A 72089-nucleotide genomic window follows, 5' to 3' on the forward strand; every position below is an offset into this window, starting at 1 on the left:
GAGTGCTTTACTATAAAGGTGTACAAGAAGGCATATGCTCCAGTCATATATCCAATGCCTAGTGAGAAATAGTGGATCAAAACAAGTCATGATAAGTTGGAGCATCCAAGAGGAAGAATTGCCCCGGGTAGGCCAAAGAAGCTAAGGAGAAAGGCTCTCGATGAGAGCAAAGACCCGAGAAATCTATATTGGATGAGCAAGTATGGAGCACGGATGAAATGTAGGAAGTGTAATGGCCTTGGAGACAATAAAAGGTCATGTCCAACTAATAGAAATGAAGCATCTAACAACAAGAAGTCGGATACACCAATTGTAAGTTTCTCATACATATATATTATGTTTAATAATGATATGTTTTATAATATTTATAGTTCATTGTTATACATGATACTCAACTTGTTTTTGATGTTGTGTGTGCATTCATGAGGTATTGGTTCTGAAACACCTAAAGTGACCAAAGGCAAAGGCAAACAAACAGTTGTGCAAAAGGTAGTGAAAGGACTTCCTATTTACTTGTATACATGGTAATATTGTGATACTAAACTTATTTTTCTTTTAATGTGTGCAGTCACAAATGGTTGGTTCCAATACACCTGAAGTGAACAAAGGCAAATAAAAAGTTGTGGAGAAGAAGGTAGTTGAAGGACTGTCTATTTACTTTTATACATGGTAATATTATGATACTAAATATATTTTTGTTCTTATGTTTGCAGTCACAAAGGGATGGTTCCAGTAGACCTGAAGTGAGCAAAGACAAACAAAAAGTTGTGGAGAAGGTACTTCAATGAGTTGGTATTATTGTGTTTATTTTGTTTAGTGATTTTGTATTATTGTAGTCCATTGTTTAACAAGTTATTTTAGAACAATTGTGCTAAAACCAGTTCTGTATTTTAGCAGGATATGTCTTTAATTAGGGCATTATGTGGTGGTGGACTACTTGGTCCGCAGTCATCTACTGTTTTTAAGGTAATTAAATCTACCCTCATTCCTGATTTCTATTTTTTTTTTTTTACCCTCATAATTATCTTTTATATAACTTATTTTTGATTTTTTTTTTTAAAAAAACATATAAAGAAGAAGAGCATATCCAATAGGAAAGCATCTACAAGTGGCTGTGCACATTCCAAGAGAAAGGAAATCAACATCCCACAGTTTGTTGACGAGCGAGAGCACACACCTCCCCCTGGGTTTGCTGATATACGCAGAGAATTACCACTCGTTGGGGGTGCTGTCCAAGGAAGAGTATCACCTCCTACTGGAGCTGCTGATGAAGAAAGAGTATCACTTCCACCTAGACCTGTTATTCTTGAACATGGATTTGGTGCAAGCATTGTACTACCTCCAGCATGGGGTGTGTCACTTACAGCCTTAACAGATGATCTAGATGATCTAGTACTTCCTAAGTTGTCCATAGAAGGGCCTGCAACAAGGACTCACCATTCAAATCAGATAGTTGGTATTTGTCATAGTGTTTCCAAAAAAAACATTGGCCCAATACACATTGACCTAACTGAAGATGACTGTGAAACTGAAACTGTTGTAAGATGATGGCCATTGACTAGGGGTGGCTGAAGTTCAAGATTTGCATGAAAAGGTCCATTAAGAAGAGGTGGTTCAACTGTATCAACTGGAACTAGGGGTGTGGCAGCAAGGGGTGGGACAGTCAGCGGTGGTGTAGCAAGGGATGGTGTAGCTAGGGGTGCTGCAGCTAGGGGTGGGGTAGTAAAGGGTATGTAGTTAGGGGTGGTGCAGCCAGGGGTGGTGGAACACCATATGTGGCAGGCAGAGGTGGTGCAAATGCTTCTTCATCATCAGACCAAGTGAAAGGCAAACACATTGTTACAACAGTCAACAGTCAAATTTAACGTCAAACCGTTAAATTTGATGGATTGTTCTTCTATTTTTTATTATATGTCTGTTTGGAATATGTTTCAAAATATATATATAAACAAAAAAGCATAGTAGAAACAAGTAAAATAGCAATATATAATTGCCTAAGTAGAAAACTCAAAGTTAATGTCAAATTATAAGTCATACTTTTGTTTGCATAGGTGTTAAAAATGGAGGCTTATAGACAATGTTAGTTATTTTACTGTTATAAAGAAATGTCCTTATTGGTAATTTGGTCATGAAACCGCAATTATATGCTAATGTTATCATAACACTCAATTGATAAAAAAAATACTTTTTAGCATGTTTTATTAAATGCCTGTGTAATTTTAAAAAGTAACGATTTTAAAAACGCAATTTTTAAAATTGCCCTTATTAAAATTATACTCCCAAATGGGCATAAACATTCTTACTTTTATTTTTTATTTTTTATTTTTTATGTCATCAATTAATTTTGGCTGCACCTTCGGTCCACTAAACGATAAATGTACACTGCAGGTTTTTTCCAATTGTAACTCCCACTCAAATGAAATACAAAGATCCCTCGCCTTGAAGAACACTCAATTATTTAATAGCAAAACCGGGCTCCTTTCTAAAAGTAAATAGGTCTATAAAAACAAACTTAGTCCGCAAACTTGTAAGTTTCAAACTCATCTTCTTGTGTAGCTGTGTAGTTAAAGAAAAAGAACAAGAAAAAGAAAAGAAAAAATGGACGGCCTCTCAAATGCATTTTCGGTGCTAGAGCTAGACGCTGAAGATGATCGATTGCAGTCCGCCTCTGCTGCTTCCCCACTCGAAGTGCCCACTTGCTCTGCCACTGCAGGTTTTGCTTTATCAACGCCTTTCTTTTTCCGTCTTTTTTTTTTTTAATTTTTTTTCTTCCAATCGGGTTATCACTCTTACATGGTCACTCGAAAAGTCTTTTAGGGTTAGGGTTAGGGTTTCAGCGGCTGCTAGACCAAAGAAACGAAATCAGGGGGGGAGTGTATATTATGGAACTTGATGTAGATTGTCTGTATTGTTGGACTGAATTTGAAGTTGATGAAGAGTTTGTTAATGTGTACTTTTGAGTGCTTGTTCTGACTTATTAACTGCTCTTAATTGGGGTGGTTAAGAAGATGGGAAATGATATTGAATGCTGGCTTCATCTAAAGGACCAAACCCTTGCTTTTTATGCTTTACGGTTCTCGTTAAAACATTTAACATACTTTATAAATTTATTTAATCTTACTGACGTTGTGAATCTTCTTTTTGGTATAACTTTTGTGAGTTTCGAAATAATTCTTTGACAATTGCATAGTTTAGCCTGGTAGACTTAGAATTCTCATTTTCCTAGTGTTATGGACACTTACGAAGAAATTCGATATGTTCCTTTCATAGTATTTTGGCTTTGACACACTTATATGTGATTCTAACATGCCCTAGTGATTGATCTGGACGTGTAATGATGTGCATCTATCTTTCTGGCATGTAGTGGACACGTCCGGAATTGTTTCTTTTACTCGGCATAAAAAGGAGACTTACTTTTAAAAAACACATAGGGCCTGTTATTAGTTATCCATAATTTTGGTTGTTTTTTCCCCTGACATAGAAAATGTTTGTTATATATCTCTCGAGTCATTAAATTTGTTAAGAAAGCCTGTACTTGCAAACTAAGGAGGAGGAAGGGGGAGGGAAGCTTCACGATAGTTTTCCCATTCTTGTAGGAGTAGCCAACTGGTTTGAAAAACTTCAGAGGGATTTTCTGTGAGGTGGAGTTGGTGGCGAGTTCAAATTCCATCTAGTAAGTTGGTCGAAATTTGTTTTCCTGTTTGCTCCGGTGGTTTGGGGGTTAGAAATATGATTAAGTTTAAACAAGCTCTCTTGGGGAAGTAGTTATAGAGGTATGAGACGAAAAAGAGAGGTGTTGTGGAGATCAGTGGTGGGAACCATGGGGTTAGGTTGGTGTTCCAAGGAGGGAGGCTGTTGGTGATTTTTGGGGTGGGGGTGTGGAAAACCATTATGAGTGGGTGGGTTTTTTTTTTGTTGGTTTTTCTTAGCTTTGTTAGACATGAGGTGAGAGACAGGTCTAGGATAAGATTTTGAGATGATTTGTGGTGTCAGGATTATCTCTTGAAGGCCTCTTTTCCTGAATTGTTTAGTATTGCGTGATGTAAGGAGGCTCTGGTGGCAGATCATATGCAGTTCCCTAGTGCAAACCTTTAGTGAAATATTACTTTTACCGAACCCGTGCACGATTGGGAGGTGGATTTGTTTCGTTCTTTGATCTTTTGTACTCTTTGAGAATGAGACGAGGTGGTGAGCATAAATTGTGTTGGGTCCCTTCCGAAAGGCGGAAGTTTGAGGTTAAGTCCTTCTATCATGTTCTTTGCACTCCCGTTGGCTCCCCGTTTCCTTGGAAGAGCATTTGGAGAGTTAGGGATCCTTTGAGAGCCGCGTTCTTTGTGTGGACGGTGGAATTAGGTAAGTTCTTAATTATGGATAACTTGAGAAAGAGACATGTAATTGTGGCCGATTGGTGCTATTTGAGTAAAAGGAGTGGGGGTACTATTGATCTCATTTTTCTACATTGTGAGGTGGCTAGAGATCTATGGGTTTTGATCTTGCATCTATTTGGTATAGAGTAGGTCATGCCCAAAAGAGTGGTGGAGATGCTGGGCTAGTTGGAGAGACCAATTGGGAAACCAATGCATTTTAGAGTCTTGGAGGGTGGCTCATTTGTGTTTATTGTGGTACATTTGGAGAGAGCTGAATGTGAGACATTTTGAAGATTGTGAGAGATTGGTGGTCGAGTTAAAAGCCATCATGTTCAAATCTCTTTAGGCTTGGATGATGGTGTACAATAGTCCTCGTTTTTCTACTTTTTTTTTTGGAATTTTTGAAATTGTGTTATTCTTTTTCTCTCTAATTAGGGGTTTCTCTTGTATACTTTATGTGTACTTGGGTTGCGCTCTTATGTGCTTTTTATGAGATTGAATTACTTCATAAAAAAAAAAGTTAGAGAAAAGGAAATTATCTAGGGTATAGTTATATTTACTTCATGGTTTGGTTTACAAGCCTTATGCTTTGTTCCATATTTTGCTAATTTGGTTTTTTTCTTAGGCTCCATTTGTTTGGGCATAAAATATTGTAGGAAAATGTTTTCAGCTAAAAACATTTTTCGAAAAAAAAGGCTATTTTTCGTTGTTTGTTTGCAACTTTGAAAATAGTCTAGAAGACATTTTCCGGCGTTCGACTTGTACAAAAAATCACCAAATATTTCTTGTATTTTCATATAATTATATTAACCTATAAATAACGACTGTCACTCACAATATAAATTAACTAAAACCAACCAAAGTTATTTCTAATTAAAAAATATACATATATCAACTAATGGTGACCTATAATAAAAAATCATAAATGTATAAACCTCCAGAAACACATTCAAAGTACGATAGAAAATTCAATCATAACTGTTGCTATTCAAGTTCAAACTTAAATATTACAATCAAGATTTGACAAAATAACCATCTGTTCTACCATAATATTGCAATCAAAGCACCACCAAAATACGGCCATCTAAGTTCAACCATAAATTCTACAGTCTAACATGTTCGCTAAATTACTACCATACATGAAGCAATCTCCATCATGGTTCAAAAGTAATAGCATATATTAGTTAGTGTTCTACAGATCTATTTTTTTTTTTTTTTGTTTTTGATGGATTGTTTTACTACTATCTATAATACCCAAAATTTGATCTCCATAGTTATTGAAGAAGTTGTCCAACCAAATCTTTCGAAGTTCATCCTTGTGGCCATTATGCATTTCCTTCAATCCTTCTTGCTTTATTTTCGTTGACTTCTACTCAGTAGAGTTTGTTGCCAATTTATGATAATTCAAGTGATCATCAGTCTTTCTATCAAATGAATTTTATCCCTCCATTTTCCTCGGTGAAACCACTTCAAGTTCCTGTGAAGGGAGATAAACCCCATAAGTCAAACACGCCAAAAATGCAATGTTGTAAGAAAACACTATCAAAACTTGTTTGAAAAAAAAGGGAGGATAACTATGATAATACACCAATGCTCTAGATTTTGTCTTTATCGTGTTCTGTTTCACTTTGATATGTGATTAGTATCTGTAGCAACTTCTTATCTTCAAACTCAACTGAAAGTTTTGCTAATGGAAGGACAAGGATAAGAAAATTGAGAGAAAACTGAGGGGTTGCTTGGAGCCATGGAACTCAAACCCACCGATAAAAATGGAAATGTTTAATCCAGGTTCAGAAATTGGCATTTCCTCTTATGTTTTTTTATTTTATTTTATTTTTTTATTTTTTATTTTTCCTCCCCCATATAAGCTTTTGCATATTGTATTAGTGCTGATAGTAGTTCAGGAACTTGAGTTTAGAAATTCAGAAAATGTACATAGTCAAATGGTTAGGAACAAAAAGGAAAGGAATAAAAGGGGTTATCATAAAGAAGTAAAATCTATACTTTTTGCTTGATAACATTAACATTGAGAAAAACTGCATGATTGTAAGCTAACTTTGAGCTTTTGCTCTGTAAGGCTCTTTCACTTCTACGGTTCTACCTGTTGTGTAGAGGATTGGGACCAGTGGGAGCCATTTTCTTCGACTGAAAGTGTTATTATCCTTCGTAGACTTGGGCTCTGTTTTTTTCAACGTACAATGCTTTTTATTAGAAAATATTTTCAGCATTTGGCTTGTATGGAAAATCAATAACGACAACGGTGATGGTAGCGATGATGACGAGTGGGGGTGATGGCCGGCGACCTCCTGCAACTTCCAGCGACCTCTGGTGACTTTTGGCAACCTTTGACAAACTCTGGTGCGGCCACCAATGACCTCCGGTGAATTCCAATACGGCGGTCGACGACCTTCAATGAAATTTAGTGCGGCAGCTGGTGACCCCTAGCGTAATCCAGTGCGGTGGCCTACGAACTTTGGTGGCAACGGAGAATGAACTACTACAGAGAGTGCGTCTGAGAAGGAGAAACTCAAACTCGGAAAATGGTTTTTTAAAAAAAAAGAAAAAAAAAGAAAACATGAATACTTGAAAATAGGGAAACCCTTTTCCAGAAAATAGTTTTAGGTCAAAACAAACGGAGCCTTAGAGAAGTGCTCTGAGCGAAAATGAAGTCTCTTGTACTTGCACTTGTTCATTGCTTCTAATGTCTCATTTAAGCTTCTATCCTTAGCACCATCAGTGGCAGTGAGGATTGTCATCCTTGCTACTACATCAAAGCCATCAAAAGCCAACGACAAAAGACATAGGAGAATCATGACCTTGGCTAGTCTCATTGTGAGAATGATTTGATTTAGTAAAATTTTTATATTAATGAAAGAAACCCATAAAAGAACAAAGATAGATCTATATGGAGACCCACATGATTATATTTCTAATGATACACGCCATAGAGGCAATCCTTCAAACAGGTTAAAGGCACATACACAACCATACAATATACATTGTGCATTCAAATAATGAGCCAAAATTCAAATCTAACCAAGCAATAACCAAAGTCTAATTGAAGCAATTTGTTATAGAATGTCAGTGAAAAACAATTACATGATTTCAACAGAAAATGAGAAACGAAATTCAAAAGAAGAGGAGGACCTGGAGGACGATGCTTCCTCTAAGTACGCACTTTGCGAGGTAGTGAGTGTTGTTGCTAGAGGTGGACAAAGATGATTGGGACTTGGCTGAGGAATACTCTTCCTCTGAAACCGCCGTTGAAGATTAGTTTGAACCTTGCAAGGGCTATGGTTTTCTGTTTGTTTCTCTGGAAACCCAAGGCACCACCACTATCACCTATGGTAGCACGGTACTAAGAACCTTTGCCACTATCACCAGCTGAAGCCAAAGATGAGAGACACTTATGTGGTGGTGGCGGAGAAGCCAAAGTAGCAAAAAACCGTTCAATTGAGGAAATGCGCTCGTGGTAGTGTGAGGCATCCTCTCGATTGACGAAGACGTTTTATGCTTTCTTAAAGCGTAAAATGTTTTTCGCCTGTGGCTTTATGTGGTTTACAATCAACGGAAATTATTGTCTAATTGACCACCATTTTACACCACGCCAAACACTTGATAGATGGGAAAACATTTTCTGGAAAATATTTTCTGCCAAAACAAATGGGGCCTTAGTTTTGTTTGCTGTTAATTAGGATTTAGTTTATGCTGTCGACATCTCTTCTTAAATATGGCAAGCCTGCTTTCTTTATGAACCATATAATTTCATAACTCAAAGGCAAATAGCGATCTATTTGTCTATCTCTTTATCCACTTATCTATCTATAATCTATCGGTTTATCTATCTTTGAATTTATAGATAAATGCTGCTAAGTGGATAAATGTTTGGAAAAGTTGGCTCAGAGATTGAATTGCTTGTCATGCTAATTATGTATTTTGTTGACACAGGTAAACGTGCAAAGAAAGTTAACGGCCTTGATGACAAATTGCTGGTAGAAAAAGAAAAGCAGTGTCAACAAAACATAGTGATGCCTTCAGTAGTGTACAAATTGCCCCTTGTGTGGATTGACTTGGAAATGACTGGTAGGCACGTGTTGAATTATAAATAGATATGCCTATTGATCATTTACAGTGACTTGGGAATTTGTTTTTGGTTGATACTGTTCACAAACCTTATTATGGTTTAATAAAGCATAAATGTTTAATGACCCTCATATTTTGTATCATTATTTATTGTTTTTCAATTGGAGGAATCAAGCATTGGCTTAACTATTGATGATAAGAAGCAACAGTAGTTGCTGAAATATCACAATTTTTTCTTAATCAAGAACCATCAAAGCAGGTCAGAATTTCAAAATAGCAATAACTTTAAGATAGGAGTTCAAAGAAATTTGGAATTTCTTAAATGCTGCTGATGAATATATCCTTTGAAAGAAGATCCCTTAAAACAAGGCATGGGAAGGTCAAAATTGCCATGACTTAGCGATGACTATTATTCGCAGAAGATGCCGCTTTCGCTTCGTCAATTGGTAAAAAATGGTCTGATTTCCTCTTAAGTGATGCCATGTACTTGGGATAAGGCTCTGCCGATCTGTCTTATCTCTTTTGAGTCTTGAAAAGGGATAAGATTAATTTTTATGGCCCTTTTAGAAATTCCGTGATCTAGGTTATTAAGGATATTAATGTATTGAGGAAGTGATAAGTTAGCATTAATACCATAATAGGCATTCGTAAAACCATAGAAATCGGCAAGTATAAATGAAGCAAATAATGTACAAATATGTTACAGTTCTTTGTACTTGTCGGATTCTTTTAGGAATCTGAAAGTAGTCACTTGTGTTTCTATAGGTCACGTAGTGAACTTTTTTATTGGCTTTGGGCTTTTGGATCTTCATATTTTCTTCTTGATTGTATTTTATTAACACTAAAAGTTAGAACTACATGTAAGATGGTGCAAGATGTTCCAAATTTGGACATTTGTTTCAACGTGACGATTGTAGCAAGCTGATTGGCTATTATAAGTTGGTTTTGGTTCTGAATGGTGATGCACCAAAGGCCTAAATTTTCTAGGGGATGGAACAATTGCTGTAAGTGGCGACAGAAACTGTAAAAATCGTTGTAATTTGGACCAATTCTTGGTGCATCTTTATCTGATCCATTATATTTTAATACCTATTTCTTTGGTAAAGTAATTCTTGATCAGTGGAGCATCTTTTTCATCGTCAAGGATCCTTAAGGAGTCTTCATAGTTGATCATTATGCTGATCTATAAAGAAATTAGCTTATGTAGTGCAAAACCAGCCTTTAAATATGTTTTTTTCATTTACTAATAATCTTTTTCATCGTCAAGGATCCTTAAGGACTCTTCATTGTTAATCATTATGCTGATCTATAAAGAAATTAGCTTATGTAGTGCAAAACGAGCCTTTAAATATGTTTTGTAGTTTCAGTCTCAAGTTTCATTTGTACTTACTTGCCAGTCTTTTATCTTTGGCGAGAATCCTCTTTTGATAATGAAATTAGGAAAATTCTACATAGAATGTAATATATAACATAAATTGGTTCTATAAAATAGAGTAACTTCTTCATTATGATCCTTAAAAAAGACAAGAAATAATAAGAAGAAAAAGACTTGTACTTTTCAGGAATGGAATGCGTAGACAAAACATGTATATTAGTTGGATGTTTTGCATATGCCTCGACCCTTCAACCGGCCTATAGGCATTGCTTGCCACATCTCATCCCTTGTGTTGCTTGCAAACAAAATCTGTGTTTCTGAAGTCATCATCCGCCAACACAATTATGTACCTAGCCATAACTATTTTGGTACAGTGGTAATTACAAGAACCAAGGAGAAAATACTTTGGGTTCTTATCTTATTGCTTGGGAGAAAAGGGAAAAAGGTAACCTGATTTTGTCCATGTTGATTTATTGTTTATGCACTCTGTGTTCCTTCGTTCTCTAGATCTGAGTCTGATTTTGATTCCCCCCGCGTTTGCATGTTTTATCTGTTCCTGTTTGTGTATTGTTGTGATGTTAGATTTATTGGTTATGTTTAATGAATCTAACATTCACAATAAATACTAGACAAGTTACTTGGTTATACTTTAACTTTAGCGCTCACATTACCTATTGTTTGGATCAGTCTAAGCAAAAGGTTCTTTTCTTAGTGAATTTTCTTCTTGTTTGTTATAATGTTCCACTTGTAAGCTAAATGGTTGGATGCCTGATGATGCAAAAGAAATTCAAAATACATTTTAATCTTTCATTCTTTAACGTCTTGGGATATACAGGTTTAAATGTTGAAGTTGATAGAATACTGGAGATTGCTTGTATTATTACAGATGGTAATCTGTCCAAAACACTCGAGGTATTTCCTTATTTGCCAGTCCATTTTCATGCTTACTATTGTATTTTGTTGTGTGTGTGTGTGTATATATATTTTGTTTCTTATCATGTTCCTGTAATTTGTTTTTTTGTTTGATATTTATTATTATCTCTAACATGTGTGGTTGTCATGTAAGTTTTTTCTTTTTTTTACATTTTTAGAAATTCTATCTACTTATTTTTTATATTCTAAAAAATGTAATATTTGTCTGCCATTTTGAGACTTGTGTTAATATCTTCTCTCTTCTCACACTGGGTCAGAAAAGTTCTTGGTTGTGCTATACTTATCAGAAAAGAAAAAAAATGGTTGTACTATGCAATCTGCAGTCAATGAAGTCTTGACTAACAGGAGTTATTACATATACGAATCTCCTATCTTATATTTTGGACAACATTTCTTCTTTTAGGGCCCTGATTTGGTTATCCATCAAAATAAGGAGTGTCTAGATAGGATGGGTGAATGGTGTCAAAGTCATCATGCAGCAAGTGGTAAGTGGTGCATATTGTGATTTTACTCTGTATTTTAATTGTTTTCTGTTAGCCATATTTTTTATATGCTTATCATCCAGGGAACCATTGCTAATGGTTTTAAATAAATTTAGGGTTGACAGAAAAGGTGGTCCGAAGTACAATTAGTGAAAAAGAAGCTGAAAAGCAGGTGTGTTAGAATCTAAGTGGTGAGCTTTCCTTCATTTGTCTTTTTTCTTTTTTCATGTATGCATTTATCAACTATCTAAATTATAATTTCATGTTATGGTCAATGGTCTTGACAACCTTTTGTTGTCCCTCGCAGTTATGTTGCAAGGCATTGAGATAACATCATAGGAATACTAGTTTTTTTTTTGTTTTTAGTCTTTTTTTCTTTCTTTTTGTTGGTTTCCACCAAATTTATGCATGTTTTTGGATGTGCATTGGGTATGTAACTTGGAAAGGAAACATGTATATGCTGACTTAAGAAGAGCATTTGCATGCTTGTTAATGTGTTTTGTTTTTTTTTTTTGAAAAAATGTTCTAATGCGACATAAAAGTTAAAAGTATTTTTTGAGAATTATTTTCTGGTGTGGTCCACATTTGAGAAAATGTTTTATAGAGTACACCTGCTTATTTTGAAAGCCCCAAACAAATGTAAGCCCTAACTGTAAAAAAAAAGATTTAAGAAAAAAAGGAAAGGTAAAGGTGGCTGTGCTGGCACTTGAACCAACCTCCATTGGGGGGCAGCCACCCTGAGATGCATAGGGGTGGCTGCACGGCCAATCCTGACTTAGATCGGGGTGTTGCGTGGCCGCTCAAATCACCACTGTGCGGCAAATCCTCACTACAACTGCAAAAGCCCCAACTGTTTTGGTTGAGTTGAAAGCTGCTCAGAACTTGCCTTAAGCCAATTGGGTGAAGGAGGCTGCAGATGCGTGCAGGATTTGATAAGTTCTCAGCTTGCATTGGGCATCAAATTGAGCTGAGTTATATGCTTGCAATAGTTTGATTGAAGTGAAAGAGCTCTAGACACAACTGCCCATGGCTTTTTTATTCCTCCCCTTCCAAATTGTTTAGCAATGCTGTAGACAAGGATGCATTGGTGGTGGACTGTTTGGATAATAATAATCATATTTGATGCCCTTGACATGCAAGATCAGATAATGGCAATTATCATTGATGAGAGTTGTACAAGATTGTGTATTGGAAGCTCTGTTCTCCTTTCTAGATTTGTTGTATTTGGTATTAGGTATTTAGATATCAGCATGACAAAATTATTTGGTGGGTTCAACCTAACAGAGTACAAGAGAATGAAGAAATAGCGGCTCTCTCTCTCTCTCTCTTCTCTAGCGGCGGTGTGTGTAGGCGCGTCTCGCTAGAGCTCGGTTTTGGTTAGTGGGATGCACTTGGATTAGTGGAGATGGAGCGTCGTTTTACGGTGGAAGCTAAATCATTCTTCTTATCGGCGAAGGTAGGCAAGTTAGAGGTTCATTTGGAGGAAAGAAGAAAAGGGTATGGGGGTTCTATTTTTTTGGGGATTAGGGGCTCGGATTGGTTAGCAGATACGGTGGAGGAGGTGATGTTGTCTCAAGGGAAGGAGTTTGTTAAATCTTTTCGTGAGGAGGTGGAGGTGTTGATGGTCTGTAAGGGTAGCAACATGTCTGGTCACTTTTTAGAGGTTGTCTTTGCTGAGGGTGGCCGGAAAGGGATTATTTGGATCCCTGAGGGCCAAGGAGGTTGGGGGTGGCATCGTTTCGTGGACGAGTTGAGGCTTCTACTATAGCTCATCGTTGTTAAGGATCGGCTGAGGGGTGCTGGAGGCTTCTTTGGCGGAGGTCATTTTTCGTCGCAACGATCCTATGTGGCAGTGCTCTCAACGCCACTGAGTGGATTGAAGCCGTTGTTTAACATCGATCTGTTTTTGGTGGCGGGTTGCTCAGAGTTGGTGAAGGATGGTGAGGAGGCGAGATCACCAGTGAATTGCTTTGAGTTTGAGCATGGTGCTCCGATCAAAAAGGAAACGGTTGGCTCTTTGCTAGGTAGGAGTTATTTCTTAGTGAGACTGCGCGCAAACGATGAAGACGATGACTGTTTTGCGGTCGTGGAAGAGGATCCTTGAAAAGATTAGGGCTGACGTGGATTGGGCCCTCTCTAACGGGCTGGGCCTAAAGCTCAAATCCTTTTGTGGCTTTTCGGTGAAGGCTGGGCTTAAGTTGAAGAAGGTCAGGCCTTCAATGTTGGACTTGGTTCTAGAGCTCATCATTGGATCAGGGTCAAAGGTAGAAAGAAAACCCGGTTCAACCCAAAATCAGCCGGATCCGGCTACCTCGTGGGCTGGTCTTCCCCACAATTTCGTTGAAGGCGCAGGTTCTAAAGCAAGTCGTGGGGCCGCATCCCCGGAGGTGGTGCTTGACTTTGACACGCCAACGTTACCTAACATGCTGGTGCTATCTCCATCGAACCCAGTAGCTTTCGAAGGCTACTCCGACGACTTTGCTATGGTGTGCCTAACGAGTGTTCAGACTTCGGTGGGTGACCCTAAGGACCCGGCATCAACGGAGGCTCTGGTGAGGTCTGTAGCTACGGTGGTAGGAGAAGCTATCGGTAAGGTTGTTCGTAAACCTCCTTCGGCAAAAGGTTTGCTCTGGCGGGGGTTTTTGGGGTCGAGCACCGCTCCTTTTTCTTGTAGGATCTCACCTGACGCGAAGGAGGTGTCTTCATTGACACTGGTAGCTAAGGAAGCCTCGGTTGCAAGGAATACTCCGACAACAGCTACTGTGGTCCAACCTCTGTTGTCAAATAAGGGGTCATTCGAGGGTTCTTGTTTAGGGGTGGCTGTGCTAGGCGAGAGACTTCATCTCCACCATCCTGTAATGTCGGAGGATGGAGCACCTATTTACCCTTTAGATTCCAAGTCACAGCAGAGTTACTCTCGGAAAGTAAAGAATCACATAGGTGCGATGTTGAACAAGAAGTTGATTGACTCAGCTATGGCTGCCACTTCTTCGGGTGGGAAGGAGGACTCTTTCGAGGTGGTGCTCAATGCAATGGGAGTCACTCCCACTTTGGGGTTGTCTTGTGGTGGCGATGAGAAACGGCTTAAGGATCTTCTTTCAGCCAGTGAAGAGGATCAATTTCTTGAAGATGGGGTGCCTGCTCCAAAAAAAACCTAAGGGGAAGAGGGAGCTCAAAAATTTGGAATGCTCCATTAACTCTAGTAGAGGCAAAGCTGTGCGAGTCTAGGAAGGCATTGTTTAGGGCTTAGTTGGGTTCTAGGGGTATGTATATGTGGGCTTAGGGATTTTGTGGGTCTCAGGCTTCTTTTAATGGGGTCTCTTTGCAGGTTTACGTTGGTTGCCCTGTGTATACTCTGTGTACCTAGGGGCGCCGTACGCTTTTTGATATATACAACATTACTTATAAAAAAAAGGAAAAATTCTCTGGTTTCCCTCCAAGAATGAAGGTTTTGAGGCTAAAACATGTTATAGAGTTGAGAGGGACAATAGGTAACCAATCACATGGAAAAGTGCATGGAAGGTTAAGGTGCCAAAGAAAGTGGCCTTTTGTGTTTGGATGGTTGCTCTTGGGGAGATTCTATTATCGATAAAGGAAGAGGAGGAACTGAACTATATTTTGATTTTGTTGGCATGTGAAATAGTGGTGAATTGGTGGATCATGTACTACTTCATTGCTCTATTGTTAGAGAGATGTGGTGTCTAGTTTTTTCGTTGTTTGGCTTAATGCGGGTTATGTCTCAGATAGTGATTGACCTATAAGCTTATTGGAAAGTGTGTTTCAGTTGGTGTCAAAGTAGTGGTATTTGGAATGTTGTGCCTCTATGCCTCATGGATGGTGCCTATATTGAAATTGTAGAACCTCATATAGGGACAAGCTCTCTTTGATTAAGTTCTTAAGATTGCTTTGGGATAGGAAATTCATAGCGGTTCCTTTTATTCTTTGTTGCGTTTTTTTTTAAAAAGGATTGTAATGGTGTTGCTTTTTGGGAAGACGTGTCTTATTTTCAGTCTTTAAATTTATCTTACATATAGATTATAGTACATGTATTGTTGAAGATACTTTTGAAAGATATGAAGAACACAATAGGATGTCATATATGATGCACTTCACTTTATTAGGGATCTAAAAGCCAATTTATGTTGATTGTTTTAAAAATATTGTTTTTAGGAAGTTTTCTAAGATTTCGATATGACCATATAGTCTAGGAATAATTTTTGATGGATTTAATGTGTTCCTAGGGCTCTGTTTGGTGCCTATATATAGATGCTAGATACGCCTCTTTTGTGTGAAACAAGAATGATCTTTGACAAAAATTTGATATCTGGAAGAGCTTGTGCTCTTCTTCTTGTGCTCTTCTTCTTCGAGTCATTTTGCATTCTCTCCCAATTTCTATCATTTTTTTTTTTTGTTTTTTATTTTTATTTTTTATTTTTTATAAATAATGTATATTCATTTAAAGCGCAGAGGGGTGCAACCCAAATACACAAGAAGTATACATGAGAACCCCTAACCCATAGAGGAAAAAGAACATAAATCTAAAGAAAAAGTAGAAGTAGGCGAAATAGTTCATGCCACTCTCCCTGTATTCAGAGTTTGTAGCACCGACTTCTTCAAATCTAGCAAACTAGTCTCGCGATTGTCAAGGTTTCGAGCATTCCGCTCACGCCAAAGACACCACATCAAACATATAGGGGCCATCCTTCATAAATGCAATGTTGTACGGTTCCCAAATTGTCCCCTCCAACTTCCCAACACTCACGCACACTGCGAGGTATAACGCAAGCAACACAAAAAAGCTGAAGAATCACACTCCACATCTTTGTTTCAACCTCACAATGAAGTAATAAGTGCTCAATGGATTCTCTACTATTCTTACACACACAATACCATTCCAGTATAATAATATTCCTCTTATGTAAGTTATCAAAAGTTAAGATTTTTCCTAGAGTCATTGGTCCACACAAAGAAGGCCACTCGCGGGGGAGTTTTAACTTTCCAAATACTCTTCCTGAGAAATGTGGACCATACAGGAGTAGACAATACCTAATAGTACGTCTTCACTTCAAAGGACTTAATTTTTTATGGGATCCAACATATTTTATCCTCGTCTCAATACCTTACTTTTTGGGAGAACAATAATTCAAAAATTCGAGTGACCATGTCCACCTCCCATTCATGCATCGGTTGAGTGAACAAGATATTTCAATGGATGTTACCATTATGAAACTGCATGTTCTCCTCCACCCATGCGTCCTTACTACATGCAATAGTGAACAACTCCGGAAAGAGGACCTTCAAAGATAGTTTCCCACACCACACATGATGCCAAAACAACACTTTAGAATCTTACCTACTTCATAACGCACACAATGCGCAAAACCAGCCCACCCCCTCTTGATATATTTCCACCCACCCACTCCATATGGTCCCCTACCTCCTTGGAACACCAACCACCCCTCATACTATCATATTTGATGTCCACCAACTTCCTCCACAAAACATCCCTTTCCGTAGCAAACCTCCATAACCACTTGCCCAATAGAGCTCGATTAAACTAAGCATGTTTTTCACCCCTAACCCCCCTGAGTTCTTTGGGGTACACACCTTCAACCAATTCACCAGATGAAACTCGAATTCGTCACCAATGCCTCCCCAAAGAAAGTCCCTTTGAAGTTTTTCCAAACAATTAGCCACTCCCACTAGAATAGGGAATATGGACCAAATAATTTGTGGGTAAGTTAGAGAGAGTACTTTTGATCAACGTTAACCTACCTCCCTTTGATAAATACCTCTTCCACCCCGCTAATCTATTCTCCATCTTTTCCATAATGCTACGCCGAATTGTTGATGCCTTATAATGACACCCAAAGGAAGACCCAAATACTTTATCGGCAACGAAGCCACACCATACGCAAGATTGCTAGCCCAGCTCACCACATCCTTGACATCACCTACTGGAACAATCTCAGACTTAGACAAATTAATTTTTAGCCTCGATGCTAGTTCAAAACAAAGCAACAAACTTCTCAAATTTCTGAATTGATCAACACTTGGATCACAAGAAAGTAGTGTGTCATCTGCAAATAACAAATGTGACACTGTCATCTGAACAATCTCAGACTTAGACAAATTAGTTTTTAGCCCCGACGCTAGTTCAAAACAAAGCGGCTCAAATTTCTGAATTGTTCAACACTAGGCTCACAAAAAAGTAGCATGTCATCTGCAAATAACAAATGTGACACTATCATTTCCTCCTGATTTCTCGAACCCACAGAGAACCCAGAAAGAAGACCTCTCTCCACCGTTGTAGACATCATCCTACTAAATGCCTCCATCACCAACAAAAACAATAAATGGGACAATGTAATCCTCTTGAGCTACTAAAAAACCCCAAAGGCGACCCATTTATTATAATGGAAAATCGGACCGTAGAAATGCAATGATCTATCCATTCTCACCATCTCGCTCCAAAACCACAGCTCTCTATCAAATGTAACAGAATTCCCAATTCACGTGATCGTATGCCTTTTTCAGGTCTAATTTACATAAAACACCCGGTACCCCAAAGCAAAGCTGACTATCCAAACATTCATTTGCCACCAAAACAAAATCCAGAACTTTTATTTTCTCACTAGCCATTCCATCTTCTCTGCTGCTTCTATTCTTCCCCATTCTCACTCTCTTTTCTTGGTATGCCATTTCTCTCTTTTTAGATCTCTTTATGTATCTCTAACCCTCTAGACATGTTCCCACACTCGATAGCTAAAAATCTCTATTCAATGTGCTTTAATTGTTTTTTTTTTTTTTAATAAGTAACACAATTTATTAAAAAGCACAAAAGGCACAACCTAAGTACACATGAAGTATACAACAGAAACCCGTAGGCAGTAGAAAAAAAATGATCAAGAAAAACATGAAAGCTATAAATATTTAACTCCACAACAACTCTCTAGTTATAGAGAGTCTTAAAGAAAGCTTCCTTAAGTTATTCCACCATTTGAGCACGGTCTTCAAAGCTCCGATCATTTCTCTTCCTCCAAAGACACCACATAAGGCAAGATGAAACCATCTTCCATATCGATTTCTACAAAAAACCCTTTCCAGCAAGCAAAAGATCTACCACTTGACCGGACATAACCCATGGCAACCCTATAAGGTTGAAGATGGTATTTCACAGGGCATTAGCCATCTCACAATGTAGTAAAAGGTGATTCAATGATTGCCTACTTTTCTTACACAAAACAACACCAATCAACCACAATGATATGTAGCTTTCTAAGATTAGCTATCTCAGTGTGCTTTAATGTGCGGGTTATTAGGTGGGTGGTACCAATTTACTTATAGATGAAGCTAGAAGCTAATCTTGTACCATGCAGGATTATTGAGTTTCATTATTTAATTGCTAATATTCTATTTAAAATGTTTGTGTTGGGAATATCTAACTGATAACTACTTGCCTTTTTCCCTTCCATTTTTGAATTCATCTACACTCAAATTGTATTTTTATGAGTATAGGATTTTTTGTAATGCTACCTGCATCAACTAATGCAGCAGTGTTTGCATATATAGCCAAGAAAGAGTTACAAGTCAATACTACTTTAAACTCTACAATACAACACAAGTTTAAACACTATAGGATAGTACTAGAGTCCTATCATAAGTCTTCTACTTGATGCTTATCATCCTCTGGATTATCTCTAGGAGTTTGAGTTTGAGTAGGTCTAATACACCCCCGCAATCTCGACGGTGGAAGTCTAACGTTGAGATTGGACTTTAGGAGTGTGAACTCCTTGGAGACTAGAGGCTTTGTGAGAATGTTTGCCACTTGATCTTTTCCCGAAATGAATCTTACGTCTAGAATTTTGGAGGCCACTTTGTCTCGTACAAAATGATAGTCAATGGCGATGTGCTTTGTTCGAGCATGGAACATTGGATTTGAACTGAGATACGTTGCACCAATATTATCACAATGCAGAATTGGAGGATGAGATAAAGAGACTCCCAATAGAGACTCGATCCAGGTCAGTTCGGCAGAGGCATTTGCTAAGGCCTTGTATTTAGATTCAGTACTAGACCTAGAGACTGTAGGTTGCTTTTTGGAACTCCATGAGATGAGGTTATTGCCGAGGAAGGTGCAATATCCAGATGTTGAACGGTGATCATCAGGGCATCCAGCCCAATCGGAATCTAAGTAAGCAACCAGTTGGCATGAAGATGACTTGGAGATGAAGAATATGTGGTCGCTTGTGGCTTTGAGGTAACGCAATATTCGTTTGACAGCAACCTAGTTGAGGCCCGTGGGGTCACAACTATGAATGAAACATATGACCTCTCGTCACCTAAGATTTTTATGAGAAAAAATAATTTTTTTTATTACATTATAGCATTTCTAGGTTTGTGTAAAGAGGTTGTAAAGCTTAGCATTTCTTGACACGTGGGATCCAACAAGCCCCGTAGTGCTCAAGTGGAGCTTACATATGAGCCCTTGCACACTCATTTTACCGCTCTGAAAAACCTGCGCTCTCTGAAGCTGTGTGTTTCGGAAGCTCTTCGAATCGGCGATCTGTTTTCTGAATCAGGTATACGATATATAGTTGGATTAGTGATTGTTGGGCCTTCGTACTTGCTTAAAGTTGATGAAGCTGACATTGGAGAAGAGATAGGCTATGCTAAGAGCATGTTGGTCTTGGACTACAAATCATGTATGTATCTTTGCTGAGATAGATGAAGACCATCAACCATCCATGTAGCTTCAACTCCCAAAAGAAATGTAATGGCCCAAGATTCTTGATTGCAAAGGACTGTTGAAGATCAGTGATGAGTTTGGAGATAGCATCAGTGTGAGAGCTGGTGATGATGATGTCATCAACGTAGATTAGGACATAAATTGTTACGCCATTTTTCCTGTATAGAAATAAAGATGAGTCAGATTTGGAGGAGCAAAATTGAAGCTCTTGTAGCCGATTGCTTAGGCGAGTGAACCAAGCCCTTGGTGCTTGCTTGAGTCCGTAAAGAGCTTTGTGTAGCTTGCAAACTACATGAGGTGAAATAGGATGGATGTACCCTGGGGGTTGTGCCATGTACACGTCTTCATTGATGAAACCGTGGAGAAAAGCATTACTTACATCTATTTGATGAACCTTCCAGTTTTCCATGAGAGCAATGGTGAGCACAATTCGGATGGTGATAGGCTTTACAACCGGGCTATAGGTTTCAGCATAGTCAATACCTAGTTGTTGGTGAAAACCTATAGCAACAAGTCTTGCTTTATATCTGTCGATGCTCCCATTAGTGTTACTCTTTATTCTAAATACCCACTTGGAGCCCACAATGTTCATGGATGGAGATTGGTTTACTAGAGACAATGTGCCGTTTTTGAGAAGAGCATCAAATTCTTCATTCATGGCCTGCCGCCATTTGGGATCTTTGGATGCAACTGTGTAGCATGTAGGTTCACTTTCTTCAGAATGTGAGGAAGCATAAAGTGCCCGTGGTGGATATTTTATTCTCCCATCATTAAGTTGTTGTGGTTGGAATATACCATGTTGAGAACGAGTTGTCATCCCGTGTGTTCATGGGGGTGGCCTTGGTTCAATGGAATCAGTCGAGGGATTTGGTGAAGCTTGCATTGAGACTACATTAGGAATGCTACTTGAGGAGGAGATAGAGGAAGAAGTAGAGGTACATGGTTCGGGAGGTGTAGGGGATGGTGAAGGGATGATAATAGGCGGGAGTTGAGGTGGTTGGGACGCTTGAAATTGCCGAGAGGGTAAGATGAATGTGGCTGGAGAATGTGGGGAAGCTGTGGACAGAATGGGGGTCACCTTTGAGTTTTTGGAAAATGGGAAAGAGGACTCATTGAATACAACATGTCAAGCAATGTACATCTTCCCAGTGGGAAGATGTAGGCATTTGTAGCCTTGGTGCTCTTTGCTGTATCCAATAAAGACACACAACATTTGGATTGAAAATCTAACTTATGTTTGTTGTAAGGTCGAAGGAAGGGCCAGCATTCACAACCAAAGGTCTTGAGGAATTTATAGTTAGGAATGCTCTTGAAAAGGAGTTGAAAAGAGGATTTGGAGGGAAGACGATTGATGACGTATGTGGCTGTTTCAAAAGCAGCATCCCAGCAGGTTAATGGAACATGAGCCGTGGCTAGGAGAGTGAGACCAGTTTCAACAATGTGTCTTTGATGGCACTCAACTGAACCCATTTGATGGTGTGTGTGTGGGGGCAGCTAGATCTATAGGTTATACCCATTTTGGTTAGAGTTGATTTGAGTGGGCTAAATTTCATTCCATTATCACTTTGCACAGATTGAATCTTACGGTTAAAGTAAGTTTCAACAAGATTTTTGAAACGAATAAATATAGCAGAGACTTCAGATTTGTGTCATAGGAAAAAGCCAAATGTATTTTGTGAAGTCATCAACGATGCAAAAATAGAATCTTTTATTATTGATAGAGAATAAAGGAGCAGAGCCCCATACATCAAGAAAAAAGCAATTGTAAAGGATTGCTTGACACCGACTTGGACATTGGAAAGTGTTGACGATGGCTTTTACTTTGTTGACATCAGGAACAAATTGAAGAAGTGTGGGAATTTGAAGACGCTGGAAGTCTGTTTGAGTGGACAACTCTACGAGCAATAGGTGGGGCAAGATGGCCTAACCGACAATGCCAATCTGCCATGGGAGCCTTCTCCCCAAAATAGGCAGTTTGTTTGTTGTGGGTGGACTTGGAGGAAGGCCATGGGTACAACCCGTTTCTACTTGGGCCTTGAAGTAGTAGGGTTCGGGAGTAGAGGTCCTTAACAAAGAAACAAGTAGGGTGAAACTCAATAAAAACACCATTGTCACGAGTAAATTGATTAACAGAGATGAGATTCTTGTTTATTTTAGGAACATGTAATAAGGAAGAAAGCTGAAAAGTATGACTAGAAGAAGGTAAAGTAGCAGATCCGGTATGTAAATTACGCAAACCTTGGCCGTTTCCCACTCTGATTTGGTCTGAACCATGGTAGTTATCCGCACGCACATTAAGGTTAGCTAACTCGTTGGTGAGATGGTGATTGCAGCCAGTGTCATGGTACCACTAAGGATCTGAAGTAGCATTCGTGGTTGCCATGAAAGCAGCAACTTGAGATGATTCTTGGGTAGTACGCTGCCAGCAGTTTGGTGCAGTGTGCCTAGTCTTGTGACAAAGTTGGCATGTGGGACTGGAGTACTTGTAGCCAGAAGATTGATAAGAAGCTCCCCTACCTCGACCACGGCCACGGCCACAGTTGGTATAATTGTTGCGTGGACCCTTGTTGTGGAAGGAGCCACGAGGAGGACGATAGTTAGGGGATGAGTACCTTTGAGCAGAGTTGGCAGTGGAGATGGAGAGATCAATTGCAGCAATGTGTTGCTCAAGACGCAGCTCATGAGAGAGAAGAAATCCATAGAGATCATTCAAGGAAACGGGATCAGATCGCGTGGTGATTGAGGTGACGAGAATCATAATCAGCACCAAGTCCACTGAGGATATAGGAGACAATATCGGAGTCCTCAAGAGGGTGACCAATGGCTGCTTGCATGTGAGCAAAGCCTTGGGCCTTTTGAAAATAAGCAGTGATTGGCTGAGCGCCTTTCTTCAAGGTGGTGAGTTGATGTCGGACTTGCAAGAGCCGAGCTTGAGAGTAAGAAGAGAAGAGCTTCTCCAAAGTAAGCCATAACGAACGGGAGGTGGAAATCCCAACCATATGAGGTAATAACTCGTCGGACAAGGTGGAAATAAGAGCACTCATGAGGAGCTTATCTTGGTGATACCAAAGCTGAGAATTGGGATTAGGAACCAGCATTCCAGATGTAGAATCAGCAATGAGTTTTGGTGGCTGGGGATGTGTGCCATCAATGAAACCAAAGAGATCATGGCCTTCAAGAAAGGGAGCAACAACAACCTTTCAAAAGGGATAATTTTCCCGTGTGAGTTTGAGTTTAATATGGTGATTGATGTTGTGCAACGGATTTTGGGGTGCAGCAGACGTCATAGGTAGCGTGGTGGAAGAGGTGGTAGAGGAAGAAGAAGAAGAAGAATCGGTCATAGAGAAAAATAATCAACGTTAGTCATTTTGAGGCTCTGATACCATATAGGATTTTGTGTAATGCTGCCTGCATCAACTAATGCAGCAGTGTTTGTATATATAGCCAAGAAAGAGTTACAAGTCAATACTACTTTAAACTCTACAATACATTACAAGTTTAAACACTATAGGATAGTACTAGAGTCCTATCATAAGTCTTCTTCTTGATGCTTATCATCCTCTGCATTATCTCTAGGAGTTTGAGTTTGAGTAGGTCTAATAATGAGTCTCTAGGCTTTTCCATGGCTTCTATTCTTGTGTGAATGTAACTTAAAAATCTTAAAACTCTAGTGTTGCTTTTTTTTTCCTTTCCTGTTTTGATCCTTTAGTTATTATGTAAGGATATGTTTGAAAACTGCAGGTTATGGAATTTGTAAAGAGAAATGTTGATGTTGGTACATACACACCTCTTTTGGCAGGAAATTCAGTTTACGTGGATTTTCAATTTCTAAAGGTAAATCTTACACATAATATTGTCGTATATAATTTCTTTCCCATTTACTGACTGCATGGCTATTTAGAATACAGTCTAAAGCATTGGTTCTTTTCCCTTGAATTTTCAGTGCTGCATATGTGATAGATGTCAAATTTGTTAGTCTGATAATGAAACACCAAAATTAGCAGCTTCAATTCTGATGATAGGACAGAGTTAGGCTTCTTCTAACCTATGATTAAACCATCTTAGATTATGTTATCCCAACAAGAAATGGATGAGATGTTCTTCATTGGCTAAGAATTCTTGGTTCCATGCTATGATCCTGGGAAATTCTCAGTAAATTCTTGCAGTTTCTTTTCATTTTCGGTTTAATAGTCCCTGTGAATGCTTACTCTCCCAGCAGTAGTGTGGCGTTACTTGATGCAGAAAGTTTTGAAATTAGCGTGTGGAGAATAAGTGGGTTTGGGTTGGCAGGTCTGCTCAATGGTGCTGTTTATTGTGATCACAAATACTTTGGTTTGAATCTTTCAAATATGCCACCCTGATAAATACTAAATTTAACTGGATAATTTACTTTAATTCTTCAATATGTGTCAATAAATGATGCAGCTAATGGCAAATGGAGCCTTAGAAGGCTGATAAAAGAGGATATTGTTCAATAACTTAAACAGTAGGATTGATTTAAGATCTTCCATTCTGGCTCTTCTTGGAAAGCACTATAATTTAAGAAATTACTGTCCGAAATCTTCATAAGAGCTTCAAATTGTCAGGTCTTTGCACGGTACTGACTGGGGTTCGATTTCTCAGATGCACACCTGCCCCTTTTTATCTTACTTCTCTTTTACTTATCAAAAAAATTGCCAGGTCTTTGAAATTCCATTCAATTTGCAAATGCATTATTTTGAAATTAGTTAAAACAACTCCTGAAGATATATCGTCATTGTCCCTAGTCATAACTATTGAATGTCACTACCTCAAGTAAGCATAAAAATAAAATAAAAGAATTGAAAAGGCCCTTATGTTATTATTTGCTTTAACTTAAAAAATAAAAAAGAAAAAAGAAAAAGTACCGTTTAGGGAAAGTATAGCATATGCCTTTTCTTTGGGTACCGTGTTGGAATTGGTATGCTGTTTAATTCTATGCACTTCTTGTCCCTTATCTCTCCATTTCTCAATCATGTCAATTTTTTTTTATAAGGTAAGTTTTATATCCAAATGTAAAACCGTACAAAGGCAAGGGGGCATACCCCAGCAAAGTAAAACTCGGTCATGAGGGAATGCGTTCCTCACCACAACACAAATGAAACAAAATTACAATAACTCTATTGGAAATACCTGTCAATACTGTGTATTACATTATTTACTTAATGATGCTGGAGCATTTAAAGTGCTGGCCTGATCAAATTTAGTTCTTATTTTCAGTCAAGTATCACTAGTTTTATTTTATTTTGAGTCTTTTAAAATGGGTCATGTGAGTCACTTAAGTAGGGCTAATAAAGTCTCTTCAATGATTAGGGAAACACTAACATTTTAGCTATAAATACATCTTAAGAGATTGTAGCATCCTTTTTATTTTTAATATTTTTTATTATTATTCCACCAGAAATGAAAGAAGAGAGATGTTCTTAGGTCTGAAACAAACCCCAGAATTCCATTATTCTCTGCTTTAATCTATATGCTTGTGTTTCTTTATTTCTCTGTGAGATTTCTTATTGAATTGACTTCAATAATCCGCTGGAAAATCTCTCTATTAGATTTGTTTGTTGCGTCATCTCTGTTCCTAACCATGGCCATCTTTGCAGAAATACATGCCAGATTTGGCTGCTCTTTTCTCTCATGTAGTTGTTGATGTTAGCAGCGTTAAAGCTTTATGCATTCGCTGGTTTCCTAGAGGTAAGAATACATATGAATATTAGCCTTTAGTTTTGTAGCTTTTGTATTGCCTTTTTTTTCTTTTTGTTAATTAAGTTTGATATGCTTGAAGGTTATTAGATGGGTGTCGTTGACGAGTCCAACTGTGCTTGTTCCCTAGGTTGCATCTAATTCCTTTCATAGGTTTGACCTTGTTTCAACTTTTAAGAAAGTCATAATTAATAGTGGCATCTACTTGACCAGTACAGACATTTGAAGTTACATCAGTTATAGATATGATTCTCCATTAGTATAAAAGGTACTAAACCACAAGAACAAGTACGTTAATAAATTCTTTTTGGACCTTCAGGTGAGTTTGTGCATAAAGAAAAACAGCTTCTTAACGGTTCTGTCTTCAAACATGTTTGTTCTGTCTTGTAAATTTTGATTTTTTTTCCTTTTAATTTCTAGATTGGTACGAAGATTGGAGAGGGTCACTTGACTTTTTAAGCCTGATTTTTATGCTGTTGGCATTCAAACCCTACCACTAACCGACAAAAAGGAAGAGAGAAAGAATCTTTGACTGACATGGAAAACCACATAAAACACGCTTACGGGCATGAAATGAGTGTGATAAATAGGTGTGAAGAGTAGTATTACTCTTAAATGACTCCTTGACACGGCCCGGGGATTTCCGGTTGCCCTGTGGGTCAAAGAAGCCCAATTACCTTGGCACTTAACATGGCCCCAGGGATTTCTTGTTGTCCCATAGGTCAAAGAAGCCCAATTACGTTAGTAATCTGGATATTTTAACTTGCATTTCAAAATGACTGAGCATATTATTTTAGCAAGCAATGATTCATTAATACTTTCGACACCCAATTACTTGTTTCCCAAGAAATAGTAACATTTTACTATCATCATTTACACAGATAAGAAGAAAGCCCCTTCAAAGGAAAATAAACACAGAGCCTTGGATGACATCAGAGAGAGCATAAAGGAACTTAAATATTACAAGGAGACTATTTTCAAAGCATCCAAATCTAGGAAGTGATGCACAAGGAATTGCCGCAGAAGGATTACCATGTGGAAAGGTCTACGGTTGATCATCGCTTGTTACAATATCATTTGATTTATCCAACTTATGGACATATTATGGGCTGTATTTTGATTTAACAAATAGAAGTTTGGATCCAATTCCGTTAGTTCTTTTTTGTAGGTTGTCTTGGTTAGGCAGATTCTCTACTCTGCGTATCTAAATCTACATCTAAGGATCTTGATCCCGTTAGATTTCATGTGACCTCTAATATGATTCTTATCAATGGCAGTGAATGAAATAATAAATCAGCAATAATTCAAAACTTTGATAATAGCTCAGAATTTGGAAGGACGACAATATGATTTGAACTAATTCAATATGTATTCACGCCTTCCCTTTAAGATCGAAAGGTGAATTGTTTTTTATTTTTTTATTTTTTTTCAAGTAATTCAAATTCATTATAAGCGCAAAAGGGTGCAACTTTAGTACACAAAGTATAGTTAAATAAGAACAAAATTTTGAAAATAAACTATTCTATGCTACTCTCCATGTATAAAGGGATTGTAACATCACCTTCTCTAGTTCTAGCATCACATTCTCATGAAAGCACTTTGCATTTCACTCTCTTTAAAGATGCCACATTAAACACAAAGGGGTCAACCTTCACATTTTTAAAGCAGTACGATTTCTCAATTGTCCTTTCCAACTCATTAACTCAATCACCATTTGAGCCATAAGCCATGCAATACCAAACAACTAGAAAAGCGCACTCCACAATGACGAAGGTGATCACTCGACTCTCCACATTTCTTACACATACAATATCATTCAACCACAATAACATTTCTCTTTCGTAAATTATCAAAAATTTAAATTTTTTTATAAAGCCATTGTTTACACAGAATGCCATTCTTGAGTGAGCCTTAACTTTCCAAATACTCTTCAAGTAAAATTAAAACTTTCCTTGGTAGATATCACCCAACAATTTTTTTTCCTCACCTCCTTGCCTTACTCTTTAAGAATAAAACAGCTTAGAAAACGTAGACCACTTTAACCTCCCAATCATGCACAAGTCTTGTAAAGAAAATATTCCAACTATTGTTTCCATTTCAGAATTGAATATGATCTACACTCTACACCCGTGCATCCTTACCATGAGAAATAGTGAATAATTCTGGAAATGAGAACTTCAAAGGTTGCTCATCACACCAAACATCATGCCAAAACCTGTAACGCCCCAAATATTAATTAGGATAAGAGTGTCACCTTTTATTTAAAAAGTGACAAACCTTCATTGTACGCTCTCTGATGATAATTTAAGATTTACTGGTCTTATTTACTTGGTAAGTAAGACGAATAGGTGAACCAAAAAATTAATTATCAGCTAATTAATTTTTTCAAGCGTTACAAAACCGCATCTTCTTTCCATCTCTTACCTCATACCTCGCATGTTTATAAAAATCTTTCACCCTCTCTTAATACATTTCCACACCCCCTTACCATAGGGGCCCCCAACCTCCTTAGAACACCAACTTCCCTTCACACTATAATATTAGAGGTTCACTAGCAATCTCCACAGAGGCTCCCTCTCCATAGCATACCTCCACACAGTGGCAGAGCTACGTAAGGGCACCCGCCCCTACAAAAGTTTTGGAAAAAAAAAAATTACAAGGTAGATTTTTTATTTTTTAGGCTTAGCCCCTACGAATTCATTTCCCATGCCCTTACCCACCCTTACCCCTCCCTACTCGTTTGTTGAAATTCTGAAGGAAATTCAATAGAAAAAATATATATAAAAACGAAGAAGAGGTTTATAGTAAGCGATATGTTCCCCCACCCCTGAGAAACCTTGACAAGAAGGAAATTCAACTAGTTTTACAGACATCACTCGATTCTCATCAGAATTCAACGAAAAAACGAAAAAAGAAAAAGAGGTTTATAGTAAAAGATATGTTCATGAATAGTAAAGGAATACAGCAAAAAATTTTCAACAATTTGTAAAAAATTTCGTCTAGTAGGCAAACCAAATTTCTCTTTAAAATCACGCCGATAAACAAACTAATCTATCTAACTATTTTTCTCAGGAATGAAAAGACAGTGCTTATAACAAATTGAAAAATCTGCCCTTAATTTTTTTTTAAAATTTTTTTAACATTTTTTTTAAAAGATTTCAATTACCTAATCAAATACAAAGTATATGGAATTTCAGGGGCCAAAAAAAAAAAAAAAAAAAGCTTTAACTGCAATTATTTGATCGGTTCGAAAGTGAATGTCTATATCCAAAAGCTTATTTTTATCTATCTATACAAATTTAATATTATGTAATATTATTAATTATTAGTCCATTTGTAAATAATAATAATAATATTATTATTATTATTTTATTCCCACACCTAGAAGAGCCCAATCCTAGCTCCGCCATTGCCTCCACACCCACTTACCCAAATGGGGTTTGTTAGATTAAATCAAATTTTTAGCCCAAACCCCTTGAAATTATTGGAGTACATATTTTCAACTCCTTCGCTAGATGAAACTTAAGGTTTTATTTGTTTCGCCGTAAAATGATTTATGGAAAATATTTTCCGCCACTGCCTCCACACCCACTTACCCAAATGGGGTTTGTTAAACTGAATCAAATTTTTAGCCCAAACCCCTTGAAATTATTGGAGTATATATTTTCAACTACTTCACTAGATGAAACTTAAGGTTTCGTTTGTTTCGCTGTAAAATGATATACGGAAAATATTTTTGGTATTTACAGGTGTTTGGCGCGACGTAAAATAATAGTCAACCAAAAATCATTTCTCTTTGACCGAAAATCCATTATTAATTTTGGGAAAATGGTGAAAACCGTAAACCATTTTCCCCAGCCCCCTCGTGCTCAACCCGACGCTGCCTCTCCACTTTTCTCACGCATTTTCTCTCTCTCTCTCTCTCTCTCTCTCTCTCTCTCAAGCTCATCTGATCCCTGACCATGGTCTATCTTCTACACTCAACCAAAACGCCATCCAGAGCTTCTCTCTCGTCTCTCTTCAACTTCTCCAAGATTATTCTACTGTCACCAAAGAATCTACTGAGCCAATGCATTACAGAATAAACTGTTAAGGAAGACAATATTGTCTTCTACACCCAGAAAACAGAGACCAAGTGAATATTGTCTTCTACAATCCGGTGCTAGTGTTGTTAGATAATTAGTTAGATAATTAGAGGAACAAGTCTAAATCCAAGTCTAATTTAATACTTCGTTTTACATAGATTAAATAAGACTTGGTTGTGTGAAATAGATCAATCCCCCTTATAAATAGTTCAAGTCTTATAGATTAAATAAGACTTGGTTGTCTTTTCCTTCCAAAGAATTTCTCCAATACCTAATCTCTATTCACTTTTGCCCCTTTTAGCCTCAATGTTTTCTCTTGAGACTATTGGTCTACTTCCGTTGTAGTATGTTTTGGGGTGTCGGTCATCAATGGTTCAAGTAATTTTGATCCTCCTCTATACCAATTATTTATGTTCTGTGTTTTATTATCCAGTGCTACGAGCTCAGACTCAGAACTTTTTTTTTTCGGTCAATTTGATTACCTGAGTCTTTATCCAACTTTCATTTCATTTGCTTCTCAACTCTAGCTGAAAATTTCCAGTAGCTCAAAATTTTTATCCTAACCTGTCCTCTAAGCCTTTCTGAGTTCTGTTGCAAGCTCCTGCCTAAGTTTCTCTTCCTCTTTTTTCCATCTAAAGTTCCATTGTTATCTTCTATGGCTTGGATGGTTCCTTTAGGTAGGGGTGATCATGCGGTTATAGTTAGTGGCTAAAACTATTAGCCGTAACTGCTTAAGCGGTTAGTAGATTTTGCTAACCACTAGGGTACCTAAAAAAATAATATAAAAAAATGTAAAGAGTACCTAAAAAAACTCAAAAGCTATCAGCATAAAAAATATAAATAATAAATAATAAATAATAAATAATAAAAAAGGAGAAGCATAATTATATGAAAATCATCAGGATGATCAAATTCCTAACCCAAAGTAATACAAATATGAAAATCAAGGAAGACCCAGTTGTTAAAAAGCCTTAGTAGATATCCCAAACAAGGAACACAAACATAAACATATTCAATTCTACTTCCAATCACCATTTGGTCTCACATTCAAAAAATTACCATGACAATTCAAAAAATGATGATTAAGTCAAATTCGATCATTGAACTTGAAGCTTGAGGCCCATCTACAATAGAACAAGTTAAATGAATTAATAGTTAATGAAAAGTAAATAAATTTGCAAATAACTAATTTAAAAACATTTACCTAGATTGTCACAGCTTTCCAAACGATCTTCCAACTCATCATGGCTTAAGCAGTCCAATAACCAATCTTGTGCGCAAATCAAGGCCTCAACAGTAATTGGAGACAATGAACTCCTAAAGGAATCCAATACACGTCCACCGGTGCTAAATGCGGGCTCAGATGCAACAGAGGAAATAGGGATGGCAAATACATCACGAGCTATCTTTGCGAGGATAGGGTAGTTGGATGCATTACTCTTCCACCAGGCTAAAATATCAAGCTCTTTTGTGTTTGCTTCACACCCATCATGTAAATACTAATCCAACTCGGACTTACATTGCAAATCATTCTCTTTCTCAACATGTTGGGAGAGCATCTTTCTAAATTGTGTCTCGCTATCTTTTGAGTCATTACAAATAACATTAACATAAGAATCATTTAAACTTCTGATATTCACATCAACATGCAACTCCCCCACATGAAACTTATTGTATTGGCCCATCAAACATTTTAGAAGAGCTTTCACCATTCCCTCTATCTTTTCTGCCCACTTAGGCCCATTGCATTTTGTCAACCAAAACATCAATGCCCTCATCTTAGAATGTGGGTCAATTATAAAAGCAACATACATTATAAAGTTGATGTTATCCATATTCCCCCAATACTTTTTATACTTAAGTTTCATACTTAAGTTCATAGCACTCAAGATAGGATTAAGACTAAGACACCCATCACTCGATGTATGTTGAATGATACAAAGTTGCATGAAATATGAATTGAAGTGGTCATGAGTTGAACCTAAAAATTAATAAATAACTAAAATGAATTAATAAATAATGAAAAGTAAATTGAATTTGCAAATAACTAATTTATCAACATTTACCTAAAAACTTAAATGTTGTATCATAAAAAGTCTTCAAAAATTTCACAAGTGCCCTAGCATTTTCCCAGTCAGTAATGGAAGGAACAACCTAGTAGGTTAAAAGCTTTTTGGTACTTCTCTGCAATGCTTAACATTAAGTATGTAAAATTTCATCTAGTTGCAATATCCAGGCACACCATCTTCGTACATTGAATATTTTCCCGCTTTATACAACCTTTAAACTTCGCCATCCTTGACGGTGAAGACCTCACATATTTCACCGCATTCCTTATATTACTAATACAATCACTCAAGTCATCTATGCCATCCTTTACAACAAGATTTAAACAATGGGCAGCACACCAAATGTGAATAAATTCGCCTCTTAAAACAACAGAAGGCTTATTTTGCATCCTAGTCTTTATATGCTCAATCCCCAGCTTATTGGCCGAGGCATTGTCAACTGTAATAGTGAAAACACTATCAATCCTCCACTCTAACAATGCAGTCTCCAACTTTCTTCCAATAGATTCACCCTTATGATCGGAAATTTGGCAAAACATAATTTTTTTTTTTATGCATTTTCCAATCACTATCTATTGAGTGAGCGGTAACACACATGTAGCCCAAATTTTGAACAGATGTCCATGTATCAGTAGTTAATCAAACCCTTTTACCACTCAAAAAATCCTTCAACACAAGCTTTTCTCTCTCATGCATTTTCAAGCAATCTGTTTGTAGAGTAGTACGACTTGGTAATTTGAACCTAGGTTCAAGTCCATTTGAATATTTTCTAAATGAAGGACTCTCAACATGCCTAAAAGGCATCTCACTTTCAATGAAATACTCGGTCAACAAAGTCCTACATCTTTTCGGATCATACTTCGTAAATCCAACTTGGTTGCTAATAGCGCCTTCCGCTGATTTCAAAAGTGACATTTGCAATAATGTTTGGCCTTTGGTTACTTTAAATTTTCTAAATGGAGAGTTTTGGCAACCGGAGGTAAAGTGGGCCATCATGGATGACGTTCCATTTCTCCTATAGTGACACCCTATTAACTTTTTGCAATAATTGCATCTAGCTTTAGGATTTTCCTTGTCAATAAGTTCCACTTTCTTGAAATGTTCCCACACAATAGACTGATTTATACGGCAGCTAGTGGTTTGTTGCTATCCTGAATTGAGGGTAGATGATTGGTTTTCAACATTTTAAGTAGAATCTATCCCAAGAGGAGGGGTATGTGTGTCCGTGGACGTAATACTTGCATCACTCAAAGTGTCATCCATCTGTTATTATATAGATAATAATGTACAATTAGAACAACTAACCACAGCCAAAAAAGATAATTTCAGTAGAAAATGACCACAACTACTACGCTAACTAAGAAGAACGCTCGCTATGTTTGGATGGATGAGTGCGGGAAGAGTTTTCAAGAGTTGAGAAGTGCTTGATAACTACTCCAATGTTGGCTTTACCTATGGGATCGGGTAATTTTGTAATGTATAGTGATGTGGTATTTTTGTGACCAAAAATATCACTTATAAAAATAACCACTCGCAATAGGACGAATCTTTGTAGGATACGGCTATAGAGAGGGTGTCGAACCTCAAGGATTGCAGGGGTTTTGTTATCAATTTCGAAAGATCAAAATTAACTTAAAGAGAATTGATTTGATTTTCTTTAAAAGTAAAGTGCATGAAAATAAAGATAAAAAGTATGAGAGATAGAATAGGGGGTTGATTTCACCACTAACCGCATAACAATGGTCAATCAGATTTAATCCAAAAATTCATTCTATGCATGTTATAAATAAACAAGAAACTACCTTATTAAAGAATAAGTATAATCCATCTTCGGTTGGCACGGATCGTCCACCTAACCACTAAGATGCGGTACGACCCGTCTTCCCTAGGTATGAATTATCAAATTCTATAACAGGATACATACAATCAATGAATAAGTGTAACCCATCTTCGGTTGGCACGGACTGTCTACCTAAATTACACTAAACTAGGGTGTAGTACAATCCGTCTTCCCTAGGCATGGCCTATCAAATCCTATTGATCATATGTCAATTAAACCCATTGTATAACCATCATTCTCATGATCACAGAAAACAAGAATGATTTGAGATCAATAAAAGTAAAATACTTTCAAAGACAAGAGAAGAATTTCACAAAGATTGATTTTGGAATTTAAGAACAATTGCATTTAATAATTAAGAACATAATCAAAAGGTAGCAATTCTCATAGTTATATAATCAACATGCATAAATTGAAAATCTAGAAATACAATTAAACCATTGTTACTTGGAAAGGGCTATATCAACACCCTATTACAGAATTAGCCGCTCATCGGGATGCTAGGATGGCCTCCTGCCATGGATTATCTCCTCTTCAACTTGTCAAGCCTCCAAGAAGATTTTAGTATCTAAAACTAAGCACACCTTCTCTTGAAGGTTAAGGGTCTACTTATAGGGAGCAAGCATGTCCTAGAAGCCCTAGGAAACCTAGAAATTTCGGAGGTTTAAGTCCAAGTCCAATTAGGATAAAGAAAACTTAAGTCCAAATCGGAATAGGATTCGCCCAGAATTACATTCCTATCTTGTGGGGCGATTTTTGCATTGTGGCGCTCCGAATTAGGAAAATTTTATTTCACAATGATTTGTAGAAATTTGAGTTAGCTTTCCAGTGCCGCTTGAATCACCTCAATGGAATATTTGAGCTGAAAGTTATGGCCAAAATACCGAGACGTATGCAGAATCCAAATTTGAATCCAATCCGATTTTGACTCCAATTTGAGAAATTATGAATTAATTATTTTCTTTATTTGATTAAACTTAACTATGATTGGTTAAGTTTAACCATATCTTCTAGGTCTTCTCAAAGTGTGCTTTTAAGCCCGAAATCAATGGAATTAATTGCATCTTTATTTATAACCTGAAAACAATAAAAACAAAACAAAATCAAATAAATAACAACGCTAAGGAATTAACATATGCAAATTAAGGGGCTTGAATGTGCAACATTCGGTGCTTATCATATAGTGACACCTCTAAGAAGGGATTAAGGTGCGTACTAATGCAAAACAGTAATGTTATTGCCTATGCTTAACGTCAACTGAAGGCTTACGAGCAGAATTACCCTACACATGACCTGGAGTTGGTAGCGGTCGTGTTTGCCTCGAAAATTTGGAGGCATTACCTGTATGGCCAGAGGTGCAAAATCTACACGGACCACAAAAGCTTGAAGTACCTCTTTACTTAGACGGAGCTCAACATGAGGCAGAAAAGGTGGCTAGAGATGATCAAGGATTATGATTGCGAGATCAATTATCATCCTAGCAAGGCTAACGGAGTAGCAGATGCATTGAGTAGGAAATCAACGGTGGAGCTTGCCGCACTTGGAATTTTTTAACCCCAATTGGTTATAGAATTTGCTAGGATGGAGCTGGAAGCTATAGATGAGGGTGTGCCTGCACACTTGTCTAACCTTGTGGTACAATCGGAGTTGCTTGTCTAGCCGCTCAGTTGGAGGACACTGAGTGCACCAAGATCAAGTAGTTTCTAGGAGAAGGGAAGGCACATGAGTTTTTCCTTAAGGACGATGGGTTGCTCACCCATTTTAAACAAATATATGTGCCGGAGGGCGGAGGACTAAGAAAGGAGATTATGAGAGAGGCTCATCATTCTCCGTACACTTACATCTCGAAAGTACTAATATGTACAAGGACATGAAGCAGTCATATTGGTGGAACAATATAAAGCGGGACATTGCGAAGTATGTGGAGTAATGTCCAACCTGCCAACAAGTGAAGGCAGAACATTAGCGACCGGCAGGAATGCTCAAGCTGTTGCTTGTGCCTAAGTGGAAGTGGGATGAGATCACCATGGATTTTATTTTGGGGTTACCCAAGGCACTCACTAGAGAGGATTCCATTTGGGTAGTAGTTGATCATCTCACCAAGAGTGCTCACTTCATTCCTATGAAGGTTAAGGACTCGATGGACAAGTTGGCAAGGCTATATGTCTAGAATATAGTTAGGCTACATGGAGTACTATCGGAAATCGTTTCGGACAAAGACTCCCTATCTACTTTGAGATTTTGGCAGCGTCTGCAAAAGGAGATGGGGACGGAGTTGAAGTTTAGTACTGCTTTTTACCCGGAGACGAATGGTCAATCGGAGCGGACTACCCAAATCCTAGAGGACATGTTACAGGTTTGCATATTGGACTTTAAAGGTAGTTGGATTCAGTACCTACCTTTGATTGAGTTCGCTTATAATAACAGGTACTAGGCGACTATTGGAATGCCAACATATGAAGCACTTTATGGACGTAAGTGTCAGTCGCCCTTGTGTTGGGACAATGTCGGTGAGAGACAGACATTGGGGCTTGAACTGATTCAAGATACTCTTGACAAAGTGCTTACCATCGGACAAAGGACGAGTGCAGCCCAGAGTTAGAAGAAGAGTTATGCCGATAACTGGAGACGTCCGATGGAGTTCAAAGTGAGGGATCATGTATTCCTCAAGATATCACCCATGAGGGGAGTGATGCATTTTGGCAAGAAGAGGAAGCTCAGCCCCTGATTTATTGGACCTTTCGATATCACTCAGAGAGTGGGGAGATTGGTATACAGGGTTGCCTCACCCCCAAATTTAGTAGGGATGAATGATGTTTTTCATGTCTCGATGTTGAGAAAATACATCGCTAACCCCTATGTGGTTGTTGAATACAAACCTTTGGAGATTCAAGAGGAATTGATGTACATTGAGGAGCCAGTGAAGATTATGGATCGGAAAGAGCAAGTGCTACGTACCAAGATAATTCCTATCGTTAAGGTACTATGGCACAACCATGGTGTCGAGAAAGCATCACTGGAGGCGGAGCAGGACATGGAAAATCGTTATCTGCATTTGTTTGAGAATTGATTGTGTATGATCCTTTTCTTAAGATTATACTTGGACAGTATACTTATTTTTTATTGGAGTAAATGGAATAGTTGACTAGGAAAGAGTTTGCTTTCCTCTACAGTGTAATGGCACAAATACCAGTTGATCCAGATTGCATGTGGAACTACTCTTTCTGTAAGTTTATCTACTTGGGTATCGAGATTGATTAGGACTGGTACAGTGTAGGCAACATCGAGTGCCATGCCTTAGATGATTTACGAGGTGAGTTTTCACAATTATTCGAAGACGAATTAATGCCAGTTGGTGTGAGGGAGGAGATAGCCCAAGAACCTACTGAGCACAATACCGACGATGTTACGGACGAGTGGTAACATTTCATCCCTTTTAAGTGCTGTTCTTTTGGTATTTTATCTTGAAATTTTAAAGATGAAATTTTTATAAGGAGGGGAGAATGTAGTGACCTTAATAATTAATTAGGCTTAAGACAGCTTAGTTAATGGGTTAATTGGACTTTGGGTCACTAGGGACACCTGGAGGGGTATTTTTGAAATTTTTGAGTTTCAGAGATACAGTACATGAACTCTCGTGTGGGGGACCACACGAGCGCTCGCTTGGCAATAGTACATGAGCGCTCGTAGGGGACCAGGCCCAACGCTCGTTGACTTTTTGTTAACCGCTGATTTTTGCCCGCGTTTGCTGCCTACAACTCAAAAACCCTAGATAAATAGTACACGAGTGTTAGACACTATAGTACACAAGCACTCGCACCTTTTCAGAATTTCACTTGTAGCGCCCTCAGCTTGTTCCCCTTATTTAAATCGACCCCCTACGACTCTAAACCTCCATTTTAGCCTCTAAAGCCTTAGAGAAACTCTGTTGGTTTGGTTTTTGAGAGTGTATGAGGTTGTCAGTGTTTTTGGAGAAGAAGGAGGTCTTCTTGGAGAGCTTGCCTTGTTGAGGTAACCACTGCCCTTCCTTTGTATTTTGTTAGGTTATTATGTTAGGTTCTTGTTTTATAGTAGCTTAGTTGTTAATATCTAGGAGTTTAAGCTTAAATTTCGTTATAAGCTTTTTTTTTCCGATTAGACTTAATCTTGTTACTTGGAGACGTTTTGATTAGGAGGTGTTAGAAACTCTTTTTGTAGCCTTAGGACTAGTCTAGTAGACTCGGGAAGCATTTGGACCAAATGAGGTTCTACCTGAACCTCACTAGCCGAACGCTCGCCTCTAATGGACAAGCGCTCAACCAGAGACGTTCAGGGGAACACCTTTTTGGCCAAGCACCCTACAACTCCTATTTTCGAGTCTTAGGTTCATTTTAATTGGACTTAGGACTAATAATAGGTTTTCCATAGATTTGGAGAACCAAGATCACTTGGAGGAGTACTTGGAGAGTTTATTCAAACCAGGTGAGTTTTAACTCACATAATGCTCACCATTTATTTTCCCACATTGCACAACTATTTTGTGTACCAAAACATGCATATTTACAACTCTTACGATATACACTTTGCTACACCATGATCATTTGTGAAAACGTGCTACTTAACAAGACGATAATATTGACATTTGTAAAAGCATGCATGTAAAATACAAACAAGACTAGTTGCATTGTATGACATGGTAAACCAATACGTGTTGGATAACTGCCATAGACTTACTATGCATGTTAACTTTATGATCAAATGTGTGTGTTGTTATATGAGCCTTGGATCCAATGATTGTTTGTGACAAGCACAACCATTGCCTAATGGTTGGTTACTACAAGACGTACATAATTAATAGCATGGGCCACCCAAGGTCGGACTCGGTCGAGTTACTAGTGTTATGAATGGTAGAGTACAATGGTCGGGGCACTGGCATTATATTGTAGGTCCATCGGGACAGTGTCAACCCTGTTGAAAAGGGGTAATATCTCAGGTAGACCATATTGTTGAACTATCATTCTTTCTCATGATTATAGCATGTATTATATCTATATTGCATGCATAGATAACTGTCATACCTAAAATGTTGCATATTTTACCAAATGGTGTTCATAACTAAAATGACATGGTTATTGTGTGCATTATCTCTCACTAAGTCTTTAGACTTACCCCTTTTTATTTTCCCTCTCCATTATGTATAAATTGCGCAGTTTAGCTAGCGTAGAGGAAGATGCCTTCGGACCAAATCATGGTGATTGCGCAGGACTTGATTCAGATCATTTTTGAAGATATGGACCTGGTATGGCTGAAGTCCATCTGGGATGATGGCAAAACCATGCGGGCAGATATGATTGAGATTGTTTTCATGTTAGCATTACTCAAGATTAGGCGTTGATCTTAGTATCTTATTTCCAAACAGTTATATTATGATTTGTAATATTTTGATGATTGGTCTTCAACCAGTACATTTGGGAGATCTATCTATGATATTTTTGTAACGAATACCCACCTAATTCATAGGCAAATACTTGGTACGTTTTACTCGCAAGTGCACGAGATCAAAACAATAGTATAGGGTAAAAATATGAGATCATTCCCACGAGGATTGTTGATTTTGTTTAAAACTGATTTTCCGAATTAAATTGCCAAATTGTCATAGATTCGCAATGTTGAAAAAAGATAAAGATAATGAAAAGGTTAGGGGTTGACATCCACTACTAATCAGACTAATTAAGATAATACCAGGCCAATGTTCTAATCATATGGTATATTTAATGCTTGTCAACCTAAGAACATGGTATCTACACCTTAAGCTATTGATCTCACTAAGCAATGAATTAGGCATGGTATCTACTCTAATTCTTTTCTTCCCTAAGGATTTAGCATGGTATCTACTAAATTGTTCTTTAGGGAAACATAATTCTATGGAGATCGACAAACACATGAGTCCTAGGGCATGGTATCTGCTCCCAGTTCCCCATGTTGATTAAGCCAAGAACCCATGATGAATTTATTAAAAACACTGAAAATGTTGTTACCATGCACAACAATGATGAATAATATGGAATCGAAAAAAGAAAGAGTCGAGACACAGATTTACGTGGTTCGGCAATGTGCCTACGTCCACAGGAGAGTGCGGCGTTATTTCACTATTAAATGATTTAGGGTTACAACATAATGACGAGTGCCAAATATTGCATATTTGGACACTTTAATTTGCATTTTCTAAGCCTTTAACTTTATTATTTTCGGATGTTTTTGTTAGTTTTGGTGTTTTTAGTGTTTTGTAGGTTGATAAGGGAAAATTGCGGTATTATTGTGAAAGATGCAAATAAATTGGAAAAGTGCATTTCTGGGAAGTTGGGATCAAGCGCACAACACCATGCTCGATCGCATTTATGCTCGACCCCAGCACTGAACGCTCGAGTGCACGTCCACATAAGCCCAAACGTGCAGTGCCCATGTGCTATGTTGCAGGCGCCTTGAAGCATGCCTGAGTATGCTCGAGCGCACCAAGTGTTTGATCAATTGCACTAGGGCTGACCTGGCAGCGCCGAAACCCTAGGATTTTTAGTATTTATATTATTTGTTTTCTCTTGTAAAAATATGTTGGGAGGCACAGTTTAGAGCATATTTTTGACCTTTTATCATTCTTGAGCTCTTGGAATGTTTCTCTTTGTAAGTTTACGCTTTTAGATATTTTTTTATTGAATTTGGAATGTTGTTTTTAGTCGTGAGAGGCTAAAACCTTCAACTAAGGTTGAAGAAGAAGCCTTGCCATTGATAAACTTTTATATTCTCGTCGATTTGTTCGTACAATTCTGATTTTAATATATTCAATGTTTCATTTCAATTCATTTATAAGAATAAATGCTTTTAATTGATTGTTTGATCATTAACTTTGCAAAAAAAATTGGATATTCGATGTGTTTCATCCGAAGGATACATCGAATCATTCGATTGAAATCGGATATCCATTGTGATTCGTTTATCAAATGGATACATTAGATGATTTGATTTCAATTGGGTATTAGTTGTGATTTGTCAATTGTTTGGATTCATCGGATGTTTTAATAAACATTCTTAGGCTTTATTGTTTGTTAATTGTATGAACAAAATACGGGAATGTAAGGTTTTGATTTGGTGCGGTGGATTTTGAAAACCTTAGACTTTTAATTCATTTGATAAACTCATTTTCATTTAGTTTATATTTTTGCACGACAAAATTACACAAAATTTGGAACTAAGTTAAAATAGGATTAGTCTAAATAGAAATTGATTTTCACGACACAATTCCCTGTGGATTCGACCTCGTACTTGCACACACTATATTGAAAACAATTCGTGTGCTTGCGAGTATCATTTTAAACTCACAAGTTTTTGGCGCCATTGCCGGGGAGTTGTTTTGTTTGTGAAATTGATTTTGTTTTTCTACTAGTTTAGGTAGATTTTTGTTTTATTTTCTTTTTGCAATTTTATTTTATTTTATTTTTATTTGTTTTTGTGTTTTCATCTAACAAAAAAAGAAAAGAAAAGAAGTTTTTGTGGTTGTTTTCAATTCTGTTGTAGTTTCTACCGAAGGAACCAGTCCCTGCCAAGCCGTTTGAGCGACCTCAACACACTCGAACGCTCTTGAGCACACGGGCAGCAAGTGAGCCGCACTTCCGCTTGACACTTTCGCACCTGCGCTCCAGTGCATTGCACATGCACGCTCGAGGGCATACCATTGCCTCTCGAGCGGACTAGCGCGCACATACACTCAATCGCCCTTTATCTGCGCTTGAGCTCATCTCTGCAGACAGCATCAGTAGACCAGGAGCAGCTAAGTAAAAAAATTTCAAAGTCTTTTCGGTCCATTTTGTGAATATTCTATTTTTTGTTTTTGCATTTCTTTTCTGTTTTTGCGTTTCTTATTTTTGTGATTATTTTATTTTTGTTAATTTATTTTAGCATTCTTTTTTGGTGTATGCTTGGTTGGAGATCCTTGAACTTAGAATTAATACCCTTAGATCCCGACATAAATAGAACTCTTAGGAGAAATCGGGGAGCACCTATTGAGAGAGAAACTGTTGAGATGGGAAACAATATACCCCAGAATGTGGAGAATGAGCAAGGGCTGAGAATGAACAAGTGAGAGCTGAAAACGTGGACTATACTAGATCTCTTAGGGATTTGTTCGCATTCGTTGCAACAAATACTCCTTCGTGCATAGTATTGCCACCAACCAATGCCACCCATTTTGAGCTAAAACCTCATGTCATCCAACTCCTACCCTCATTTCATGGCTTAGAGCTTGAAAATCCTTACAGTCATGTGAAGAAGTTCAAGGGCATTTATGCCACATTCAAGTTTCAGAACTTCTCTGAAGAGTCCGTCCACCTTAGATTTTTCCCTTTCTCTTTGCATGATAAAGCCAAGGCTTGGTTGGACTCCAACACTCCCGGTTCCACTACATCTTGGGAAATCCTGTTAAACAAGTTCAACAATAAGTTTTTCATGATGTCAAAAGTCAATGTGTGCCGAAAGGAGATCAGTTCTTTCACTCAGGAGAAGGATGAGAGATTTTTCGAAAGTTGGGAGGTTCAAGGAGTTATTGATAATGCCCTCCACATGGATATGAGAAATGGAGACTCGTTCAGTTCTTTTATCAAGGATTGACTCAATCAAACCATAGTATGATCGAGTCTATGAATGGAGGAGCATTTTTGAGTTTGACAGGGGATGAGGCCTACAAGACTTTGGATAAGTTGTCCGACAACTCGCAGCAGTGGGATTTTTTGAGTTGTCGGGACAAATCAGCCCGTCTCCCCAAGAAAGGAGGCATCTATGAAGCGAAGGAAGATACAGATTTAAGGATGAAGATAGATGCTCTAACAAGGAAGGTTGACGATCTTGCAGTGGGTTAGTCCATTAATGATACCAATGCATTTAATGTTGATAGCTGTTCCATCTATGATAGTCCTATGCACTTAGCGTAGAATTGTCCATCTATGTTGGCTTTCGCCGAGTTTCCGATGGAACAAGTGAATGCGTTCAATGATTACCGGAAGCAAGCAAGTGGGCCATACTTAGAGACCTACAATCCAGGGTGGCGGAACCATCCTAATTTCTTATAACCAGCTAATGAATCAGGGAGGAGCCTCTCATCATGCTCAAAATCAATACCCTCTCGGATTTTATCAACTGGTTCAGAATCCTGGTTGCTCGGCTCATCCAGCACCGTCTCCTGCAGACTAAGCACCCACTCATGTGCAAGCATCTTCTTCACATTCTACTTTGGAGGACACTCTCAAGGCCTTCATGCAGCTCACAGGCCAATCTATAAGTGAAGTGAAGAATGCTACTATGGTGAACACCCAGGCAATTTCCAATGTGGAGATTCATATTGGACAAATAGCCAATCACTTGGGTGAAAGAGATGAGGGAAAGTTCCCTAATCAGCCGGTGCTCAACCCTAAGGGACAATTTGCTATTGGAAGTTCCTCAGATCCTACGCACAGGCAAGAACATGTGCAAGTGATTGTCACACTCAGGGAGACAAGTGGACAATCAAGTGGTTCTGCAAGAAGAGAACCTTGCTGTGCCTCAAGGGCAAGAAAGTGGCAACAAGGAGGAAAGAGATGCGGAGCCATCTAAAGCCACGCCCATTGTTGAGGATCCTCCAAGGTTGTTTGTGCCTAAAGGGCCTTACCCTAAAAGACTACAAGAGCCTAAGAAAGGAGAAAAATTTGAGGACATTCTGGAAGTGTTCAAGCAAGTCCAAATCAATATCTGATTTTTGGATGCCATCCAGCAAGTGTCATCATATGCTAAGTTCTTGAAAGACTTGATCATTGTCAAGAGAAAGACGAATGTCCCAAAGAAGGTATTTTTGACCAAGCAAGTCAGCTCAATACTACAATGCAAGCTGCCCATCAAGTACAAGGACCCTTGATGTCCTACTATCTCTTGCATGATAGGAGTCAGTCAGATTGAGAGGGCTCTATTGGATCTTCGAGTAAGTGTGAATCTCCTTCCCTATTCAGTCTACTTGCAATTGGGGTTAGGAGAATTGAGGCCCACATCGATGACACTCAAATTAGCTGACAGGTCGGTGAAGATACCAAGGGAAATAATTGATGATATTTTGATAAAGGTGGATAAGTTTTATTTCCCTGTGGATTTTATTGTGCTAGACACAGAGTCGATTCAAAATGTTGGGATTCAAATATCGGTAATTCTAGGGAGACCTTTCTTAGCTACGGCTACCCTGACCAATTGTAGGATGGGGGTGATCAAGATCTCGTTTGTAAACATGACAGTGGAGCTGAATATCTTTGATATCAGCAGGCAGTCGCTAGAATATGATGAGGTCAGAAGTGTATGCTTGATTGAGGAGATCATGGAGGAGACTGTAGATGAATCAAGCATAGAGGACCCCTTGGACGATGGCTTGCTCAATTCGGAGACGATTTGGACTTGGACAAGTTACTTGAGCAAGCATATGCGATTTTGGAGACTGCCCCTCTGATGAGCAGTGAAAGTGGGGAGACCATAGTGCAAGCGCCCCCTAAGAAGGAACTTAAGCCTTTATCGGAAACCCTCAAGTATAAGTTCCTCAGTCCAACTGAATCTTTGCATGTAATCATAGCTTCAGATTTTGTAAGTGCTTAAGAAGAAAAGTTGTTGGATGTTTTGAGAAGAGCACAAGGAAGCTATTGGCCGGACCATAGAAGACATTAAAGGAATCAGCCCCTCAGTGGTAATGCACAAGATACATCTAAAGGAGAATGCCAAGCCATTGAGGGAGAGACAAAGGAGGCTAAATCCAGCTATGCAGGAAGTTGTGAGAGCAGAAGTGCTCAAGTTGTTGGATACAAGGATCATTTATCCAATTTCTGATAGCAAGTGGGTGAGCCCGATACATGTAATGCCTTAGTGGGCTCGGTTGACGGTAGTGAAGAACAAGGATAATGAGTTGGTCCCAACTCGTGTTCAATCTAGATGAAGAGTATGTATAGACTACCGCAAGCTGAATGCCACCACCAGGAAAGATCATTTCCCACTCCCATTCATTGACCAAATGGTGGAGGGCTTAGCTAGGCATGAGTACTATTGATTTTTGGATGGTTATTCTGGATATAACTAGGTCCCTTTGGACCTCGAAGATCAGGAGAAGACTACATTCACTTGTCCTTTTGGGACGTTCGCCTACCATTGCATGCCCTTTGGGTTATGCAATGCACCAACTACTTTTCAACGGTGCATGATAAGCATCTTTTCTGACATGGTAGAATGTTCTTTTGAGATTTTCATGGACGACTTCTCTGTCTTTCGTTCATCTTTTGAGGAGTGCTTGCACCACCTCACTTTGGTCTTAGTGCGGTGCAAAGAAAAGAACCTTGTGCTTAATTGGGAGAAATGCCATTTTATGGTAAAGCAAGGAATTGTACTGGGGCACACCATCTCTCATCGTGGGATTGAGTTTGACAAACCAAAGGTAGATTTGATTTCCAATCTTCTGATGAGTGCCAAATATTGCATATTTGGACCCCCTTAATTTGCATTTGTTAAGCCTTTAGCTTTATTATTTTCTAATGTTTTGGCTAGTTTTGGTGTTTTCGTGTTTTGTAGGTTGCTAAGGGAAAATTGTGCCTTTAAAGGAAAAATCCATTAATTCTGGGGCTTAAGACACTTCAGAGAGTATTGGCAGCAAATTTGGATGGAACGATGATTCGCACCCAACGAGTCCTACTAAAAAGGCCATATCTAGAGTTTTAGAGCATGGATTGAAGCGATCTTGGTGTCATTCAAAAGCTAACTCAAAGATTTACAAAGTTATGTTTCACAAGAGTTGGCTAATTCCACAGGTAGTGTGTTCAAGCACACATATAGTGCGATCGAGGGCACTCGTGCCCATCAAAACTAGAAAGTGCATGCTCAAGTGCGATCGAGCATACTCGGCTGACCTAGCAGCACTGAAACCCTAAAATTGGCTTATAAATAACATTCTTTTCTATTGTAAATGCACGGAGACGCGCTAAGGGCACCGTGCTTTGTCAATTTTCATGTTTTCTGGGTTCTTGGAACTTTGAACTCCAATTATTTTGTAAGTACTTTAATTTTAATGAAGTTAATTTAGTTAATTTATGATTTTGTGATCATGAGAGGCTAAACCTTCAACTAAGTTTGAAGATGAAGCCTCGCCATTGATTAGATTTATGTTTTCATGTTTTGTTCGTACAATTATGACCTTTAACGTAATGTATGTTCGTGAAAACGTTGGATATTCGTTGTGTTTCATCCAACGGATACATTTCATCTTTTGGTTTACTTTGGATATGCATTGTTGTTTGTGTAAAGCATGGATACATTCACTACAAAAATTCATTTTTTTTGTCCCGCGCCTTTAGTGACGTGTCAAGGCTGTTGGCATGTTACTAATGGTTAGTAATGTGTTATTAGTAACATGCCTAGCAGGTTAAAAAATTGGTCGTAACTACTGGAGATTCAGTAACGTATCACTAATGACACGTTACCTTTTAGTAACGTGTCCAATTTAACACGTTACTAAAAGGTAATGTGTCAAAATGACACGTCACCTAATGGTAACGTGTCAAGTTTGGCACGTTATAAAAGTTTGATAACGTGTCAATTTGACATGTTATTAATAGTGGTACCGTGTCAAACTTGATACATTACCATTAGGTGACATGTTAACTATGTCACACGTCACCATATAATGACGTGTCAGAGTTGATACGTCACCAACTATGGCAGGAAAAAAAAATTAAAAAATTTTGACGGGTCGTTATACCCGAATTTAGGAGTTGCCACACCTGATATACGAATTACATCAATCTAACTATCAGAACAATCACAAACTATCCATCAATCTAAATATAATAATCCAAATATCACAAATAACCCAACTATCACAAATATATACATCACAACCTGTCACAAATAATCCTCGAATCCCCCTCCCTCCTATATATATACACATCAACAAAACATAAGAAATACACAACTTGTGTTATACACGAATACAAGAAACTTAATTTAACTTAAGTTATACACAAAAAACTCTCAAACAAACACCCCAACGAAATTCGCGTGAACATCGTCATGATCTCCAGACTTCTCCACAGTAACTGCAAATGATAAAACAAACAATAAATCAGTAAAATAACATGACGGAATCTTATCAAGTCCTAAGCAATGAGCAACATCCAAGTAAAGTCGTCATACTCAATATAATTAATATTCAGGTTTAACAAACTGAATGTCACATAAACAACTTCAACATATATATCTACACTCCCTATGCATCAAAGAGGTAGCTTCAACAAATATGGTAAGATTAAATATGCAAAGCTCCAACCACAACCAAACCAACCAAGAACAACAAAGTAAATTATTTTGAGTTAACTATATACACTATTCGATTATTATATATTGCATTTTTATTAAGTCAAATATACGTACGGGGTAGCTGAATGACAGGTATAATGTCTTGGCAAACGAGACTTCTGTCCAACTAGTGTCCGGTGTTGGCTTTCATTGTGATTGTCACCCTTAGCTTCTACTCTTACGTCATCTACACATATTATGTTGCAATTGTGCTATTTAGATGCATGTGTCACATAAAGATACGAACAAAGTTTATTTACCAAACAAAATTACTAGCCATTAAAGTGATAGTCCTCTCGTAAAATAATCGTGTTAGTAGAAGAGAAACAATGAGAATATAGTGTTACCTGATTGGCTATCTGCTGAGGATCTCACAATCACACGTGCTGAGGACTCCGCGTCATGCAGATCCCTAATAGTAGCCACCTCTGGCTCGGAGCTCACATGTCTCGAGCCCTCAAGCATATGAAACCAAGCCTTAAACGCTGCCATCTGCTCAGTAACCTGCGCGGTTACCGCCGCACTAATTTTCTCCCTCTGCTAGGCCAACATCGCATCCATCTGTGACCTATGCTGCTCCCTCTCAGCTTCAATTGCTCTTTCAAGTTCAGCACGTGAGACCATCGAGCCTCTAGGGTTCTATGACCGTGCTTAGGACAGTGTATAATAGGAGTGGATGTTGCGTCGCACAAGTAGAATATTCTTTCTAACCCCTCAAACACGACCTGCATATTCAAGCTTATTGTCGTGCACCTGGGTGTACGCGTTGTTCGGTGCCCACCAAATCGTCCTATGCGGCCCATCTACCAATTCCACAGAGTCAGTTTCTAATAGCTCCTCCATCCGTGCCTATACATTCCATTACACACGATCATCGTTATCTAAGTGTTAATGCTAAATAAATTAATACAGAAATAAAAACGCAGGACAAGGTGTAAGGAACATACAACTCTCTCTGCGACCTTCGGATTTGGGCATCTATCATCTTTATTTTAATGGGTCTTAATGTAAGCTTTCGCTCGCGTAGGAGCCCTGCCCAAAGTAATTACATGCAAAAATCCAAAGCATAAATGGAACGTTCATATATATATTACTCGGATTATGACATATACATGTACATATGGTAAATGACAAACATACTTCCTCATGTGACGCCCTTGCGAAGCTTTTCGAGCCGGTGCAGTGTGGTGTTTTATTCAATGCACGTATGTCTCTCATATGCTTAGCATAGTCCTATGAACGCAACATGTAGACGTTATTAATAGCTGAGCCATCTAACAATTACAATTAATGAAATTACACAAATAAAATTAAACTCGTGACCTACTTGATAATCGGGATCACACCATTTCTCCAACAATTTTTCAAAGTCTGCAGGGTTGTACTTTTCAATGGTTTGCCTCATCCTCGCCCCCACTGTCACAGGAGTATCGCTGCGCTGAATGTTGAGTTTACTCTTTAACTTGTGTCTCCTAATCTTTAGCTTCTCGCCCATGTCTCTGAACGCATCTTTTTTTATTGCCGCCATATCCGACCCAGGCAAGATGTAGAAGTGCTTATGCATTAGTTAAACATTGAGAAATTATGAGTCATACATTATATTTTCAACATCAGATAATCGTTTTACAAAATAAAATGCAAATGCTACATATCCTAAATTAAGAACATCTAATCTACACATACTATCAATGTGTTCCATAAATCCTCCTTTGTATTTTCTGGTACCTTCTTTCAGTCGTCGAATATCCTCACAAAAGCCCCGCTCTTGACAATCTTGCCCGTCATCCATCTAAATTTTCTCCCACTTTTTCCTACGGGCTGCCACGCTCCATTATACTCCAACACGATCCTTTTCCCCTCAGAGATGTCCCACAACTTGTGCGAGTCATTTACGGTCAACACTTCAAATTTATCCTCACCATTTGTATTGATGTTTAACACACAAAATTATACATATATTATTAAGGTTTATGTACAAACTACATGTACCATCATGCATAAATATATACATATTTATTGTTCGAACTAGCATACATACATATCTATCATCCGAACTTGGTCGACAGCCAATACTGGCCAAGCAGGGTCATCGGGCTACTGACTGTGCACATCACCTATCCCATCATCCAAGGAATCGGGGCCTGTGTAACACTCTCATCCACATGTATGCTGCTGTGTGGCCACCAATCGAAATAGTCATGCGGCAATAAACCTATTTGGGTCAATGTGATCGGTAGGGATGGCATACGCAGCGATTCATCCGAGTCACGAGGAGTAGGCTCATATCGATACCCTAGTTGGTTAAGGCCTGTCAGACAAGATGTGTCAGGGAAAGACGGGTCTAGCTCAATCGAAGTGCCAGGAATATCTTCAATGTTGAAGATATAATCGTGTCTCGCAGGTGTCTGTCCTTCAACATGCTCTGGAAGTACCGGTTGATAACTTGGTTGCTGGCTCACAAGCATAACAACGTCCTGCGTCTCACTGTTAAGATAGACCTATGGTCTCGACCCCTGATTGTGCCCTCTGTCCTGTTGACTTTCCTCGAGTACTCATATCAACCTACAAAATACATCACGCACCCAATTAGTTATGTGTACAATGGAAGAAATATGACATCCAATTATATATTTAACAATTGACAATCAATGTACAAATAAATAACAACAAACCAATCAATGTACAATAGTTAAATTTTATGGAATCACATATGCTTCGATTGGTGCTAAGTTAGGTCGGAAGTATTCGGGATCATTATGCAGATCAAACTAGTGATTATTTTTTAATACGAGTGGCTCACTCTCATGGTAGTTGACATGATCATCATGAGGCCCTTGACCCTGACCAACGTCGTAGATGTTTCTAGGTTTAATCCTCACAGCACAAGTCCAATCTGGGTTCCTTTCATTTTCGAAGTAAAAACATGTTCCACTTGAGAAATTAGCACATACGGCTCATCACTAATCAGCTCTCCCCTATGGACAACGTTTTTGAAGTTGACAAGCGTTAGGCCATACTTGTCTACCTTGTATCCCCTGTCCCTTGTGTTGTCCACCCAATCACACTTGAACATAATGTACTTCGTCCTGTCAAAATACTCCACCTCAAGTATTTCAGTTAGCTTCCCATAGTATGTTTCACCATCAACAGTCAACACACACACACCACTGTTCTGAGACCTCTTTTCCCTTCATGTGCAAGAGTGTGAAAAAACTTTCCATTGACCACATATTTGTTATATTGGACTATTGAGATCATCAACCCTCTACAATGAATTACTAGTTTGTTTCCAATTTCCTTTCTGCATTGATTGTCCGAACGATTGACCTGCGAGTCATATACAATGATGAAGTGTAGCTAGTGCGAGTGATGGAATTGGAATTATAACGAAATATTCACGGTACCAATTGCAAAATTGCTCAAAATGTTGGGTTTCCAACTGATCGTCCGTCGCGAGCCTCATATTGGATGCTTGCCTAATTGTATCCTTGTGCATCATACAATTTGAAATTAAATCCATTGATTTTAATTCACAACTAATGGTGTAAGATGATATGAACATGCATATCTTTATTACACAATACTCACGTCCGCAATTGGAGGAACTTGTCCGAGTTAAACATAATATAATGGTGAATCTGTGTCAATGTGAGTTGGTCGAAGACGACTCGTGTTTCTGCCCGTTTAGACCCATCCGGGCTTCTTTGAGGCCTATTGTGAAATGTCAATGCATTCTTTAAATATATCGAGCAGAACGTTACCAACTCAGTTGCTATGTAGCCTTCCGTAATGCAGCCCTCAGGAACCGCTTTATTTCGCATATTAGATTTGAACCCCACAAGGGTCCTACATATCAAAATAAGTCAATTATTGCATTTAGTAATTGTTTTTAAATAAATATAGGGAAAAAAATTTTATATGTTAATTTTTTGACGTAAAATTTTACATGTTAATTTTTTTACGTAAAATTTTACCTCTCTCCCGGATACATCCACCTATACTGTACCGGTCCATCGAGTCTGCATTCATGGACCAGATGCACAACAACATGAACCATGCTGGTGGAAAAACTGGGGGGAATACCTGTTCCATCTTCCACAGAGTGATACAGACGTCATCCTCAAGTCGGTTCATATCATCTTGTGTGAACGCCGTTGAACATATGCCCTTGAAGAATGCAAACATCTCAGCCAAAGGTCTAACAAAGCTACCTGGCAGTGATCCACGCAATGCAATCAGGAGAACCTGTTGCATCAATATGTGACTGTCATGACTCTTCAAACCCAATATCGTTTGGTCCTTAAGTTGTATACATTGAGAAATGTTTGAGGGATATCCTTCTAGCACCCTTACATCTCGAAGCACTATCAGGAAACTAGTTTTATCCTCGTTTGACATCATGTGGCAAGTTAGGGGCAAATAGATTTTCCATCCTCGCTAGTGAACGGATGAAGTGTACGTCCCAAACCCATTTCTTGCAAATCTTTACGTGCTTCAAGATTGTCCTTCATTTTCCCTTTAATGTCTAGTATTGTGCCAAGTATGTTTTCCATCACATTTTTCTCTATGTGCATGACATCAAGGTTGTGCCGCAGTAAATTATCTTCCCAGTACGACAACCTAAAGAAAATACTTTTCTTCGTCCACAATACACTAGCAGTCGCTAGTTGTCATTTCTTAAAAGTCCTTTTCCGCTTCGTCTGTGATTTATCAGTGGACTTTGACTAACCTGCACTCTCATCCCCAAATACAATTCCCTCTGTCTCAGGATTTCATCTCCACTTGGCACATCGGGGGCACATTCTACTTCTTGGTTACCGTTAAACGTTCTTTTGTTGCACCTCCATGGATGATCCATAGGCAAGTATTGCCTATGCCCCATAAAGCAAAATTTGTTCCTGTGTTTTAACCGTCCAGACCTTATTGCATGCATACAGCAAGGACATACCTTTCCATCCCTGGTAGGCCACCCGAAATAGTCTACGTATGCTGAGAAGTCAATAATTGTCCACATCAACCGCACTTAGAGCTTAAAATTATTTTTAATGGAGACATAAAATGTCCCTACCTCTTCATTCCATAGTTCCTGTAATTCCCCAATTCAGGGTTGCAGGTAGACATCTATATCCATTCTAGGTAAACTTGGCCCTAGAATAATCAGAGATAATATGAAAGACGTTTGTTTCATGCACATCCAAGGTGACACGTTGTACGGTATAAGCATTACAGGCCAAGTATTGTGGGATGTGCTCCTGTTCCCAAAAGAATTAAGTCCATTTGAGGTTAGGCCAAGTCTTACGTTCCTGCTATCTGATGAAAAATCCGAATATAAATTATTGAATGACTTTCATGCTTCACTATCGACCGAATGCCTCAATACACTGTCCTTTGTGCGGCTGACTGAATGCCACCTCATATAGGTCACGATATGCTGTGACATAAATAGCCTTTATAGTCATGGTATGACTGAAAACCACCGCAATACCTTCATCGAACGTCTCTTACTTGACGATATAGGGTGGCCATCCTCATCTAAATGAATTTTGTCCTTCCACTTAGATTCTCCACATTTAACACATGAAACTAACTCCTTATTTTCCTTCCAGAACAATATACAATCATTACAACAATATACAAACATACTAATTTGAATAATAACCTTCAAAATAATGCACCCAAAATGCTTGTTTCTCCTAAGAAACAACCTAGTATTTGGTTGGAAGAAAGACTTCATTTAGTTCAATAAATATAAAAAAGCATATAGAAGACGAAAGGAAAGGAATTAAGGGTGAGATGATTATGACCACATATTCATCCATCTTTTCCTATCATCATTTATTGCATTTGGAGTGCTTGAGGGTAGTCTTTCTTTACTAGTTTTGTCAAAGGCTTACTTGACGGGGAGTGCCCAACAAACAAAGCAACATGCCCCATAAGTTTGTCTTTCCTAGAAAATGTGGTACCGCATAAACAATGCCACTTCTGATCCTTACAGTGCTTATCATGCATCCTCAAATCCGACAGAACAGAAAATTGCTTCTGGCTGCATCGCTTGCAAGCGTACATCTTCAGGCAATGGCTCATCTTGTAGTGTTCTTCACGCAAATCATGGACTTCAGAGGCTAGAACTTAGCATGCTTTTGATTCCACCGACACACTTCTTGCGGGCACGAATATTTCGTCGAAAATTTCATCAAATTACTATCTTTGTTAGATGGGCTACCATTGTGGTTCTTCATGGGGTTGCTTAGAGCAGCACTTGTCATGTATTTTTCTTCGTGAGCTCTCATGCGTATTCTTAAATTTGTATCTCTCTTGAATCCTTTCCCACAAACTTTGCAGTAGTGGGTGTACTTTGCCAACAAATCTGCAATGTCCAATTCAATGATGTCGTAGTTCTTTGGGGAAAGCCTTTCTAATTCTTCTCTCCCTTCCACCCTATTAACAACACTTCAATTTTCAACCTTGTTGTTGTAGTTGTTATTGCTATAGGTTTCCCTTCCACCCTATTGACAACACTATGATCTTCATCCTTGTTACTACAGTTGTTATTGTTATAGGTTTCGCTGTACTACTCAAGGGTATCGTTAGAATATAATTAAGCCTTGAACTGGCTCACTATTGGAGGAGTTGGGCAGAGGAAAGTGGGATTGGCGGTGCTAGTGCGATGGCATTTCCTAAAAGCATTTTTCTTTGTTGCTTTTCTCTAACCTGCCTTTGATTGATGTATGTTATTTTCTATTAGAACACAAGATAATATGGGACTCTCACACTCAAGATCTATAGATACTTCCATGTAGTTATTATCTGTAATTAGATTTCATTATCATCTCTTATCCTTTATCTCTGTATATTTGAGTTTCATTGTCACTAGGATTCTTGTACTATTATATATATATACACAAACCACCAAGAGTGGTAAGCAATTCAAAGCATTCTACGTAGAGTTTCTTTAGAGATATTTTATGGTATCAGAGCATAAACAGACTAACGTATAAAGCTCAGTGGCCGAAGTAGCAGTTTCCTCCAACCCTCCTTCTCCTCCCAACCCGCAACCCAACCCGCAGCAATCTGGCTGCTCCATCTTCACCCTCCCAAAAATGTCCCATACCCTCTCCCTCAAATTATCCAAGGATAATTTCACCACATGGCATACACAAATTCTAGCGTATCTCCAAGGCCAAGATGCTTACAGTTTCGTGGATGGAACAAATCTGCCACTGTAGCAAACGATTCCCAACCCCAGCATAGCAGCAGATGCGCCGGCCACAATAGTCAATCCCAACTACATGCAGTGGATTTAGAAGGATCAGATGATACTTAGTGTTCTAATTTTTACACTCACCGAACAATATGTGCTTCATGCCGTTGGGTGTGCTACTGCCCGTGACCTCTGGGTTGCCTTGATCAACATGTTCGCTTCGCAATCTCGTGCTCGAATCATGCAGATCCATTATCAACTTGCTACGTCAAAGAAAGGACAATCTTCCATCATTGAATATTTCCAAAAGATCAAAAAACTGAGCAATACTCTAGCTGCTGCCGGACAACCCCTAAATCATTTTGAGAGCGTATCATTCCTTCTTGCTGGGCTAGGATCTGAATACAATCCTTTTGTCACTTCTGTTACCATATAGGTAGATCCCTTATCTATCAATGAAATATATGGCCATTTATTGGTTCATGAGATGAGGATTGAGCAAAACCTACCCACTACCGAGATGCTTTTTCCTTCTACAAACTATTCTGCTAGATTCAGCATACCACGTGGAAGAGGATTCTTGGGAGGAGCTCGTACTCTGGAGGACATCAAGCATACCATGGCTGCATACCTGCTTTTCCAGCCCGTGGGTGTGAGTCTTTCTTCTCCAACCATTTTGCTGCTCTAACCCGTCATGTCTGCCAGTTGTGTGGCAAAACGGGCCATCTTGCATCTCAGTTTTGCTCCCATTTTGATGCCTCATTCTAGAACGAGTCAGCAACTCTTACATATGCTCCCTACTCCTCTCCATTAGTCAATCCGAAAGAGGACTGGTATCCGGACATGGGTGCATCTCATCATCTCACCCATGGGATGAACAACCTCAATCTCACATCTGAGGAATATGTCGGCACAGATCTCGTTCGCATAGGCAATGGTTTAGGTTTATCTATTTCTCATATAGGATCAGCAACATTATCGGCTCCTTGTCGTATTTTTTTGCTCAAACAAATTTTACTTGTGCATAAAATTTGTAAAAATCTATTATCTGTTCGTCAATTTGCTTATGATAATGATGTTTTCTTTGAATTCCATTCATCTTATTTTGTTATCAAGGATTGCCGAACAAAGATCCCTCTTCATCACGGCCAACTTAAGAATGGTCTGTACCGATTCTTACCGTCGTCTTCCTCGTCATCAATAAATCATGCCTTAATTGGTGAACGTACATCTGCGACTCACTGGCATCAACGTTTAGGTCATCCAGCTTTTTGTGTCGTTTGACACATTTTATCTAAATTCAGTCTTCCAGTTACCACCAATAAAGCTCTTCCACCTTGCTTCGCTTGTTCGGTTGCCAAAGGACCTCAACTTCCATTTTACAATTCTAGCACTAAATTTTGTAATCCTCTAGATTTAATTTTTTTTATTTTTTATGTTTGGGGACCATCCCCTCTTATTTCAATAAACGGGAATCGGTATTATGTTTCATTTGTGGATGCTTTTTCTTGATTTATGGCTCTTTCCAATTCAAAATAAATTTGATGTTATGTCCACTTTTCTTAAATTTCAATCCATGGTTGAGCATTTATTCAATACAAAAATCAAAAGTGTGCAATCAGATTGGGGAGGTGAATTTCGACCCTTTAACAAATATTTTCAATCAATAGGCATAAATCACTGTCTATCTTGTCCTCATGCACATCAACAGCAAGGATGTATTGAGCGCAAGCATTGTCATATTATTGACACCACCCATGCCTTACTTGCCAATAGCAATGTTCCAAAACAATTATGGAATGAAGCCTATCAAACAGTATGCTATCTCATTAATTGTCTTCCTACACCTATGTTAGAACACAAGTCTCCATTTGAAAAATTATTATCTTCTCCTCTAAACTATAATTTTCTCAAAATTTTTGGGTGTGCCTATTTTCCCAATCTTAGACCCTACAACACCCATAAATTTACCTTTCGTTCTACACCATGCATATTTTTAGGGTACAGTACTCAACACAAAGGTTATCATTGTTATCACAAAGAGTTGGGTCGTTTCTATATTTCCAGACGTATAACATTTCATGAATCTAAATTTCCCTTTCTACATTCACCATCTAGAGACCCACCCGTATCCTCCACTCCACTCCCCAATGTTCAAATCTTTTCACGGCTGCCGTCTTATTCCAAGCAATCCACATCAATTTCCTAATCATAAAGTCCATCATCTCCGACGGATACACCTTCCATCTCTAGAACCGAGTCTCAATCATCAACACATACTTCATCCTCCTCCACGAAAAATCTAACAATGTCACCATTATCACAACGAAACCTCTCCTCTAGTGAAAATGCTGATTCTATGTTGAGTAATGATACTATCTCACCACCTGCACCTACACGAACACATGCCATGGTAACAAGAGCTCAAAACCAAATTTCTAAGCCCAAGCAACATACGAATTGGACTGTGCAGTATCCCCTTCCACGGGCTCTTATCTCAGTTCTAGACACCAACCTAATCGAACCCACGTGTTTTACTAATGCTGTGAAATTTTCAGAATGGCGAAATGCCATGCAGGTGGAATTTAATGCACTCCTCAGCAACAATACATTGACTCTTGTTCCTCCAAGCAAAACCAAGAATGAGGTAGGCTGTAAATGGGTTTTTAAACTCAAACGCAAAGCTGATGGAACGATAGAACGCTGTAAAACACGTTTAGTTGCCAAAGGTTTTCACCAATAGGCAGGCATTGATTTTGGAGAAACTTTTAGTCCTATTGTGAAACCAACTACAATTCGGACAGTCCTCTTAGTGGCTTACTCAGGAGCTGGCCCGTCAAGCAGATTGATATATAGAATGCGCTCTTACATGGGTTTCTATCAAAAGAAGTATACATGAGTCAACTGCCAGGCTTTGCTCATCCATCCTTACCACATCACATCTGCAAGTTAAACAAAGCAATTTATGGATTAAAAGAGGCACCACGTGCTTGGTTCTCATGGCTTAGTACCAAACTTCTATCAATGGGTTTTGTTGCCTCAAAAGTAGATTCTTCTTTATTTACCAACTCTAAGGAAGTTACTATGTTTATTTTAATTTATGTGGATGACATTATTATTACAGCTTCTCGAGTGTCCGCTATTGAAGAATTGCTTCAACGTCTTCGCATCGATTTTGCAATGAAAGACCTTGGTGATCTCCATTACTTCCTTGGAATTGAACTTCAACAGCTCGAGAAAGGGATGCTACTTTCATAACAGAGATACATTTCAGACTTGCTGAAACGCACAAACATGCATGAAGCAAAGCTAATTTCGTCGCCCATGTCATCCTCCAGCACTCTCTCTGCCTTCAAAGGAGATCATATGGAAGACGAGTCCTTATACCGAAGCACAGTTGGTTCACTTCAATATCTATCCTTGACACGTCCTGACATTGCATTCTCTATTAACAGAGTTTGTCAACTCTTGCACAAACCTACACAACTTCACTGGGAAGGGGTCAAAAGAATTCTCAGGTATCTCAAACACAGTATTACTCATGGGTTACTTCTAACCAATAATAGGGCATACAAAATTGATGCCTTCTCAGATGCGGATTGGGCGGGGTACCCAGATGATCGAAAGTCAACTAGTGCTTATTGTGTGTTTCTCGGATTTAATCTTATCTTATGGAGCTCAAGAAAACAACCCACTGTCTCTAGGTCAAGTACTAAGGTCGTAGCTAACGCAGCAGCTGAGGTCATGTGGATTAAATCCCTCCTTCGAGATCATGGCATTCATCTCACGGCCACACTAGCACTATGGGGTGATAATATTGGTGCCACATACCTTGTAGTCAATCCAGTGTTTCATGCACGCACTAAACATGTAGAAATTGACTTCCATTTTGTTCGAGATCGAGTGGCCGATAAAACTCTTTAGATTCGATTTATCCCTAGTAAAGATCAACTTGTAGATGTTCTCACCAAATCAATTGTGGCGACTCATTTTCAATTTCTATGTCACAAGCTTAACATTCATGCTTCCCTGTTGCACTTGATGGGGGATGCTAGAACACAAGATAATATGAGACTCTCACACTCAAGATCTATAGATAATTCCACGTAGTTATTATCTGCAATTAGATTTCATTATCATCTCTTATTCCTTATCTCTGTATATTTGAGTTTCATTGTAACTAGGATTCTTGTACTATTATATATATCAATACGAACCACCAAGAGTAGTAAGCAATTCAAAGTATTCTACGTAGAGTTTCTTTAGAGATCTTTTATTTTCCTTATATATATATATTTTTTATTTTTTTTTTGAAGAATGATTGTTATGGAAAATGTGTGATTATTATAGTGTAAGCTTAAGTAGTCCTTTACCTTTTGGCAATGTAATAATATATCGATGAGAGAGATGCAAGTCAACGATCAACTCATCCCCACTTAGAACCTCCCTCATGTGTTACCAATCTCACATATATATTGGGGCAAACCCTTGATTTAGAAAGAGTTTTAAGATCATTGTCACATACTAAAAACGACATAAATTCATTTGGGCTATAAGAAAGTTTTTCTAATCCAGTCCATAAAAGTGTCTTGTGTCTCTTAACATGTAAGAAATATCTGATTTTTTTAATAGTATGTTTCTCACATAAATTTTTTTGAAGGCATAAATGTTTTGCAAACTAACTTTCTAAAAAGCTACTTGTGTCCTTTATGCTATTAAATTGAAAGAAAAAGAAAAAAAAGTGCTTTTCACATACCAAGTACACATATCACTTTTAAAGACTTTAATAGTATTAATAAAAAAATAAAAATGTGATTCTCATACGTTCAAAGAACACAACACTTTTAAAGACAGGATTTGAGGATTCATACACCCAAATTTTTTTAAAATTTAAATATATCTTTTATATTTTCAGCGAATAGTGATTTTTAGCACACCAGCGTGCTTGAACAGTAAGCACGCCGGTGTTAAAATATAATTTTATTTTACTTTTTTTACTGTTTAAATATTATTTTTATAATATTTCATAATATTTTAACACTGGCGTGCTTACTGCTAAAAATTATTACTCTTTTTTAGTATACTTAACTTACGTGTGATACTCAATCTATCTTTAAATCAATCAATTTTTTTTTTTTTTAAAAAAAAAGTCAGAAATAAATTACACATGTCAGTATGTCACATTAAATAATTATAATAAGATAATACAAAATATCATTTCTCTCCTCGAAAGTAAACCCTATCACACTTACTTGTATAGATTGTCAACTACAATTTCTTAATGTTGGACATTTACAGATGGATTGCATCATGTCCAAGAAATTAATTAATAAACATGGGATTCTTTTAATTAAGGTGTCAAAACCGTAATCTTTGCGCCTGGTGTTGCAGGGTAAAAATGCTGACGCATGGGATGATGAAAATTTTAGCTGTCAGCTGAAAATCTATAGCAACTGAATGTCAGCAGTTAAGGCATAGCAATAGCATGACGTGTCGCCAATCACAATCGCACAAAATTGTAACTCTTTCGATTCTTGGCCCATTCGGGCCTCGGCCCGCCACGTAGGAGCACGCAACTCTTGGACGAGCCATGCGCGCAGCTTAAATAATTATTTAATTACCCGAAATTGATTTCTTTTCTATTTATCGTCTGACCCTTTCTTCTTCTGGCCAAGCAAGAGGCTGAAATCAATGCTTATTTGCCGTTTTCAGTTGTAGGCTTGTAGCCACTTCCAAAGATATGTAGATATTTGATCTTTCGACTCACAAACTCAAATTTCATATATATATCATTTTCATTCCAATTTATTATTATTCTAGTCCCTTTTTTTTATTTTTTTATTTTGAAAAAACTTCTCAAAGACCTTTGAACCATTATGCGATTTAAAAAGAAGTTTTTAAATTTCGAAACGTCTCAATTTCACGTCTTCAAACTTTTAATTTGATACTATCTACCTAATTCCATCACTTTTTGACATTAATCCCTACCAAAAACGAAGAAAAAGTTTGAACGTTATTGTCACCAAAAAAAAGTTTTGACATTAACTCCATCATGTGTGACCCATTTATATTTGTTACCAAAAAAAAAAAAACAAATATATATGGGTCACACTGTTACTGTGGGTCACCTTGTGACCAATTGACCCATGGCTGGGTCGCAACCAAACCCAGTCGTGGCCTCTCGTGGCCCACTTGGGTTAGGGTGGGTCACCTTTTTCTTTCTTCTTTTTTTTTTTTTTTTTTTTAATTTTTAATTTTAATTTTAATTTTAATTTTTAAATTTAAAATTAAGGGTAAATTTGAAAGTTTATAAAAGTTTCAAGAATATAAAGGTTACTTCATCACTTTTAATGTTCAAAAACTGACAGATTATAGTAGATTGCATCAAATTGAAAGTTTTGGGAGTGAAATTGTGAGATTTTGAAATTTTGGAGAGTCTTTTCAAATCGTGTGGTAATTCAGAAGTCCTTTGTGAAGTTTTTTTAGTTGTACGCAAGTGAGATCAGGGTGAAGTTTGTAACATTACTCTTTACGAAATTATTTGCGGTCAATTTTTTTGGTATGCTTGAAAATCATGAGCAACATTAGAGTTACGCAATTCATAGTTTGTGGCTTTCAATTGATTAATGATTGTGGTGACCTTACATAAATGGGAGGTAAAAGATGAAGACAATATTTAATTAAACTCAAGACTTTGATTCTTTTTTATGTTTTTTTCTTTTTTTTGGAAAATCAAGACTTCGATTGTAATACTATGTTAAACTACTGTTTTTTCTAAAATTTTAAGCCCAAAAAAATTATAAATTTAATGAATTAACTAATATTCTAATTGATAATTTCTCATTAAAAGAAAGCTAGCTAGGTAATTATTCAATCCATAGACCTATGGGGAGATAACTTAGCAAGAGACAGAGTACTAGTACCAGTTTATGAGGGGAATTTGAGGCATTTTGATTATATATATATATATATATATGAGTGCATTGTGATTAGGATATTTTCAACCTTGACCTCAAGAATTGACATAAAGTAAGTTTGAAGCAAACTCCGATGGTGAGGGATTTCTTTTCATAATATTTTTCAATTTTTTATTTTGTCTCTTTATTATAATATTTATCTCCTAAGTAGGTTGCGCACGGGCGATCGAGGACCACTGTAAGGGACCACCTTCGCTATTAAAAAAGTTATTGAGTAGAATAGAAAAATAAAAAAACAAAATTATTGAGTAGAACACAAATATAAAATTGGTAACCCAATTGAATATATTTATATATATAATTGGCAAATAATCATGATTAACTTGTAAAATATAAAAAGAAAAATGCGATTTACATAGTACTTCTTATACATCTATTTTGTATACTTTTTATTTATACCTCTTATTTGTAATATTAATTTTGAATAAAAATTTAATAATTAATAGCTCAAATGAGAAATGAACACGAAAGATGTTGGAAAAAAAAACGTGGGAATTTCATCAAAAAAAAAAAAAGTATACTAGAAAATTGTAACTGAACTATCTGGATAGTAATAAGGTGAAAATGGCTCTATATATCTCTTAGACAATATTGCTTGCCCATTATATCATTAGTTTTGCATAGAAAAATATAATATTTTATTCTCAGGATACAATACTACGTACTAAAATAATAGTGTGCAAATCGAACACTCTAAACATTAAAATGTGTAACAACAGAGCAAAAGAGGAGAAAAGGTTGTGTAAATCGAATTTCTAAAATCAGCATTTTATAAAATTATAAGAGCAGTTTATTACTGTTGAAATAAAAATTTATGATTGTTGAAATAACAGTTTATTATTGTCGAAATATGATTATCGGAAAAACGGTTATTAATATAAAATTCGAACAAAAAATTGATTGTTCATGATATAGCAGTTGTACATGTCCAAAAAATCACACAAAATAATAAGCATGTGGGCTCATGCAAGCATTCAAAGCACTTGCGAACAGGGCTAGTGCCATGCACTAGGTAACACCACTAGCATGTGTCGACCTAAAAGTCATTATAGTAAAGAAAGATCCCAAACAAATGTCTTCTAGCTTTTCAATGTGAAACAAAGTGTAGAACATAAATAAGGGAAAATTTGAAAATTTCAAATGTGATGTGAAGAAAAAACTTTAATGTTCATGAAATAATTCAACAAAAGATACATTCAAATGGTAAATAAATATATAGCACCATCTAACCAAAAAAGAACAAATACTTAGCTTGTAAAGGTAATCAATTAATTAATATCTTAAGCCTTTGGTGACTTTTGGAACACAATATTATACTTATTTTTTTAATTTTACAATAATATACTTAAAAAAAAACATGAACACCTTGGTATTTGCAAATGGTTTTTTGTGAGCAGGTTTCAATTATTGTTTGGAAAGGAGATCCACTTGTTCCCCTTGCCAAAGCATGGACACTTACAAAAACACATGCATGCCTAAGCCCTACGTACGTTAATCTCACAAAACTACAATATTTTATGTTGCCTGGCCTACAATCATGGCCGGCACACACTCCTAGGGTTTTCTTTTTGGAAGCTAATATATATATATATATATATATATATATATGTTCCCTTCCCTGACGTCCAATGCATATTGCATGTATATAAAAAAGATGATGTGTTTATATGAAATATATTCTCTCTAAATAGTATGAAACTTTTTGGAGATAAACTTAATAATAAAATTATGCGGGCTTGGTTCAAAGCGGACAATATCATACCACTTGGAGCAAGGTTGTTACATCTAGTATCAGAGCTATAGTCCCTCCTGAGATGGGGGGAGCATGCACAAGCCCATGAGAGTCACCAGAGAGGACGTTGGGTCCTAAGAAGGGTGATTGTGACGTCCCACATTGTCTAGACTTGAAAAAGATGATGTGTTTATATAAAATATACTCTCTCTAAATGGGATGAAGCTTTTTGGGGGTAAATCCAATAATAAACCCGTGTTGGCTTGGCCCAAAGCGGACAATATCATACCAATTGGAGGAGCAGGGGTGTTACATAGTCCTCAATGAAAACGCCATATATATTTGATATTTCATAGTTGGATTGTTACATCTGGTATCAAAGCCATAACCTCCCCTGAGATGGGAGAAGCGTCCACAAGTCCATGAAGGTCACCAGCGAGGACGTTGGGTCTTAAGAGGTAGTGATTGTGGCATCACACATTGTCTGGGCATGGAAAAAATGATGTGTTTATATGGAATATACTTTCTCTAAATAGTATAAGGCCTTTTGGGAGTAAACCCAATAATAAAACCGTGCAGGCTTGGCCTAAAGCGGATAATATCATACCACTTAGAGCAGATTTTTTTTTTTTTTTTTGACATATCCACACATGAGAAAAGGGAGAGGGAGATTCGAACTAGTGACCTTTACCTTATAAGGCGTGGTCAACAGCCGATTGAGCTATCCCTTTGGGACAGCAAGGGTGTTACATAGTCCTCACTAAAAACGCCATATATATTTGATAGCAGGGTTGTTACATTTGGTATTAGAGTTATAGCCTCCTCTGAGATGAGGAGAGCATGCACAAGTCCATAAGGGTCACCAGTAAAGACGCTGAGTCCTAAGAGAGGGTGATTCTGACGTTCTACATTGCTTGAGCATGTAAAAGATGATGTGTTTATATGGAATATGCTCTCTCTAAATAGTATGAGGCCTTTTAGGAGTAAACCCAATAATAATACCGTGCGGGATTAGCCCAAAGCGGACAATATCATACCACTTGGAGTAAGAGTGTTACATAGTCCTCAATGAAAACGCCATATATATTTGATATATTTTTATTTTCTTTAATTAGATTCTATATATACTCGAAGGCATGTCTTCCCAAATAGTGATGATATTAATCAGATTTGTTTGAAGAAGCACGCGTGGGTGAAGATGGGATTATTCAATATATTTGTCACTTTCGATTGTTTGGCGCTCTTTTTCAATATCAAAGAGAGGTGGGTTCACGCGAACATTTTTAAATTAAATTAATATTCTTTTCCTTCTTATTATTTAATATTACTACAATATTTTATTTTCAAAAGAAACCCAAAACGTGTGGGCTTGCTAGCTTTTAATTAGAAAATACATATAATAAGAGAGGATTGTCTTGTCCTCCAATTCTCAAACAATCATGCTCATCTTATTATAACCATTTCAATACACCATTAGTCTTGTCCTTGTAGGATTTTTTTTTTTTTTTTTTTTAAATCATATTTAGCTCCTAGGTTTTCATTTGATTTGAATTTAGTGAGTTTTCAATTTTAAGAATGCAGTCCTTAGGTTTTGCCCAAATTTAAAATAAGTGTCAGCCACATGTCTTATTTAACACGTCATAAAAACTTTAATACAATGAAATGTGAACAAGTGTCAAGTGATCATTCATAGAAAAAAAATAAAAGACCAAGAAAAAAAAAATTCAATCTAACACGTAGAACTTACATAAACATAAAACCTAAGGACTTGAATAAGAAACCTACAGTAACAAAGACTTCAGTTTATGTTGTTATAGCATTGCATTGAGGTGTTGAGAATCTTGAGATGTACGTTGACATGTCAAATGAGACACATGTGGTAGATTGCAAAATGTTAATTTTGATGGTAAAAAGTGATTGAGGGACCTATTTTGAACTTGGGCAAAATCTAAGTACCTTATTATTGAAAACCTAAGGACTAAATATAATTTTTCGCATTTTTTTTTTAATATATAAGCAGTTGTGAGTTTAAGTTATTAGATTGATAGTACGTAGTTTATACAATAACAACTTAGGCTGTAACATCCCACCCCAATGACACACAATATTGTCCGCTTTTGGCTCCCCTCGAACCAGATTTCCCAGGGTGGTCACCCATCCTGATACTACTCCAGCAGAAGCACGCTTAACTGCGGAGTTCTGATGGGATCATGACCATCACGGCTTTAAAACGCGTTGTTGTCATTAAGGGTGTAGTATACATTTAAGCACATCCTCATCTCCATACCCAGGCGATGTGGGACGTCACAATCACCCCCTCTTAGGACCCAGCGTCCTCGCTGGCGACCCTCATGGGATTAGCTCATTCTTGGCGTCCGCCCCAGCGAGCGCCCACTAGCGACCTTCATGGGCTTGTGCACGCTCCCCCCATCTCAGGCTGGGCTATGGCTCTGATACCATATGTAACATCCCACCCTAATGACACACAATATTGTCCGTTTTTGGCTCCCCTCGAACCAGACTTCCCAGGGTGGTCACCCATCCTGATACTACTCCAGCAGAAGCACGCTTAACTGCGGAGTTCTGATGGGATCATGACCATCACGGCTTTAAAACGCGTTGTTGTCATTAAGGGTGTAGTATACATTTAAGCACATCTTCATCTCCATACCCAGGCGATGTGGGACGTCACATAGGCGGCCCAATATGGGGTATTCCAACCACGCCAATAAAACAATTAGATGTCTTTACTTTCATGATTAAAATAGATCATCATGATTGATATGTCTTTCTAGATAGAATAGCAAATCCTATCACGGACTATGAACTAAGATTTACAAATTACATTGTATCATGGTTTAAATTACCTAATCTCATTGACACACCCAAACTTCCTCTAAGGAAAAAAATAAAATAAAATTAAAAAAAAAAAGGAAAAGAAAAGAAAGAAACAAACAAACAAAGAAGAAAAGAGGAGTGGGTAATGGACATCCAAACATCTTCTTAGGAAAAAACAAATAAAGAAAAAAAGAGTAGTGGGTAATGGGACGGTTCCATATATAAACCAAGAAAAGGAACAATTAGGATGATAGGGGGCCAAATAAAAAGTTTTGTATTCCTCTATTTGGTTAACATGGCATCAAACAAGACAAATCAATACAAACATAATACACCAAGTAACTTGCTCCATGTTACCAACATGTAAATCAATTAGAATATCTAGTGCAGACTTCTGTTTCTGGATGAGTAAGAATTTATTAAAAACACTGGAAGAAAAAAAAAAAAAAAGGTACCACAAAAAAACAAGACAGCCTTAAAAGCCAAAGAAGGCTTATAAAAGCAACCCTTACAAGGAGGCAAACATGCATGAGAGTTAACTAATTTGAATAATAATCTTCGAAATAATGCACCCAAAATGCTTGTTTCTCCTAAGAAACAATGTAGCATTTCGCTGGAAGATCGACTTCATAATTAGTATATATATTAAATTTAAAATGTATAGCAGACAGAAGAGAAAGAATTAATTAGGGTCAGATGATTCTGACCGCATAATCATCGATCTTTTCCTATCATCATTTATTGCATTTGGAGTAGTGCTTGATGGCGGTCTTCTTTTACTAGTTTTGACAAAGACTTACTTGCCGGGGAGTGGCCGACGAACAAAGTAACATGCCCCATGAGTTTGTCTTTCCTAGAAAATGTGGTACCGCACAAACATTGCCACTTCTGATCCCCACAGTGCTTCTCATGCGTCCTTAAATCCGACAGAACAGAAAACTGCTTCTGGTTGCATCGCTTGCAAACATACATCTTCGGGCAATGGCTCCTCTTGTAGTGATTCTTCACGCAAATCATGGACTTCAGAGGCTGGAACTTGGCATGCTTTTGATTCCACCGACACCCTTCTTGCGGGCACGAATATTTCCTCGGAAATTTCATCAAATTACTGTCTTTGTTAGATGGGCTTCCATTGTTATTCTTCATGGGGTTGCTCAGAGCAGCGCTTGTCTTGTATTCATCTCCGTGAGCTCTCATGTGCATTCTCAAATTAGCGTCTCTCTTGAATCCTTTCCCACAAACTTTGCAGTAATGGGTGTACTTTGCCAACAAATCCGCTGCGTCCAATTCAATGATGTCGTAGTTCTTCGGGGAAAGCCCTTCTAATTCTTCTCTCCCTTCCACCCTATTAACAACACTTCGATTTTCATCCTTGTTGCTGCAATTGCTGTTGTTGTAGGTTTCGCTGTACCAGTCAAGCGTGTTGGTGGAGTAGAAGCCTTGCACTGGCCGATTGCTGCCGGAGTTGGGCGGAGGAAAGCGGGATTGTCGGTGCTGGTGCGGCGCCATTTCGTCGTTGCTGGCGCTCCCCGAAGACGAGCCGAGAGCTATTTGTTGGCAGGTGAACATCATGGAGGAGGCTGTCATGATGATATCTTGGATGGCGGTGTTCATGCTAGCGACGGCTAGCGGTGTCGTTGAGTCACAGTCGGGGGAGATGAGGATGCTGACGAGGGACTGCACCTGGTGAACCTTGTCCTTGAGAATTGAGAAGCTGTAGAGGAGAGAGCTGGTTGGGTGAGATTCTGCGGCGGAGTTTCCTTCAAGAGAGGAGGAAACGACATCGTCTGGCATAGAGTATGCCTCCACCCCATGTGGGACGTTTGGGAAGGAAGAAGTGGTGGTTCCTAAAAGCATGTTGAAAATCTTGGCTGCCTTTGATTATTAGTACTGTATGTTATTTTCCTTAGATTGTTTTCAGGAGAAAGTGGGTGTTATATAGGGTAAAGCTTAAGCAGTCCTTTCCCTTTTGGCAACACATGAATCTATTGCTGAGAGAGATCGATGGAAGTCAACGTGCAGCTAGGCTTCGATCAACCCATCCCCACTTACAACCTCCCCCATGTGGGCAAACCCTAATTCATATTAAGAAAAGAGTTTTAAGAGAATTAACATTTATCTCCTTCAAACAAAACCATATAAATTGTCAACTGACAATTTTCTTACATGTTGGCCGGACATTATAGATTGATTGCAGCATGTCAGAGAAATTAATTAATAAATATGGGATTCTTTTAATAAACTGTGAATCTTTGTGCCTAAGTTGAAGGGCCGGGTACTCAAAATGGGTAAAAAATTGCTGACGCAAGGGATGATGGCATCCTTTTAAAATGTAGCGGTCAAGCTGAAAATGTATAGAATGTGAGCAGGGCATAGGAATAGCATGACGTGTCGCCAATCACAATCGACCAAAATTATAACTCTTTTCGGTCCTTGGCCCATGCGGCCAACGTAGGAGCACGCAGCTTTTGGATGAGCCATGCGCGTAGCTTAAATAATTATTTAATCTTTTTATTTAATTACCCGAAATTTATTTCTTTAATCTCTATTTCTTCTGACCCTTTTCTTCTGGCCATGCAAAAGCCTGAAATCAATGCTTATTTGCCGTTTTCGGTTGTTGCCACTTCCAAATATATAGATGTAGATATTTGATCTTTCGACTCACAAACTCAATTTTAGAATATAAATAATTTTTGTATATATATATATCATTTTCATTCCAAGTTATTGTTATGCCAGTCACTCTTTTTTTTTTTTTTTTAAATAATTTTTTATTGAAAGAGGTGATTTTTAGTGGTAGGCCAATGGAATAGGGTGAAGTTTGTAGAACCGCAACAATTTTCTCCAAACCAGTTTAAATGGGTTCAAACTGGTTTGAAAAAAAATTATGTCCTTTGTGAAATTACTCTTTATGGAATTATTTTTGATCAAGTTTTATGGTATGCTTGTAAATCATGAGCAACATTAGAGCTATATGTGACTTCCAATTGATTACGGTGGCCTTTTATAAATGAGAGCTAAAAAGATGGAAATAATATTTAATTAAACTCAAGACTTTGTTTCTGATATTATGTTAAAGAGAAATACTATGGTTTGTTTGATCTTACATGGATATTGTTTTTTTAAAAAAAATTAGAAGAAAAAAAAATTACCCTATTGATTCCTCATATTTTTTTAAAAAAACAATACCCACGCAAGAGAAGGAGAATACCTGAAAAAATTATAGCGTTCCTCTATGTACCACCATTTAAAAAAAAAAAAAAATGAAACCCGGAAAAATGGTAAATTTAATAAATTAATTAATATGATAATAGGTAATTTCTCATTAAAAGAAAGCTAGGTAGGTAATTATTCAATCCTTAGACCTATGGGGAGATAATATTACTATAGCAATAAGCCAATAAGAGAGACAAAGTAGCAGTTTATAAGGGGAATTTGAGTGCATTGTGATTATGATATTTTCAACCAAGTAAGTTTGATGGAATCTCCGATGGTAAAGGGATTCTTTTCATAATATTTTTCATTTTATATTTTCTCTCTTTATTATAATATTTATCTCCGAAGTATATTGTTTGAGCACGGGTGATCGAGGACCACTAAGGACCACCTTCGCTATTAAAATATTTTTTGAGTAGAACACAAATATAAAATTGGCACCCCAATTGAATAGAGAAAAATATATATAAAAAATTGGCAAATAATTAATCATGATTAATTAATTAACTTGTAGATTGAACACAAAATACGTTAGGAAAAAAAAAAAATTATTCTCAGGAAACAATAGTGCTCAAATAATAGTATGTAGATTGAACACCACTCTAAACAATATTTTGAACAAGAAAAATGTATAACAATAAAGCAAAAGATGAGAAAAAGTTGTGTAAATCGAATTTCTAAAATCAGCATTTTATAAAACTATAAGAGCAGTTTATTATTGTTGAAATAACAATTTATAATTGTTGAAATTAAATAACAGTTTATTCCCTAAAAAAAATAAAAACAAATAGCAGACGGTTATGGTTAAAATATGGTGGTTGGAAAAACGGTTATGAATGTGAAATTTGAACAAAAAATTGACTATTGATATAGAGCGTGCCTCATGCAAGTATGCAACGAGCTTGCGAGCTCGGCCAATGCTACACATTGGGTGATACTACTAGCATGTACCTACCCTAAGCTATTCTAGTCTTAAAGAAAAGATACATTCAAAAGGAAAATAAATATAACACCATCTTTTTAAAAAAATAAATAAATACTAGCTAGAAAACAATAATGGCTTAGCTTGTAAATTAAGGTTATTAATTAATATCTTAACTCTTAAGGCTTCGGTGACTTTTGGAACACAATATTATACTTATTTTTAAATTTTACAATAATATATATAGTTAAAGAAATTAAACATGAACAACTTGGTATTCGCAAATGATTTTTGTGATCGGGTTTCAATTATTGTTCGGAAAGGAGATCTGTCGACTTGCTCCCCTGCTTGTCAAAGCAATATGGAACACAAAAACACATGCATCATGCATGCCTAAGCCCTACGTACGTTAATCTCACAAAACTACAATAATATATATGTTGCCGCCTGCCTGGCCTACAAGAATCATGGGGGAGACCGGACACACACCGCTAGGGTTTTCTTTTTGGAAGCTAATATATATATATATTAATTCCCTTCCCTCATAGTCCTCAATGAAAACGCCATATATATTTGATATATTTTTATTTTCTTTAATTAAACTCGAAGGCATGTCTTCCCAAATTGTGATGATGTTTATGAGATTTGTTTGGAGAAGCACGCGTAGCCGCGTGGGTGAAGATGGGATTATTCAATATATTTGTCCCTTTCGATTGTTAAGTGCTCTTTTTTAATATCAAACAGAGGTGGGGTTCACCCTACTCACCAAAACATTTTTCAATTAAATTAATATTATTTTCCTTTTTATTATTTAATATTACTACAATATTAAATATTTTATCTTCATAAGAAACCCAAAGCGTGTGTGCTTGCTAGCCAGGGCCGGCTCAGTGATTTCTGGGGCCTTAAGCGAAACATTTAAATGGGGTCTTATTTTTTTTTTTAATATTTGTATATTAATTAAATAATATTTATTTTAATATTATTATTATATTTAGAGTTCTCATTTTTATTAATCCTTACAAAAATAAACACAACAATAAAAAAAATCAATTATTTATTTATTTATTTATTTTTTATGAATCCTTACCTCTTTGATACACCTGTTTCAAACAAAACTCACCAAAAAAATTGACAAAAACTCATACAAAACTCACAAGAAAAATCAAGCATAGACATAAACATTACCAAAAAAAAAAAAATCAATTTTTTATTTTATTTTATTTTATTTTATTTTATGAATCCTTACATCATTGATATACATGTTTCTCTCCTAGCCTCTCTCTCTCTCTCTCGCTTAATCTCTCTCCATCACGTTTTATTTTGAGTGAAACTAAGAAAAAAGAAGATAAGAGGGGAGGCTGTCGACAGTGGAGAAGAAAAGAGAGAAAGAAAAAGAAATGAAAGAAAGTGGGTGGTTAGGTAGGGTTAAAATAATCTTTCAATATCAAATAATTTCGAATGCATAGGTAGATAGGCTCTTTTTAAGTATAAGGATATTTGCTTTTCTTGGTAAATTGGTCTTATTTTACCATGGACTTATTATATTGGGGTCTTATTAAATTGATGCATTTTTTAAATTACTTACTTATCATGATTAAAGACCTTAAGTTTTTATTAAAAAAAAAAAAAAATTAGGCCTCATTAAAAAAAGAAAAAAAAAAGGGCCTTACATTACAAAAAAAAATATATATATATTAAAAATTTTTTTTGGGGAAAAAGTCTTTTTTTTTTTGGGCCTTATTAATCCGGGGCCCTAGGCGAGCGCCTCACTCGCCTAGTAGTCTAGCCGGCCCTGTTGCTAGCTATTAATTAGAAAATACATATAATAAGAGAGGATTGTCTTGTCCTCTAATTCTATAACAATCATGCTCATCTTAACCATTTCAATACACCCATTATATATATATATATATATAAGGGTTTTTTTTATTACCTATGGTTTTTTTTTTTAACGAATTATCTCTTCATTAATATAACAATCAAATGGGGCAAAATGCTCCGTATAATGCCAAAGATATAATTTGAAATCTTCCTAACTCAAGCATTATTTATGACATATATAATAACTCGCGAGGTTATTGTAAGACAATATCTATGAAAAGTCACCGCCCCAATGAGTTTCAGATCT

The 72089-nt window shown here is 37.5% G+C and overlaps 2 protein-coding genes and 1 pseudogene across 2 annotated transcripts; 1 reads left to right on the top strand and 2 right to left on the bottom strand.

The window, feature by feature from the left end:
• Positions 1-2424: 2424 nt before the first annotated feature.
• LOC132164755 (oligoribonuclease) lies at positions 2425-27018 on the top strand. Its single transcript, XM_059575310.1, has 8 exons — positions 2425-2713; positions 8316-8450; positions 10661-10737; positions 11162-11243; positions 11357-11412; positions 23731-23823; positions 25608-25698; positions 26589-27018. The coding sequence occupies exons 1-8, from the start codon at positions 2599-2601 to the stop codon at positions 26708-26710; spliced, it is 771 nt and encodes a 256-aa protein (XP_059431293.1). The 5' UTR covers positions 2425-2598; the 3' UTR covers positions 26711-27018.
• A 25889-nt stretch (positions 27019-52907) lies between these two features.
• LOC132162909 (protein SENSITIVE TO PROTON RHIZOTOXICITY 2-like) lies at positions 52908-55036 on the bottom strand (annotated as a pseudogene).
• An 11522-nt stretch (positions 55037-66558) lies between these two features.
• LOC132162911 (protein SENSITIVE TO PROTON RHIZOTOXICITY 2-like) lies at positions 66559-67677 on the bottom strand. The gene has a single exon (XM_059573123.1). It carries the CDS (start codon positions 67675-67677, stop codon positions 66559-66561), a length of 1119 nt encoding a protein of 372 aa, XP_059429106.1.
• Between the last annotated feature and the right edge of the window lie 4412 nt (positions 67678-72089).

Source organism: Corylus avellana, chromosome ca10, assembly GCF_901000735.1.
Source record: "Corylus avellana chromosome ca10, CavTom2PMs-1.0".
NCBI lineage: Eukaryota > Viridiplantae > Streptophyta > Magnoliopsida > Fagales > Betulaceae > Corylus > Corylus avellana.

Coding starts and splice junctions, on each gene's coding strand:
- LOC132162911 (XM_059573123.1), bottom strand. CDS start 67,677: ATGCTTTTAGGAACCACCACTTCTTCCTTCCCAAACGTCCCACATGGG.
- LOC132164755 (XM_059575310.1), top strand. CDS start 2,599: ATGGACGGCCTCTCAAATGCATTTTCGGTGCTAGAGCTAGACGCTGAA. Junction 2,714..8,315: donor CACTTGCTCTGCCACTGCAG/GTTTTGCTTTAT, acceptor TTGTTGACACAG/GTAAACGTGCAAAGAAAGTT. Junction 23,824..25,607: donor TGGATTTTCAATTTCTAAAG/GTAAATCTTACA, acceptor CCATCTTTGCAG/AAATACATGCCAGATTTGGC.